This window comes from Nycticebus coucang, chromosome 7 (assembly GCF_027406575.1).
Source record: "Nycticebus coucang isolate mNycCou1 chromosome 7, mNycCou1.pri, whole genome shotgun sequence".
Classification (NCBI taxonomy): domain Eukaryota; kingdom Metazoa; phylum Chordata; class Mammalia; order Primates; family Lorisidae; genus Nycticebus; species Nycticebus coucang.
In genome coordinates this window covers 95,740,159-95,812,247 of record NC_069786.1, presented here as the reverse complement: position 1 = coordinate 95,812,247, position 72,089 = coordinate 95,740,159, and positions in this window count along the sequence as shown.

Here is a 72,089-nt window from a genome sequence, read left to right as displayed (position 1 = left end):
GTTTACAGAAAATTTCAGTAATTGATAATTGATACTTAGCATGGTTATTTCTGCCCTACAAGGAAATATGTATATACTCAAAATATTTTGTTGTGTTTTGAGTAAATTTTAAACCTTGAAACTTTTGGCATCGGGCCTACAGTAATTGTTTCCTAGTGAAACATTTTCCATAACAATAATTAAACTTGAATTTATGAAAGTGTTAAGGACATTTTAACATTAAAACAATAATTAACTACCAGGAAGCTAATTTTACATTTACTCTCGATGCCCAATTTATCCATTATGTTGAGTTTGTATTTCACAGGACCTAGAGCAGCACTTTTAAAACTCCGGTGTGTACAAAAATGCCCTTAAAGATCTTGATAAAAATGCAGATTCATATTCAGTGAGTCTGGGGCAGAACCTTGATTCTGCTGTTCTAACTTGTACCCAGTGTTGCTGCTGCTGCTGGTTCACAGAACACTCTTTGAGTATCTAGGATCTAGAGTCTTTCAGGATGTGCAAAACAGATAATTTAAGAAATCTTTGTTTTTAATTTTCCCTTCAACCAAATAAAATAATAAAGAAAAGGTACTTCTTTAGAATTGTTCTGTTTAGCAAATTTTGTTGATTTGGGTATTTTTTTTTTCTGGAAATGGCAACTTCAGGTAAGTATAATTGAGCCTGAGGCTGTCATGTTTTACTCTTGCTAATTACCTCATTCACCGCCATCAGAAAGCTCTCCCAGCACTTGGGAAGCTAGTGAGCAAGCAGCTCCCACACTAAAGAGGTTACTCAGAGTGATAGGAATCTAACACTATTTCTGAGATTAGGTCCATTCTTTATTTCCATCACAGAAGTGGAAAGGTGTTCCATGAATCACTAGGAAAATTTCTTATAACTGTTTCTCAGAAACTAATCAAAACAGTATTTATAGCTTCACCCACAAGCTGCCGCATGACGTGGCTCCTACCTCACCCTCCCAACTCTGCAACTCCTCTTGCCTTGGAGAGGAATGTCACCAGCCTTCTTTCAGTTTCTCCAGTGTGACCAAAGCCTTTGCACTTGCTGTCTCCTCTGCCTTGCACACTTTGGCACTCCCACTCCAAATTCCAACACTTGATACCTAGTGAACTCCTGCTTATGCTGCGTAGCTGAGCTCAAGCATCAATTCTCCCCGAAGGATTCCCCAAGCCCCCAGCGCATGTTGAATTACTTCTATCAACTTTAGCCTTTTCCCAAATCAGTTAACATAATTTGCAATCACACATTCAGTTCTTCCTTTACCTGATGGCTGCCACTAAACCAAAGCTCTGTACAGGTGGGAACTAGGGTTGTTTTCCTCCTCACTGTGTTTCCCTGCCAAGCACGGTTCCTGGCGCGTAGCTGGGCTCTCTTTCATTGCAAACAGTGGCGAAAGGGAAGCCTCTTCTGTCCTTGTACCTACAGTTGAGCTTTGCACTTGTGTGACGCCCCCTAATAAGCACATATAAAAAGTCTTACCATGGTGAGTGGAAGGTTTTTTTTTTTTTGCAGTTTTGGGCCAGGGCTGGGTTTGAACCTACCACCTCTGGCATATGGGGCCAGAGTCCTACCCCTTTGAGCTACAGGCGCTGCCTGGAAAGGTTTTAATATTTGCTTTATCTTCACAACTGTATAATAGTTATTAACTAACAGGATTTTAGCATGAAAAGGCTAAAAGAGACCAAAGTTTACGGGAGGCTAATTTGAGGCAGAGAGAGGCTGACTTGCTTAATATCACCCAGCTAGCTAGTCTCCACAGGGGGCTAATGCTTAGATACCTTGACCCAGAACCCGGCGGTCCTTCATGAACTGTGTCTATTTATTTCCCACAGGAAATGTTTGTAAATATAAGGAAAGGGATATTTTACCCTGTATCAGGTCTCGCTGAATATTAAACTACATGACAATGACCAGCAACTTAAATAACTATTGTATAAGGTGAGTTTAAACTATCAAAATAAGACATCAGCATTTTCCCAAATTTGTCTCTTTTTTTTAAATCTTGCTAGACTTGCACATGAATCTGTTTACTCTCATCACTCCAGGGAACCAATAGATTTATATCACTATTGTGATCCAGCCAAAATCAGTTAATGAACTAGTTTATGTATTTTTGATGCCTGAGTCATATATTGTTTTCTTATACGTTAGAAGTTCCTTTAAACTTGTAAGCTCCTAAGGGCCAGGGGTATTACGTCAATTCCTTCTGGAACTGCATGTATTGTACTGAAATTAATAGTGTCAAGCAACTTTATACCTTTCACAAAGAGAAGATCGAAGGGTATAACTTTACTCAAGGGTAGAATTCTTTTATTTGTTCTGTCATTCCTTTTCAAAGAGATTTTCTAAATTTGAAATTTATATTATGTATCCACTATTGAATTCAAAATTTTCGTTAGCCTCCCCAGCATCTCCATATACACATACAAAATGCAGCAAGGAATCGTGCAGTAAAGCCCATTCGTATCAGCGGTTACTCCTAATAATGTGTCTTCATAGGTTCAAAGATGCTGATGAGGGAAACGCACGTGAGTTCCACATATGAAAGGCCTTTCAGGAATTTGCCAAGGCTTCATATGTCATTCCATGACAACCTAATATTAATGAATACATTTTTGAAGAGGAATTCTGAATTAAGTGATAGTTTTTATTAATTTCTCAAACTGCTTTGGCCTAGTGAACCATGGGCTTTGACTACAGAAGGTAGGGAGCATGGGCTCCAGCCCAAATGCTGTCAAAAGATAAGCAATGGCTCCGACAGACATCAATCTGTTACTGTTCACAGGGCTGTCTCTTCCCCGCCTTCTCCCTCCAGTTATTAAGCAACGGTGTCAGTCATGGGCCCGTTCCTCTTTTCTCTTTTTATTAATGATTTAACATGGATATGTCATTACTGCTCTATACATCTTTATGCAGATGGCACGACTGTGCATTTTAATGGCAAATCTGTTTCTCACTTAACTACTGAACTGCAAAAAGACTTTGGCAGACTGGTTCCAGGAAAACAAACTGGTTTTAAAAGCAGCAAAAACTAAAACAATGCTTTTTGGCTCTACTGCTCATCGGAGCTTGAATAGTGATTACTTTAAAAGCCAGAATGATTTGGAAAAATGGCTTATTAGACATAATTTTCAAATGTTAGGTTGCATTTGAGTACATAATTAAGAGTATCCTATGTGTTGTTGTGTGAAGAGTCAGAAGACTGGACTATGAAAAGAATTTCCTTAATTTTCTGTTATGAAGTTTTTAAACTGTATGTAGTAATATTTCTCCCTTACTGATTAATACCAATGGAAAATGTTCTATCATACTGTTGTAAAGACCAATCATTAAAAAAGTAAGTTGATTTTAAAAATATTAGTTTTTGATGTAGGTACTCAAAAAATGTAAACTATATCTGCTAAAATAATTTCCACGAACAGAAAACACCTGAGCCACGTGCAAGTTGGGGCTGATTTTGCTTTCATAAAAAAGTCGTAATATATGCCCTAATCTATGTAAAATAATTTTAAAATACCATACTTTTAAAAAAAGCAACTCACAGTTTTATGTGCCTTTCTCTGTGTTTCTTTTCCTCTTTCTTCCTCTGTCTGTCTCATCTTTCTCTCTCTCTAGTCTATATATTTTAATATATTTCAATTAAAAGTTTCTTTAAAAAAGATCTTTCTTAACTGTTACTTTATATGTATATTGGCCTATTTCATTTTTAAAAGGGGATAACCATGGTGATTTTTTCATTGTAGAAAATAAAAGATGAAAAAAAAAACCAATAATCTCATCACCTAGAGTGCTTTTAATTTTCTTTACTTTTCTGCTTGTGTAATCTACGGATCAGAAGGATGCTATAAAATAGTATCATAAAAATAAGTTAAAACTAGAAAGGGCTATGGTCACCTAGCCCAGAAATTTCCAAACATGTATTAATTTGGCAATTCTTTTCTTATCTAAAAATTCAGTATATAAAATGAATCAAGGAGGATCGGCCCTAGTGAAGATGGAAAAACAAGAGTCCTATCTGTTTGCTCTCTCTCCTCTCTGTTCCCATTTTCTGGAAGAATAGTTCGAAGTCAGCTTTTTAGCTCAGTTCCCTCAGTTCCCTCAATTAAACTATTTCCAGAGTGATTATAAACTTGCCCAAGGTAACACAGCTAGTAAAAGTAAGATGGACCACTGCCAGATGTGTGCCAAGTATTCATCAAAGGATTGAATTAAGATAAGATCCTTACTCTCAAAGCACCACAAAGGTGTGGCGGACCGACCATTGCCAGAGGGTGGAACACATACCCTGAGAAAGAAAAAGAAATGGAGGTTGTAAGCGCAAAGGAATGTGATTGGTATCAGCCCAATCGATTTAATTGGAAAATAAAAACTTTCAGCCAATATCCTGTCTTATAAACGATATGGCCTGAAAATCACAAAATATTTTTGCTGTTTTTTTTCTCAGTTTTCGACTAGCTTTTGACAGATAAAATCAACATTTGTGTGATTGAACAGAGTTTATATATTGGGGGGAAGGTTATCAAACACTTCACCATTTTGAAAACATTCGTGCTCCTCAAAGCCTGAATTAATTAGTATGAATTCAATACATCCTGACATTACATAGATTGGCTTTATTTTTTTTCTCCTTTTGTTTTGTGCATATAATAGTCAATGTTTTTCTATGTCAAACACAAAACTGTAATGAACATAAAGTCAAAGTGTTGTTAGTCTAAAATTATGTGATTTAAATGTGGACATACAATGTGGGTCAGAAAGCAAGTCCCTTTCAAGAGTTCCCAGAGAAGAGTGGTCTCCTAATACAGCAAATATAACTAAAGTATATCACATCACAGATCTTGAGTCAACTCAGTTTTATTTCATTGGCAGCTTAGCACGAGCACCTCTGAAGATAAAAATAAAATATCTGTTATTTTTGAGGAAAAAAAATTAGGAGTAAAGTATTAAGACAGTCTAATGAGGAAGGCATCAGTCCTCATTCACTGGCTGCTAACCACAACTCCTTTTTCTATCAGCTACCCCCGAATGTGCATAGCAGTTTATTTACTATAAACATAAATCAGGAAGGAGTTGTTTTAAGAACAGTATATATATTTTTAAAAGCAACACTTAAAGCATTCTTTCATGACAAAGTATAATGTCACTTATTTTATCATAAATACAGGGAATACAGGACAAATTCTTGGCACAAAGTAATCTTCCCAAAGTAAAGGTTGTTTGATTTATCATAAGTGATTTAGTATCATTATTATGATTCTCTGATGCACTGAAATAGGTGGTCTCATCCTTTTATGGGCTACTTCGACTTCTATTCCTTCGCCCTCCACTACTTGACCCATGGAAACACTCTATGGAGTGAGATAAATCTTAAGAAAATGATAGTGTGATGAACTGGTTTTGCAAAACACTTATTTTTATCTATCTATCTATCTATCTATCTATCTATCAAATTTGTTTAAGCACCTACTGTGTATCAAGCCCTGGGGGCAATGGGATTCTAGTAACAAACAAAACTGATTAAGCCTCTATCTATCCTCACCAGACTTACCATCAAGTAGGGGCATTAATAAGCCAATGAATGTTACAAATATAACCATAAGATGCCAGTAATAAGTGCTACAAAGAACAAAATCAAGGATTGTAAGAGCAAAGAAAAAGAGTAAGTGGTTCAAAGTTTATTTTGTGTAGTCTGGCCAAAGTTTAATTTCTAAGACAGATAGAACCAAGGTTAGTTTAGGGAAAATAAGCCACTACTGTAAGAAAAGATGCTGAATATTATTACTATTTGGAGAAATTGAAATTAAAACAATAAGGGAAGGAATGTGATCAGAGCGTTTTCTGAAGAAGACTACTTTTGTCTCAATAGAAACTTTAATACAACTTCATTTTTTTAACACGAGCCTTACTGACATATAATTTGCATTTGATACAATTTTCTCACTTAATATATGCAATTCAGTGGTTTTTAGTACATTCATAGAATTCTGTAGGCATAACCATAATCAATTTTATAATATTTTCATCACCCCCAAAAGAAATTGTGTCCCCATTAGCAGTTACTTTTCATTTGCTTCAAATCCACTGAGCCTTAGGAAACAATCTACTTACGAGCTCTATAGATTTGCTTATTTTTGGCATTCTTTACAAATGGAATCATACAATATGTGGCTCTTTGTAACTCTGTTTGTGCACTGAACATGAAGCATTACTTCTTTCACCCAGTTTACATGAAGTGTCATTTCTTTCGCAAGGTTCATTCAGGTCATAGCACCGCGGTGGGAATGTGATATCTCAGCCATGTTGGAAAATAGTCTGATAGCTCCTTAAAAGACTAAACATAGAGTTACCATCTTACCAAGCAATTCCACTTCTACATATATATCTAAGAGAAATGAGAACAGGCATTCAAACAAGTACACGAATGTTCATAGCTACATTATTCATAACAGCCAATAAGTGGAAATAAACCACAATGTTCATCAAATGATGAAAGAGTAAACAAGACGTGGAATACAGCACAGGGTGATACTATGTATTATTGAGCCGTGAAAATAACAAAGTACTGGTATACGCTCCAATCTGAATGGGACTTCAAACTTTCTAGGTTTGTGTACTCATAAGGACTCGGATTTCAGATTTTTTAAAATGCCAAAATAAGTGGCATTTTGAAACTAAAAAATAACATAATATTATAAAAGAACTTCAAAAGACAGCACTGATATATTCCATCTAATCCTAGGTAGCAATGATGCCTTCAGAAACCAAAAGCCCGCCAGTTTTTATGGTAGGAACATTACTGTTCTGAAAAGGACTTTCTACACATTCAATGCTTCTACTCTTTCCTAGCTGCTAAACAAGAGTTATGCGTTAGTATGTCATTTTTAATGTAAGTCAAGCATGGTATTTAACTTTCAGTTTCTTAAAATGATCATCGGTTTTTAAAACAAGATGAACAACTCATTTTGGAAAGAATTTTAGAAAGACATTAAATATATCATTAAATATAACTAATTCGTATTTCTTCCAGAAGTTATTACTAATAGTGACATATTTCATATTATATAATGTACATACCTTTTAAAAATGTAGATATGTGCATTATTTGCACACTGTGTGTTTTCTCCTTTGATTGGGAAATTATTGTAAATGGCAAATGTAAGGTATTTCCTACTAGATGGAAAATAGAATTTATTATAATTTTCATTTTAATTATTCAGTTCATTATATATGTATATATGTACATATGTGTATATACATATATACAATGAACTGAATATTCAATATATATTCTAGAATATATATTATTCTAGACCCATGAATATACAAATTTGCTTTTGCTTTAAGGAGGATCTTAAACTGATTCTTTGTTTTAGCCAGGGCTTGATAGCACAGATACCAACAGCATCTAGTAAAATCATCTTTGAGAGATCTAGATTTATGATAACTGTAGAGGGAGAGTTACACTGGCCAACATCCAGTCAAGTCATTAAAATTTAGAGGCGGATCTTCTAAAATGAGAGAATAAAATCATCTTTGTATATAAATTGTTTTATTAGATAATGTGTTGATACAGCAATATTTCAATTCGGGTAGAAAGCATTTTAATTAATATGCGGCTTAAAATTCCTATAAATCTAAATAAAGATGCAATATATTCCGTAGTTACATGCATCTGAGCCAGGCAGCAGATCCTTAAAACAGACCTTGGATCAGGACTGTTTAACCTAAGGTATAGGCTTTTTAAACTTCAGGCTTTAGGCCTCTGTAATGTCAGTAAAGTAGAATAAAATTTAGCGTGCCTGAAATTCAGACTCCGTGCCACCAAATCTGAAATATGGTAGATATATGTAAGTCCTGAGGAGGCCTTGATGATCTGGGCACCAAATAACTCATTGGATGTCTCAGAAGCGTGTCTCGTACCATTACTCTGAAGAAGGCTTTACTATGCCTTCTAGTAACTAAGGGGTATAAGACATACTATTTGCAATGCTCAAGAATTCTCCCATTGCATGGCTGGATAGTACATACATGAACTTACAGAGAATCAGAGAAGGTCTTAAGTAGAAGCTAATTTACCCAGATTCCTGGGATTGGAAGGAAAATGCTTTGTGTTGTTCACAAGTGGCCAATTGTATTGGTTCATTCCATCACTTGACATCAATTGGGCCTCCGTTTTCTGACCAACAGGTTAGAAAGTAAGGGGACTAGATTAATCACTACAGTCGTGTATAACTCAAAATATCGCTCAGATGATTTTGACTAGTTGATATTTTATCAACTCAAAAATCAGATTTTATTTTTTCTAAGCTCTACCTAATGGCCTTTATTCCCTATAGAAGAACTACATTAAAAAATTATCCTCTATTACAAGATAAGTGAGTTACTGAGACACTCGGGCACAGGGAAGATAATTTTTGATAAGGGGAGAAGAGATCTGATAAAGGCTAAGGGCATGGCGTCCACGACGGAGAAACAACTGGCCTTGGAAATAGCTTTTAATTCAACAAATACCAAGATACAAAAATAGATACTATTTCAATACTAATTAATTTATGAAATAATTACATTTAATGTTTTTTCCAATTAAAATTTAGCGGCAGAGCTTCTAAATGAAAATATAAAATCCTCTTAGTGTGTAAATTATTTTAATAGAAACGTGTTGATAATGCAGTATTTCCATTCATGTAGAAGGAATTTTAATTAATATGTGGACGGAAATACCTGTAAATCTTAATAAATGTGGAATCCATTCCTTAGCCAGGTGCATCTGAGCCAGGCAACAGAGGCAGCCGGTCCTTGAACCAGACCTTGAACCAGGACCACTATTTAATCTAAGATTTGCATCTAATATTTTAAAGTCAGAGTAACCATTTACCTAAGAACATTCCAACTGTGGGAAAATGTTGACACTTCTTTATCTTTCAAAACATCTCACCTGCAGCCTTCCCTCCATTTCTCATGGCCTCAGACCTCCAGGAAGACATTCCCTTTATTTCACACCTGACCACTGTACCACCTCCTCCTGGGTCCCTTTGAAACTAGTATGTCTCAGCAAATTGATTTACCTACAATTACCTATAAAACACCACTTTCATTGTCTTACTTCCCTGTTAAAATTCCTTTAATTCATCTTCATTTCTGACTCAACTAGACTAAACATAAACACTTTCTGTTCTTTCGTGTGGGATGTTAGTCTGATTTACCTGCCCAGATCTCTGAAGTCCAGGTACCTTGATCATTCTTGCCTTTGATGCCTTTACTCATCCTCTGTTTTCATACTAAGAACATTCCTTTCCTCCTTTGACTATCCCAACTCCATTTAAATTTGCCTTAAATTTTAATCCCAGATTAAAACTTTTTATGCATGAAACACTCTTTGAAATTTTCTAGTGTTTATTGCTCTTCACTTCTTTATGTTGTACTATTTGAGCCTCCTTTGAACATCTCCGACAAAGGTGAAAAATTCCTACGGAGGCCAGGGGCTTAGAAGGTTATACCCACATAAATGAGTGAAGGACGCTAGAGCTGAGGAGTATGGAGGGACGATCACGGCAACACTGAACATGGATATTGTACCCAAATAAGACAGCATGTGCTCATCTCTAATCAGGGGTTGCTGGGTGAGAGTACCACTGCTGCCTGATTTTCTACAATGACATTTAAAAATCTAGACTCTTTCCCAGAAATGGCCCTCTGTTTAAAACACTATGGGTCACACGCAGTTAAGTCTACATGTCTGCAGGCTGATTTTGACTATAAGGCCACCAAATTATGGTCCCAGGATAGAGGACAATTACACTCTATATTACAATTACATGATAGAATATGCACACCCACAAATATTTGTAAGTTCAATATTGTTTCTTGAAAGTTCAAAGGGCCTTCTCATTTTCCCCATGAGCTCTGAACGTTTTCTGTAGTCTTAAAATAAATAGTCTAATGCTAAGTATGTGACCAATTCACTTACCTATGTTAACGAGCCATCACACATGTTTAAAGATACACCTGCTGATGACAGGTGAGCCTCATCGTGAAGTAGCTACTACACTTGACCTAAGTGATAGAAATTTATCTCCCCTGAGGGCAACAAGATCACAGTGTTTTATTGATAGGAAAGTCACATTGGACCACATACTTAAATCTTGTCTCGATTTATTACTATTAATACTTAATTAAGTCAATTTGTATCTGTCACCTAATGTAAGATCTGTCACAGTTAGTAATATGGCTCAGATTATGGTATTAGTAGCATAAGTTCAGTTTCTGACATAATTTATTTCCTTGAGACAGACCTCTTTACTAAAGTGTCCAGCAAACTTGTTAGAATGAGGCCCATGTAAGATCCAGCTAAGTAATTTGGCACAGCAATTTAAGTCATTTGATGTATCATTTGGGTAATGTAGTAAGTAATATTTACCTACTTTATTATTTTAGTCATATGGTAAATCTTTAATTTGATACATTCACATTTCTATTCAATAAACAGCTCATAGCTCCACCCCTAGCCCTTCACCTGTGTACAATTTAATGAATCAAACTGGTTCACTTAGGAGAAGGGTGAGGGTGGACCACTTGGGGGAGAAAAAGTTAATCAACATGGATTTCTAAGATAAAAATTGTATTTTTTCTTTTTTTTTTTTGTTTGTTTTGTTTTTTTATTTTTTTTGGTTGCAGTTTTTGGCTGGGGTTGGGTTTGAACCTTCGGCATATGGGGCCGGCGCCCTACTCGTTGAGCCACAGGTGCCGCCCAAAATTGTATTTTTTCAAAAAGCTGTCTGGTCCTGTGTGTATTGTTGTATGGTGAGAGCAGGACAGAAACGGTGAAGCTGAGAAGTCATGAGCTGCCTGGTACTTGGGAAAGAGCAGAAGAACAGAAAAGAGGGCTGGCACCAAGCTGGGAAGTGGGACCTCCGCATTGGGCCACTGTAAGTTCAGCCAAAACCTGGGGGCTCTGGGGGCAGTGAGGAAGGACCCAGAGGGCCGCACTGCACAGCACTGCCCCTGCCTGCAGCGGAACCGCGGTGCCAGCCACCGCTCTTGGCTTTACCTTTCCCGGCACCATTGCCACTCTCACTTCCAGGGCACTGACCCTCCCTGAGCCTTTGAAAAGAACTGGACCAGTGGGATGATTCAAAAGAGCTGCATGTTAGGCTACAGATAGGTGTCCAAGGGGAGGACAGTGCAGATGCCTGGCCTCTTGTCAGGCCCTGGCGACCAGCTGAGTTTCCAGCTTAAGCCTGAGCAGTTGCTGCCCCACGGGGTGTTGAAGGATACTGGAGGGAGGTGGGGGCTGGCTCAGCTCCTAGGTTGCCCTTAGTGCTGGCCAAGAACAGTGGTGATCTAGAGACTCCCGCTGGCTCACTGCAGCTTCACAGCCGGTGATCCCAGGCACTGAAAACCTCCACAACTTCTCTCCTCACCACTCAAATTCCCCTCTGTCCTTGGGGTAAGGTTGGTTTCTGGAATATCGTAAGTAGATACCTCTTATGTTTTATTCCTTAGTGATACTGTCTTTTGATTCTCAAAATGTTTCCCTCTCCAAGGTCTAATTCCTGCAGACAAAAGCATTGGCTTTCTACACGGGCCTTAAGAGTCTATTTGGAGGCCAAATACTGAACAGTGACCGTTTTTCTTTGTTACAAAAATCTAACGCTGCCCAAATATGAGGAAGATCACTTACCAGGATGTTTGAAAAATAAAAGCATACTGGGCGGTGCCTGTGGCTCAGTCAGTAAGGTGCCGGCCCCATATACCGAGGGTGGCGGGTTCAAACCCAGCCCCGGCTGAACTGCAACTAAAAAATAGCCGGGCGTTGTGGCGGGCGCCTGTAGTCCCAGCTACTCGGGAGGCTGAGGCAGGAGAATCGCTTAAGCCCAGGAGTTGGAGGTTGCTGTGAGCTGTGTGAGGCCACGGCACTCTACCGAGGGCCATAAAGTGAGACTCTGTCTCTACAAAAAAAATAAAAAAAAATAAAAAAAAAAAAAGAAAAAGAAAAGCATACTAATCAATATTTTAAAAATATTACTAATGATAGAGTTTTCTTTTTTCTCTCTCTTTTTAGATAGTAACATCCTCTAGGATAAGAGTCGTATCTTAGTTATCTTCAGAATCTCAGCTCTGCCACATTATCAGATGTACAGACTTTGTTTTTAGTGAATAATTACAATGAAAAATATTAATTAATAGTAATTAATAGTAAGCATAAAGACGGGTTGATTTGAACTGTATTTTTACAAATCATTGCAGACTTATGTAGCGAGGATATCCAGAGGAAAGGAGGTGAAATGCCATATTTCTCAACCCAAGGTTGGTACGTCATCCCTCTTTCATTCTTTTTTTTCTTAAAGGAATACTTTTATTTGCAAATGAACATGAAAGTGAAAGCCCATAGTCAACCCACTAACCAGTTAAAGAAAAAGTGAATATCCTCACCCTAATCATTCCCTGTTATTTTCTGAGGAATATTTGCCAGGTATGTGTCTTTAAAGTAGTTAGTGTGACAGCCCCCAAACCTCCATACCTCCAGAAGACTTTCCAATCCTTTTTATTCTCTCAACACCGCCCCTCCCCCACGGGCTACCCACTCTACCCCAAATGAAGGCTTAGTTTAAGTAACAGAAGGGGACTTCCAATATGTTAATAAATATTAATATATTTATTCAATATATTAAATAATCAGGTGCAGGAGATGAAGGAGCCAATCATAAAACTTTGTGTTGGAAAGCAGTGGGGCACAGATGGATACATACGTGCTCTAGAGTTCTGTAGGCCTTAGTTACTTACTGTCTACATGATTAGGGCAAAGTTTTAGAGATCTCTAAGCCTCAGTTTCCTTATCTAGAAATAATATCCTCCTTCACGAGATTTTTAGAAGAACGAATTAAGAGGCCAGTACATGGATCTCTCTCTGTTGTAACTACTGTTACTCTCATTACCAGCCAGGCAATTTGCAGCCAGATAGAGGAGCTGAATGTTGTTCTTCCAATGCAGAATTCTTGGCTGGATATCTCTTTGTCCAGCTTTTATTTTTCTTGTCTCACATAGTGTACTTTTAAGGTAAGGAGAAGTTGACAGCTTTATGAAAAAAAAAATCTGGGCATGAATTTTAATATTTAATTTACTTCCAAAATGCTTTAGAAAAAAATGAGTTTTTTTGTAAAAAAAGTTACATTCATATTGTAGTATGACTACCAATTCATGTGGTAAATAATTTTGTCTCTGTGGAGGTGAAGAGGAATGCAAATGTATTGAAATATCTGGATGTTGTAACTGCAACAGGGAAATGACTCAAAATTCTTTCTGTTATTGCGATTTGAAGAGTTGTGATTTCAATTTGATGCTCACCGACCTTGAGGAAGTAACACCTCGTCATATGTAAAAATAAGACAAAGTCTTTCAGAGAAGAAACATTTCCTCAAGTTTGTTAAAATTGGCTTAATTATCAGAGGCAAATCCCAAGGCAAAGATAGATTTTAGTGCCATACATGTAACGTGCAACCAAGCATTAAATAAATATAATTTCCATTTAAAAAATATTTTTACAAATATGCTGCTCATTAACAAAGAGTGGCTTTTTAAATATGGGGAATAGAAAAAAAGAATAAACATTAATACTATTTATGACTTACAGAAACCTGCAAAAATGGAAAAAGTTATAAAACTTTCAGCCGGTAAGTTATTGGAGATTTACACAAAATTTTGTCACAAATATATATCTACAAATGTGCTCATGGAGGCACTATTTAAAATATGAAAAAAATAGAAACAATCTTAAAGTTTTAAATCTGGAAGATTAGTTAAGTGAATTATGTTGTATATCCATATGATAGAATGCCACACTGCAGCCAAAAATCATTTCATAAAATACTTGTAAATGATGGTAAATATTTACATTAAGTTGTAATTCATTCAGCAAAATCATCAAGTTACTAAAATGTTATGTGTGTGCTACAATATCCTAAACGTTACCAACTGGTATGGTCAACAAAAAGTTACAGCTGTACAGCCCTAGGCCCCCCAGCCAAATCAGCAGAAGTCCAGTCACTCTCCCTGGTCTCCCACTTGACATTTTATGGAGTTCTGCAGCTTCCTAACATCTGTCTTTCCTCATCTTTCACCTGCTTCTACCCACAGACTGCCCTGTGCAGTAGGCTCTGAATATTGTCACCTTGAGACAACTGACAAGAGCTGCCTGTGGATGCTGGGGGTGGAGGGCCAGAGGCAGATTGCTGGAGGGCTAAGGGAATTGAGGTCAGCCAAATCTCTGTAGACCTTATAGAGATGGCAACTGCCGGCATCACACTCCCTAAAGATAGAGTTGCATTTCCCTCTTTCTAAAGACCAGAGGACGCTGCTAGTTCTAGTTGTCTCCATGTCCCTAACCCCATTCCCGTTTTCTGGGGTGTGCGTCTCTGCCATTTAACAATTTGGGTATATTTTTCCAAAGTAGAAAGGGAGATATTTCTGGCGTGAATACTGTTCAGTCAGAGGCCCTATAACAAAACTGTGTGGGACCCTTACCTTCTAATCTTAGAGGTCCTGCTTTCTAACTCACAAGCAGCCATTTTCTCCAATTTACCAAAATGACAAAGTCCTGGGCTTTGGTTTGGAGCCCAGATCACCAGAGAAAACTCTTCCCCTTTCTGTCCTCATCATCATTTTCCTTTCATGGGCTTCTCTGAAACTTTTCTGCCACTGGACTTTAGTCAATGCCTTCACCATCCACTAGGTATATTATTATTAACCTTGAGCCACAAACTGAAAAATCTCATGGACTCAGGTGCTCTCCTATTATACTCTTTGAAAATGGGCAATCACCAGTATTATGGGGAGATTTGAACAATGGTGTTCTAAGGAATTAAGTTCATATTTTCAATTTTAGTCTCTGGGGAGAAGTTCACTTTATGTGTGTGTGTATCAGTCCTTCCCCTCGATAATAGACAAATCATCTTGTATGAAATCCACAAGACCTATTTTTTTCCCTATTTTTCCTGCTTATATCCTTTTAGCTGAGAAAAGACATAAAAATGTGATTTAACTTATATCTTTTCAGCTTTGGACTGACTCCATCCCTGAGCAAATTTCAGTTCAGAAACACATTGTCATTTTAGATAGGAAAATAATTGAACTTGGCTATTTGTCTATCTAATCTTTACATCACTCATATTTACATTTTAATTTTTCTCTTATGAGAAAAAAAATTGGGTAACCTATGATGAACATTATCATTGGATCTCTTCATTTTAAAGATTAGAAGAGGAACATGTTACCTACTTAAAACCTATTGAACTTGTGTGGTTTCAGATCTCTAAAACCTGAAACTAAAACACTGGAGATACCCAAAATTAGCTCTCATGGTTGTAGTTTTATCAAACATCAAGAAAAAATGTTAGAACCCCTCAATCCTGAAGTTGCTGCGTCTGCTGGAAAATGCTGAGACTTACAAAGGACATGTGTTATTGCCGCCATCAGAGATCAGGAGAGATTTCAAGCTACTCCAACAGTCAGGGAAGGGGTGAAGAGGACAGAAGGAAAAGAGAAAGAAGGGAGGGGAGGAGAAAAACGAGAAGGAAGAGGATGGAGGAAGGCAGAGGAAAGCAAAAGAAAACCAGGGAGAAACCTTTGTAGATTCCTATTAAAAAGCCTGCACAAAAGCAGAAACCTTTGCACAGATAATCTTGTCCTTGAGGTATTATCTCTCAGGTTTTCCACCCCTGAGAGGACATAGCCCATAAATAATGGGCTTAGAAAATCTGTGATACTTCCTCGGGGGGAAGTCTATTGTAATTGTAATTTACATCTCCAGACCTGAACCTTAAATTTTCAATAATTAGAGATAAATCAAATTAGAGTAATTCTTTTCTTACAATAAGGCTAATGAATTACAAGAGGACAGAGTGGAAGAGTTGCTTGTATGTGAGGAGTCTTTAGTGCACTGAAATTCAAATATATGTTACAAAAAGCTACTCTCTCCAAAATAGGCTTGGAGTGCTGAATTTGACACAATCATTATGAATATATTGAATTTAAAATGATCTATTGAGAATTTAGGATCTCAAGAATGATTAAATGAAACTGTTAGAAACAATTGAAATCATGGAGTTGCTGTTGGTAACCTTATGAAATGTAAAGAGCTTGTGTTTGCTTATTTGCTAGCAGGTGTTAATGTATTTTCAGCCAGCAAAACAGGATGGCATTGTGAATATATATGTATGAAGCTAAAAACTACATTTAAATCTGTAAATCTTTCTCCTGATCCCCATAGATTTAAAGTTAAAAGGAGATATTAACTTTGGAATGAGAACAGTTCCCTGGCTAAGGGATAAATCGAAGACTAAGGCAGAAATAAAGAAAAAAGGTGACAGCCTTAAGTTTTCACCATCAGCAAAACTGTGATTCTAAAAAGTCGGAAGTCAAATCAACGATTCCTCCCTTCTTGATTAATGAATCATTTGTGCCTTTTATATATCATAAATGGATTAATATATATTGTTCAAAAAAATTACACAAATCAATTATGTACCCCAAATTTTAATAACATTGTTCTGTGCTTTTTCTCTGCAATTGCTACAAAAAGTAGAACTGGAAATGTTGCCCTGGGAAAATCTTGACTTCATGAAGAAGTTAGACTTATATTCAAAAACTAAATGTCTAAGCTTTCATATTAATGTTTTATGAAACAGATTCTGAGGCAATAATCACTTTTGCAAATAGAAAAAACTGAGTTTAAATGAATAAATTCTATTAGCAGATACACTCAGTTATGAAATCTGTATAAAATTTTAGTGATGCATTTTTTATGTATAGTTTATCTTGATAAACTCCAGTTATTCTTTTTTAAAATTAGATTTTAGAAATATGAATTTAAGAAGCACTAAGATAAATCCACTGAAAATTTTCAGGTTTTTTCCCCAGGGCTATCTTTAGTTAAAATTAGAATATACACAATTATAAACACATATACACACACATTCATATGTATTTACATAATTTCATATATTGTGCACATGTTATACATTGAAATTAAAATTTTTTTATATAACCTCTCATGCTTTAAGTCAAAAGAGAATATTTTGGTAAAACCTAAAGAACCAATATTTACACTTAGTTCTTCGCTGATCCGACTCGAGCTATGAAGTCATCTGAATCTTTATTCTGCAAACTTTACTGTAACAATACATATCATGAAGGCTGTATCAAGGGAATGTTGCATACTATAAAATGAAAGTATTGTGATTTTGAAAAGGGAACAAGATAAATTTAAAAGCTTTGATAACAGAATAGGATTTAGAAAAGTAGATGTATTTGAATATGTGAAATATAACAATTCTAATATCACTAGGAATTAAATAGTAGGAAGCAGATTTTTCTTCTTTTGTGTGCTAGCCAGAACTGAAATATATAAATCTTGCACTTATAAATATACATTATGTCTTTGTAGATTAACCAGATGGTGGTGAAATAAAACTCATGTACCAAATTTTGGATACGGAGCTGTTGAAGTGCTCCCGTCTTCTCCAGGTGGGATGGAAGTGGAACTTCACCCCCTTCCATGACTAGTAGCTTAAAGCAGTCACCTTCAAAGGACTTTAAACTCTCAGCCATACAAATGGCACTGGATGTAAATAAAAAGCCATCTGGATCTGAAACAAGGGAAGCAGCTACCAGGGAGTCTCTTACATGGCAAAACTGAAAGAGAATGTAAGAGTGACTTTGGAATAAAGAGATTTGACTGCACACACCTGAAGGATGGCAATCACATTTGGGGGCCTAGGAAGGGGATTTGGGAACAGGAGAACCTCAGTTAAGGCAATAAAGCTGCACTGCCTGAAAGAATTTACAAATAATAGCAAGAACAAAGTTGCTTTTTATCATCACTGAGCATCAGCAGGTCTAAGAAGACAGTGACAAGACAGTCCTCCCACCAGGCAGATGGCTTCCTCTGCCCTCTCTCAACCTTGAATGTCATTCAGGAATGTTGCTGTTTGCATTATTACTGGCATTGTTATTTTGAATCATTTGTTATCAGATAAATATGCACTGTTATTTTCCCAAAGAATGAAATTTTTTATTTAGAGAGTGTAGAGAGATAATTTTAGAATTGGAAGTGTAGAAATGGTCTGTTGTTAGAACTAAGTAGTAAATATCAATATGCATTTATCTCCTGAGCTTGTCCAGCAAGGTGGCCAGAAGAAATGTTTTACCATGACCTCTCCTAGATTACTATTCCTGATGGTATTCTTTCTTCTACTAAAACTTTTTTTTATATTTATATTTATTTATTTATTTTTTTAGAGACAGAGTCTCACTTTGTCACCCTCGGTAGAGTGCCGTAGCGTCACAGCTCACAGCAACTCCAGCTTTTGGGCTTAGCAATTCTCTTGCCTCAGCCTCCTGAGTAGCTGTGACTATAGGCGCCAGCCACAACGCCGGGTTATTTTTTGTTGCAGTTTGGCAGGGGTCAGGTTCGAACCCGCCACCCTCGGTATATGGGGCTGGTGCCTTACTCACTGAGCCACAGGTGCTGCCCCTTTCCTACTAAAACTTGAGCTTAATATAAAAATATGGCTAATGTCAAATCTGCAGGAAGGACAAAATGAACCCAGAAGAACCAGTGCAAGAAAGCAAGATAATTTTGAAAGACTACCAGGGTCTTTTCAAATGGATATGAGCGGCAATCTTCAAAGGTTTTCCATTAGCCAAGATTGCTGTAAGTATCAATGGGAGAGTATTAAGTATGGTTGGCTGAAAAAAATACAGTGTATAAAAAGCCAGAAGGCACTTGTGATTGAAGGAAGAATATCATTTGAAAGACATTTAAACAAGTATTCAAATATCCATATCAATCATACAGTCCCAAGAATATAATACATGGGAGAATCCCCTAAGCTCAAAGTTTTTAAATAATTTGAAAATTATTTAAAGTTAAACGGAAAGTGTATTTGCCTAATTAGGCATCAAAAAGTTGCCAACCCAATGCCCCCCAATACATGAATGTATTAATAAAATGTGGTATTGTCTATGGAGCACTTCTCAGCCATAAAAAGAAATGGTGACCTATTACCTCTTTAGAGGTCTCATTAGAGTCATGGATAAGAATCCTTTCAACATCTTAGTCCAAATAGTAGTACTTAACTATCTCAACTCAATGTCTTGTCTTTATGTCAAGCATCTACCAACTCCTGGCTTATTTATATTTACCATAAAGAAACTTTCAAAATACTTAAAACCATACTATTGATATTCCTAATTAAAAATAATCTGTATATATTTGATACTTTGTGTAATTATAAATCATAAAAAGTTATCTTAGGGTAAATATAATGAGAAATAAATAGCATAATAATTTAGACTGAGGATTTTTATGTAGAATTCTTATTAAGTTTATGTGTAGTGTTGAAGCTTCCAAAAGAACCTAAAGTCTGCCCTATTTACAAATTTAAATTCTTAAAGTTATAGTATTTGCTTATCAGGAAGACTTTATTGGAGTTACTTCAAATTTAACTGAAGTACCTACATAGGAAATCAGTTTAGTAAACGCAGTTTAAAATATTTTAATATACACGATAAATTGTTTGTGTATGCAACCACTATTACTTAATGTTCCCTAAAAGAGATTATTAAAAGGTGAGATTTAGAATAATACTATTTTTAAGAAAAATGTAAAAGCATTAAAAAAACTAAGCTTTTACTTCTCTTTGGCACCCACAGGAGACAGAAAGATCACAGAGAAGTCTACGGGAACTAGCTGGAAATGCAGGAGCAATGACGGCGGGATTTGTGGGTCCCCCACGCCTCTCACATCCACATCCCTCTCCCCACATGTTCCCTAGCCCTGACTGTCACAACTGACAGAATTGCATGATGTGAAAAATGCCAGTTAGAGAAAAATCTAAAAGTCTTAGCCAATATAAAACAGAACGAACTTCAATGTTTTATTGGACAAAACACTGTGAATCTCGTCATATGTATGTTACCATGAGCCTTTACAAGTTGCCTTCTGCAGTTTGCTAACTTAGGACTCGAGATTTCCCCTGGCCCCAGTCCTCGCTTGAATTGGCGGGATATTCTTAGGTTGAAGTGTGTTTAAAAGGAAACCTGAAAGTTGACGTGTTGGGGGACTGCACTGTGGTGGTCAGGCAGCTTCCAGAAGCAAATGTTCTTCCTTTCTACAAAATAATTATTAGTATGCAATAAATTCTAACTTTACATTAGAAGTCTTTATATTTTTTCATAATAATGTTTGTATAAATACATGTATTCATACCCATTTTCTAGTCACAACAAAACTAAAGCTGCTACGAGTTTGTGACATGCACTTTCTGAAATCATTGCATAAGTGGCAGACATATTTCTATTAAACGATGGAGTTTGAGACAATGGGTCATAATGCCAAATGCACTTGCCGGTCCACTTGTCCTCATCTCCACCATGAAAGTTCCACACATACATTTTGGCCTATGGTAGATTTATCTCACTACAATATTAAATACTCTAAGAAATATATATATATATTTTATTATCTTCTAATATATGTATATTTTTATTATCTTCATAAAACATTTTAATATTTAGCTATGAAAATTTTCCACAGGACCTGTATTTTAGGGGACAACACTTTCACACACACACACACACACACACACACACACACACACACACACACACAGGAATTTCATACTTTTCTCCTTCCTATACAGTTAGAGAATAGATTTACTTATCCAAAATGGGTGCAAACTTTTTTTTTTTTTTTACTTTATTTTCAACATTTAATGAATGCTTTCTGTATGGCATTTGTTCCAAGCACTATTTGTATTAACTCGTTATTTAAATACTTAACATGGCAAGATAAGTGCTATTATTAGTCTCATGCTATGGAGAAGGAAATGGGGGTATTAGAGGTTAAGCAACTTGTCCGTGATCACATAGCTATGAATTAAATGTACTTAGGCTTCAAACCCAGGCAGTCTATTTCCAGAGACTCTGCACCTCCTATTAGGCAATCCCCCCTCTTACTGATGACAGTTTTTCACTTTATAAAATAAAAATTGAGGCAATGATGTACATTAAGATTTGGTGATTACTTACCAGGTGAGTAGTTTCTGTAGTAGTCTGACTTTGGATGTTGCACCTCTCTCAGTAGCCCTGGAAATAGAAGTCTCTCCTCTGGCCTTATCCTTTGGATGCACGTCATTGTGTCTGAGATAAGGACCATGCAGTCACTCCACTGACATCATTAGGTCTAATGGTTGACCAGTGTGCAAATGATATGAACCTTCCTATCAGAGCCAGTTGATACTACTTAGGTTTTGGGGGATTTTTAAACTTTTTCTTAAATGAAAACACATCTTGCTGAGAACCTAGATGCTGATTTCACATGCATTAAAACATCAGAAGTCCCTTTAAATTGTAAGAGGAACGCTGGCAGACCCTTCCCTGCCTCAGGGTTGGGTGGTGGCACTACTATATGTATCCGTCATGGCATATTTGTGCCATAAAATTAAAGTGTTGGTCAGGAGTCAGATAAAGCTTGATATTTTTGATTCACTTTTCTCTGTTATTGCTTATCATCCTTGAAGATATATTTTTTGGCATCTTGAAACATGAAATCTGGTTCCTATTGCTTTGGGCTATATAAATACACCCTGTTTATATTAAAATGATAGGCAAATATACTTAAAGTTGAAAAACATGACCACAGAAAACATTTTCTTCTCTCTTTACCGAATACACTGATCCTTCTTTATTTTCACTAAAACTTTGCTCATGCTCAAGGGAACTTTCTTCACAATCTAACACTTTCAGATACTCCTTTTATGTGGCCTGAATATCATATATATTACTGTGATTGTAAAAACATCGCAGTACATGTTTTATAAGCATACAATTCTGTAAAATATGCTTTAGTATCTTTGGAATAATGTAATCTAATTTTTTAAAGAATTGTAAGTATTTCAGTGCTTTACTTGGCAATATAACTAGCTTATAAGAATAAAGTGGGAAGAGGAATTAAGAAGATTTGGTCCTGAGTCCTGGTCTTACCTTTTACTAGCCATGCAACTTTGAACAAACTCTTTAACCACCTTGATCCTCAGTTTTCTTTTTAGTTATAAGGATTAATCATACCTACTTGCCAGGATGGTTGTGAAGCACACAGAATTAGCAGATATTAAAGGCTGCACACGGTGGATACTTGATAAATAGTACTTCTTCTTTTATTTCACCAATTTAGCTAATTACATTATAGACAACTTCCTTATATTTGAATATCCGTTCAAAATCTTGAAAACACCATATAAACCATACCAACAAATACATCACTCTATTTTTAAAAAGCAAGTTTGTTCTTCATCTAGATTGTTAATGTTTACATTCTTTCTGTACATCTTTTTGCTGATTTCATATTTTTGGAAGGCATTGGCAGTTCCATGGTTTATAGAAAACAAATTACTAGCAGCAAAGAATTATGTGTGTAAAACATTTTAAGTTTGAGCAGTGCCTGTGGCTCAAGGAGTAGGGCACTGTCCCCATATACCATGGGTGGCGGGTTCAAACCTGGCCCCAGCAAAAAAAAAAAAAAAAACCTGTAAAAAGGTTATAAATCTAAAAAATAATTCAGGGCCGCGCCTGTGGCTAGAAGGAGTAGGGCGCTGGCCCCATATACCAGAGGTGGTGAGTTCAAACCCATCCCCAGCCAAAAACTGCAAAAAGAAAGAAAAAAAATAATAATAAAAGGAAAAAAATAAAAAAGTAATTCATTACAATATGCATTCATTAGTTTTTTTTTTTCTACTCAGGTTTCTTGTGACTGATTACCTCTTAATTGCTATGATTAGATTATGATTTAGCAAATTATGTTTACAGGGTAAATTGCAGATGGATTTCTGATTGTAACAGACACTATTGGTGCAGGGCCCTGCATCTTGATCCCTAATTTTAGCCATCATCTCAAATTCATGCAGTGTTCTACCTCAAGCAAATATCCTGCCTTTGCTTTCTGCCTGCCAAACAAGCAACGCCACTGAAGCCTACTTGACCTACACACATCCTAGGTCTAGAGGTCTTGGGGAGTTACCGATCAATCATCCTCTTTCACGATGGGCAATGGGAACCATCTGACAAGTACCGCAATTCCTATTCTTCCTAAGAACGTGCTAATAGAGCTAAGCCCTGTTGTCCACAGCAGCAATTTACCCAATTTGCTCTTAACTGATTTCTCCTTCCCTGACCCACTCTCTCTGCTTTCTCCTTTAGACTTCCTGAGATTGCTTCCCAAATAAACTGTCCACATGGCAGTCCTGGTCTCGGGCTCTGCTTTTGAAGGAACCCGATCTAAGACTCTGACCATGTAGCTCACCACTTAAAGTTCTTAATGACTCCCCTCCACCTGCATGATGAAGCCCAAACTCTTTAGCAAGACAAGCAGTGGAAATGCTTCAGGGTCTCTCCTCTGCCTCATCTCCGACTGGCTTTCCCACCTGCCTCCCACACTCAAGCAGCACTCAACAACCTGCTAGTATAGAATATACCACATTCTCAAATGCCTTTGTGTTTTCACAGATGCTTTTCTTGGCCCAGAAGGCTCTCCTGCTTCATCTGTCATTTCATCCTCAGTTTCCTAGTCCCACCGTACCTGTAGCCAAATCAAGCATTTCTGTGCATGCACTATAGTCCTATTATACTATCATTCTGTTGTACCATAACTGTAACTTCTGACCTACGAATTAGCAAAAAATGGATATCTGGTATTACTCTTTATTTCCTGAGAATGGTTAGTGAGAAAAGAGCTCGCATTGAGGGAAAAGAGAATACCTGGGGAGGGGCTGCCAGATTTATCAAATAAAATCCAGTAAAATGAAAATTTTATATACGTAACATGTTAAAATATAAGTATGTCCCATCTATGGCATGAGGTATACTTAAAAAAATCATTGATCTGAAATTTATATTGAAATGGGCATCTTGTATTTTATCTGACAACCATACTTGGTAGCCTGGGAACCAAGGGAACATTCATATGGGAAAGAATTGCACAGATCTAAGTCTCCAGACTTTTACTCAAAGCTTTTGTCATAAAGGGCCTCAGGGAGGCCCCATCTGAAGCAATCTGGCAGGGAGAGGAGAACAAAGAATTACTATTAGATAGTTGTTTCTACATCATATACTAATTCCCAGGCTACTGCTGTGCTAATCCCTCTCTCGTATTCAACTACGAACTCCGTAAGAGCAGGTGCTGTCCTGTCCACGTTTCAGATCACCACCACCGAGCACAGTGCTCTGCACTGCTGGATAGCATGTGCATGTAGAAAGCATATATGTAGCATGTAACATACACTCATATTTACTTAAAGATGTTTGTGTATAATAAATGCATAGCAATTTATATCAGAGAAGGAAATCGAGGACATGAAAATGTTACTTTTGAGAAAATTATCTACTTTATAAGCACTATTTCTTAGTAGTGTCAGCATTCGGATTTTTCCTGTTGATCTCCATTTTACCTCTTCAAATGTTTGTTCCTAGAATTAAAAGGTAACGACTTTAAAATAATTTCTACATTTTTTGCTTTTTCTTCTTCCAAGAAGATTAAATTAAATGTTCCAAAATGCATCATTTGGTCTGTCTGGATCCTTATTTTATAATGAGGAAAATCACCTGCATATCTCATTCTTCTTCTGCTATGGATTTGTACCATGGACTTGAGGAATACCTTTTCTTTTTTCTTTTTTTTTTAAACATTCAAGGTAGTTGGCTAAAAAATCCCACCAGAATTATCTTCCAAAACAATTAACCAATACTAGAAGAATAAAAAAGTTAGGAGGAGTATGCCAGATAGGCACGTAACAACTCAATGGGTAATTCAGGTAAGAGTAGCGGTCTTAGTCACCATTTAACAATTGTCCTCCATAAAGACATTTGGAAAACGATACCAGATTTTTCAAGGTTTCCAAGAACAACTGGTGTGTTTAACACTGACCTAGAGTTGTGGAGAATAGGCTTTTGTTTTGAGATCTTTCAAAGACATCACTTTACATCTCAGTTAAGTTTTTCTTTCTTCTAGAAATGAATTAGATATGTAGCTTAACAAGATACAATGAACACTAAAATGAGATAAAATCACACTCCAGGGAAATAGATGGACAGGTGAATTAAAGAAAGATTGGGCATAATACCTTTTACTTTATAAGTGTCTTTGCTGTTGAGCACCAAATTCTCACATAAAAGTTATTTGACAAAGATTTACTTAACTGTAAATTATGTAATTATGTTTTTTTCAAGTGATTTGTTATTAAATATTTGTTATTTAATACGTGGCCATGTCTGTAAGAAAAATTTAAACTACCAAAGAAAAAATAGAATGTCCTTTTGCAGAGCCTCACTCCCTTTGTTCCTCAGGAAACTCTATATGTTTGAGATAGACGTGATTTTAAAAAGTTGATTAGAATTGAAAAAAGCCTCTCAAAATAGTTCTCTCAAATTTTAACTATTTGGATTTGATCATGTTCCCTATTAAAATCATTACAATCTGATTCTTCTGTTAACAGGACGTGGGATACTGCATTAGTTAAATCATAATAGTGAATCCTGGAATCAAAGTTAGAGTAATATTTCAAATCCATCATTAGTGCTTCAAATAACAAAAGCTGACATTTTGTGCTCATTTGCAGTCAGCAGGAATTTGGCAGGAAGATATCAAGTAGAGGGTTTCAGAAATTTTTCACAGACCTGATGGGACGTCTGTATGATATTTTTCTCTGGTGAAGAGCTAACTTTTGTAACCAGTGTGAATAACAAGATTAAAGCCAATATGTGTCTGATCAGATCCCTCTTCTGCACCTAGAAAGATTTTAGTTATCCAGGATTGTCCTCGCTACAGCTAAATGGACAGAAATACCTGTGGAATTCACGTAAGTTTTGTTACTATATATTTTTTGCACACTTGATTTTCTGTGTCAGATACTTTGGCAAATGAGCAGATCACTTCTCACTACACAAAATACCTTTCTTATGCTTCATATTCTTTTTACAAAATGGACAGAAGAAACTTCAGAAGAACATGGCAGTCGATTACTTTTTCTCACAATTATCTTTACATAGGAAAACTAATCTCATATAAATAAAATGAAATGTCATTTTAAATATTTTTATGTAACAAATATTTACTAAGTGCTCTCAATAGTGTTATTAGGATATAGGTGTAAGAAAAACAGGGTGCCTTTTCTTAGCCTAGGTGCTAATAGGAAGATACATAAAAAAGAAACAAATACCATGCTAGGTTGTAAGAAATGTCCTAAAGAAGAATAATACAGAGTAAGTGGGGAGGGGATGGCAGGGAGTGACAAAAGAAGGTCCATCTTGGCCTCTTTGATAAGCTGGCATATGAAGGAGTGAGTCATGCAGCTTTGAAAGGAAAGAATATTCCAGATTGAGGGACTAGCCACATATAAAAGTCCTGTGCCAGAAATAAGTCCAACTTTTTGGAAAAACTGCCCATGTGGCTGGAAGGGGAGCTAGATGTGGAGCAGAGGGAGGTAGACCAAGTCAAAGAGGTGGCTCATCAGATTCCTGAGGGCTCTGTGGGTTGTTACCTGGAGCAGATAGAAACATCCAAAGTTTTCAGCAGTGTAATGACAAACTCCAACTTGTGATTTCAAAGATTTGCTTTGTCTGTGTTGGGGGGAATGCACTATAAAAGGATAAGTGTGGAAGCCAAGAGACAGCAGTCTGGGGCCACAGGATTGTGGCTTGGACCACATTCATAACAGCAGGGAGGCCATAAGGTGGGGCGTAAGGAAAAGGAGGAGCCTAGAGTGACTTCATGTTTGGGGGGGGTGTGAGTAAAATACAATTGTAATATGTTGAGATGGAGAAGACTGGATAACAAATTTAGACAGAGCAATCAAGAGCTCGGTTTCAAACACACTAACTGTTTGTCTGTTAGACATTCATGAGCTAATACGTGTATTAAGCTGTAAGTTGAAATTACAGGTCTACTAACTGGAGAACTGTGAAGCCTCATTAACCCCGTGTTTGGAAAGTATTTAAAGACATGAGTGTATGTGAAATCACCTAGGAAGTGAGTGTAGATAGAAAAAGAACTCTGAGGATTAAACCTTGAAGCATCCAATATAGGACAGAGAGATAAAATATTTAGTAGATTGAGGGACTAAGGAAGAGTGGATCAGTAAAGTGGCTGGAGAGCACCAGAGAGATCTTAGAGTCCAACTGAAGAAGGAATTTCAAAATGAAAAGTGTTCAACAATATCAGAAGTGGCTGCGAGATCAAATTAAAAGTACAAAAAAAAGCCTATTAGACTTAGCAATCTTTATGGTTACCAATGACATTAACAAGGATAAATTATACAAAATGGTAGTTGGACAAAACTAATAATCGGAAATGGGGATGAAGCTATGGTTTGAAACATTTTCCAATTTTTATGGTGTAAATATTCCCATTATGGCTGATTTCAAGCTGTCAACATAACCTTACTAAATTAGAAAATGATGTCCAAAATTGGCTCTTGCAAGCAAAAAAAAAAAAAAAAACTGGTATGGCTAAAACATTACAAACAGAATTATGTTAAAAATATATGTGCAATAAAGTAAAAAATCTTATTCATTAGTGTTAAGATATATTAGAAAGGTATGTAGTATCTTGTTATAAAATTTGTCCTTGAATTTAATTATGAGGTCTTGCCATTTATGGATGCCATAAATGGATTTAATATTTGGTAGAGGACTTTTCTAAATAGCATTATTAAATTGTCTTTATCAAGGTTTGAAAGAGGATGCAAATTCATCTCTGGTATAGCCTCGAACATATACAACTTTTAATCTATTTATTTACTGCAATTTGTCCAAAGTATGGAGATTATTACCTCCTTTTCTTGTTCTGGGTTTGTTAGCATTACAAAGGAACAAACATGAATATGTACAATGAATGCACTTATATTATACATGAAAACTTCCATTTTATAGTTTCATTGTGAATAACCTTTAAAATTCTAATGGTAGCATGTATTCTTTATAGAAAAAAAATAGGAACAATTAAAACAGAATATAACTGTATATACAATGTACAAAGTGTTAGAACCCAAAATATATAAAGAGCCTCTTGAAATCAATAAGAAAAAGGTATGTAGCTAATAAATAGGTAGGCAAACTAGATAGGAATTTTGTAGGAAAGGAAGCTCAGAAGCTATCATGTGAAAAAATGCTCAATCTATTAGTTCAGAGAAATACAAATTAGAACAATGAGACACAGTTTTATACTCACTAGATTGGCAAAGCTTAAAAAAATAATTTTATGGTTTTCAAACTCTAAAATGTCACATATGTTGTTTTATGTGCATCCTGTTTTTCACTGTGTATCACTGTATGTGTAATAAAAATGAACAACTGTAGGAAGAAAAAACAGTAGATGGACTTAATAAAGTCTCCTTTTTGCCCCTTTTTTATTTCAAATTAGTATGAGGGCACAAATTTTTAGGTTATATTGTTCTCCCTTCCAGGGTGAAGTTCCAGTTGTAAAAGAGCACCTCATCCAGGGGGCGTGTTATACACGCTCACAATGTGCACATTAGAAGAGATCCCGCCTCCTGCCCTCCCTCCTCTGACATTCACCCGCCCCCCCTTAATAAAGACTCTGTACCAGTGTTCTTGATGAACAACAAAGATCTGGGTTGTAATGGCAAGAATTGGAATGGAGAAGGAAAAAAATGTAAAAGACACTAGAAAATATAAAGTATTCACACCTGTGATTTCCAGACAATACATGTAAGAGCAAGGAGGCCATTGACGATGGCCCTGTGAAGTGAGGGACGGTCAGTGCTGAAAGAGAGCAGAGTTAGAGGGGAAATCATCAAAAAAAGCAAGCAGAAGTAGAATTGGCCTTATCCGGGAGCAAAGTCAGAGGTAGAAATTAATACTTGAGAGACATCTAGCTATTATGATAATTGCCTATGCAATAGTGGATTGTTCTCTCAGGGAAAGGCTGTAAAATAATGGCATAGAGAATTACACTTTGAATTTCCTTAACAGGTTAACCAGTTTGATGTAAGCATTCCAAATTGTATATAAAATCAGCACATTGTACCCCATAAATGCATTAATGTATACAGCTATGATTTAATAAAAAAAAAGAAAAAGAAAAAGAAAAATTAGGAAGTTTCTACCTTACAGCAATCTTCCCATGGCTCTATAATGTGTTTATAATACTCTTCTGTATTTCCTTCTTTTTTTTTTCCCCCTTCTTGAAGATGAGGTTAACTTTTATCTCTCTACACACACTTCTTAGCTGTAAGTGAACCAAGTAGGCTTTTACTAAATGTACATAGGCTTTTAATAAATGCTTGATCAATGAATCAATGGGTAAATAGATAAATCAATAGAAAATAAAATAGCTCATCGTGTCAGAAAAAAACATATCAGGAGAGATTTGGAAGGGGAGTGAATGGTTACTAGCATCGTGCTACACCTAGACTGTGGGGAATGAGACACGAGAAAATGGCTGATTAGGGGCAGAGCCCACTGCTCCAAGTGGCCGCAGTCCTTGGTTCCAGGATTCCAGAAATACTTCTTTGTGCTCCAGAAGTAATTCCTGGGTTGACAAGCGCCTTCCACCTCACTTTCGTTGTGAGACATAGAGGAGAGTAGCCCAAGCCACAAGTGGGAGGTCCCTGGCCATGGGTCCCTGTGGACAGTCCCACCCCAGCTGCTTCTCCCACAGGAGCATGGGCTTTGTGATGGGTTGCACCATAAGCCAGGATGCTCTTCTGCACCCTTTCCTGTCTTGGGCTCAGAATGCAGGATCAGGAGCTGATGGGCAACATCATGAAAACCGTAGTGTGGGGTGACAGCACTTCTAGCACATCCATGGCCATGGAGATGGGCATCCAATGGTAACACCCTCCCATCAATTCCAGCCCATGTACTATTAAAGCCTTTAAGAAGTCTTAAAACAAAACGAAACAAATAATAACAGTGACAACAGTGCAATAAGGCAGTCCCTGGAACCCTCTGGGCATTTAACTTCGAGGGTGTTTGGTGGGGAGGGTGGTCTGAGCACTGAGGGTGACATGGGAAATGCAGGCAGCAACCAGAAGCATCAGCAGGTCATGCAGACACTTTCCAAGGAGTGTGGACATAGGCCTCCAAGGAGGGCCAGTGATGGGGATTAGATCAAGAAGGAGCCGCAAAAGAGCAAAAGGTGTTTTGGGGGACTAGAACCGAGATCACTGGATCACTGGCACTTGTAGGTTCATATTCTGGAAGAAAATATGGGATAATGAGTGTAGAATGATATTTAGGGCTATGTAGAGAGGAGGAAGATGAAAGCCTTCAAAAACCAAGGGGCAGGATTTCTGCAAAATGGTGAGTGTCTGTTGGGAGACACCTGCATCAGTAAATGTGCCTGAATATGAAAGTAACCGAAAAGTGATCATCTGGGAAATAACAGTGTGGATTTACTGTTGTCTGGACCCACATAACCACAGCTCTATGGTTGGAAAGCAAATAAAAAGTGAGTGCCCACAACTGATAACGGTAAACTGCCCAATCCTATATTTGCTCCTATTTCTGAACCAGTGTGTCCCAAACTTGGTTTGGAGAAGGAACTTGGTGATTAATCGAGACATCATTTTTTTTTGGTACCCTATGATTGCATTAATGTACACAGCTATGATTTAATAAATAAAAGGGGAAAAGAGAGATACCATTTTTTGTGCGTGTTTAAAGACTTCCTGACTCACATCTATTGGCACAAACAGTAACACATCTATCTGTCCTGACCCGTCCCCAACACATACCAAATGTCGACACTGACTTTTGCTACTATAAATTAATGTCTTGAAATTCAAAATTAACCTTTATACACATACTCATGTTCTTTTAGTTTTCATGTCTTATGTTAAAATAGGTGAATGCTGGGCTTAAATAGTGATTTTGATGGCAGCAATAATATATTGTTCATGAATATTTATTTATTTATTTATTTTATTGTTGGGGATTCATTAAGGGTACAATAAGCCAGGTTACACTGATTGCAATTGTTAGGTAAAGTCCCTCTTGCAATCATGTCTTGCCCCCATAAAGTGTAACACACACCAAGGCCCCACCCCCCTCCCTCCGTCCCTCTTTCTGCTTCCCCCCCCATAACCTTAATTGTCATTAATTGTCCTCATATCAAAATTGAGTGTTTATGAACATTTTAAAGCACTCTATCCTCAATATTCCATCATGTACCTTTCTGGTTTTATAGTATCTATTTAGGATCGTAATAACTTACTTTTTGAAACTGAGATGAGTTATATTTAACAAGGTCCAAAACCAATTCTTCTCTAGAATAGCAGAGTAATTAATCCCTGGCATCAGCCTGGCTGTGTTTAGATGCTGATCCATCACTTTCCAGTTGTATAAGTTAAAAAAAGACACTCCCTCTCAGCCTCAGTTTTCACATCTGTAAAGTGGAGGTTAGAGTAGTCCCAGCTCATGAAGGTACTAAAAAAAGTTAGTGAACATGGTGCTACCATACAGAGTATTCAACAAACAAATTAGTGGTGAAAAAAATCATAATGCTTTTATGATTTAAAGGAGGAGTTTGCTTTTAAACTTTAATCATTTTTGCAATTAGACATGGTATGAGTTCATGACAGTTTCCCATGTGTTAAAACGTCTAAAAACTGATATCAGAGATTTAAGAGTTTGCTACATAGTGTAACAGTCTACAGAATTAAGGATGCTGAACCTTATTTTTTCCAAATATGTTAGTAAGAACACATTGAAGGTATGGACGAGATGATCTCTGCATGGTTTGATGTCATTCTTTTGGTGGTTGCCAAAAAAGTGAAAGCTCTGTAATTTAGAGTAAGTTGGGAAAGAATAAGCAAGCTAAAAATTGTTAGTTGACTTCAGGGAATAAATTTGGTCCCCTGGAACCAGTTCTCTCTAATATTAAGTGATTCTCAGTTGCTGCTCCAGAAATCGTGACAATGTCTTTGAATTTGGTTTCTGTAAAGAGACTGGGACTTATTAAACCCACCACAGCCCCGGCTCTCAGAACCATATTAAGCATTTGTGAGAACCTTGCCTCACGGAACGTGATCTAAAGGCTGCCAAGATGCATGGCAAAGCTGCTACATATCAGGATATCATTAGTGGATTATTCTATCTATGGATAATTTCCAAAGGTTATTTAGCAAACTATAATTTTAAGCCTATTTCATGTGCCTGGAATTCAGAAAGCAATAAAAATTTAAATTACCATCAGACTTTCTAGAGAGAGCACAAAATTTACAAAAATATCAATAAAAAAACCATTAAAATAAAAGTACATACAGAGATTAGAGCAGAAGATCCTGAAATTTAGAGAAATGAGTTTTTGTGCTCTTCGTAATAAAATGAGTGACAGTATCAAAACACAAGCACGGTTATATATGAAAATTATCAAGAAACAGCACATATGATTTTAAAAAAATAATTAAGAGTCCCTTGTTCAGTGACATAGAAAATAGTTTCTGGACCGAAATTTTACTTACCTGACCATTATTTTTAACAGAGCAGCCACCTTTGAGAAGATCAAGACTATTTTTTTTCATGCACTGAATATGTCTTGGATTTAGTATTACCGTAGTTGCACTGAAAAATAAATGTGGCTACTTTCTACTATGAGAGGACTTTGGGGCAGTATTTTACCAAAAATGGGTGGTAAATATGAAATAGCTGCTTTATCATTCAATTCCTTATATCTTGGAAAACACTGTCTTAGGCAACTGTTACTTAATCGTCAAATATTTATGGACTCCTACTTTGTATCAAGCTCTATATTTGGCATTGGCAGAGATGGACATAAATAAGATAGGCACGGTTCCTGTTCCCATGGAGTGTGTAGTCTACAGAGGAGGATGTGTGGAATAGGTAATTACTAGTCAGCTGAGCATCTTAACAAAGGCCACGTACAGAGCACCCTGGGAGCACCCATCGGGGAATCAGCCAATTCCCAGCAAATAAAAATAGATAATGCACGTAGATGATAAGCACCTTAAAACTGATTTTGCTAGATTAGTGCATTTTTTTCTTCAGCATGTCACACATAAATATTCCAAGGCTTTAAAATTGCTATATCCCTGCCTCCTCCCCAAAAGGATTTGAGGCAGTTAATATTTCAGTTAGCAAATTAATTCTACATATCTGAAAGACAAACACACATACTTTCCTTTCTCTTATCCATAAACCTTAAACAAGATAAGCCATCCCCAATCTTTGTTGCTAAACTTCAGCCCTATCGTCCTTTTAGCTAACAAAAAAGAGCAATCCATCATTCCAAAAGGTGCATATCTTTGAGCCTTCTCACATGTACCACACTTTTGGTTGAAGGTCTGTCTAGATGTCTGCTTCAGCAATAAATATTTTTCCTCTACCACATGACAAGCATTTAATTGACAATCTGATAAATGCTACCAACAGAAAAAGCCATCAACTCTTTCCTCCAGTGTTCTATCATCAATTATCTCACCATTCAGAATATCCATAAAATATTCAGATCACTATGTAATAAAAATCTGTGGATGTATGCCACTGTGAGATAGCATATGTTCAGCAGCAAATGCTCAGTGACCTAGGAAGTGCTTCTTCCTCTCGTAACACATGCCTTGGACAATCTTAACAGAAGTTCTGAAGTGGTAACCAAAACACACTTCCTTCCACGACAGATGATGCATCCTGTCATTTTTTTTAGAAAAGTGATTTAATCATTTCAATGAAATGTTCTTTGAAACAAAATGCAATTTTAGCAGTTTACACACTTTCTACCTGACACTATGCTTTTTTTGCTTTTTACATATTAGCCCTATTGAAGCAGAAAACAAGTACAAGTGTATAAAAAAGCTGAGTCTGAATTATATATGAGAAGCATTTATTTGATATTCATCTAAAAGTAAGTTTAAAATCATTTATCCTCCCTGGAATTCAGATTTTTCCATCTCTCAGATGGTTCAAAAAGGAGTCAGAGACTTGGCAATCGGATCTCATTTCCCTCAAAATTGTTTTTATGTGGGATGAAAATGTACAATTAATGAAAAAAATTATTTGTAGAAAGAAGATTGGACTTCGTCATATCAATTTGAAAAGTTAAAACTGAGGGGAACTGCAGGAATCACTCAATCAAATCTTTTCATTTTATACATAAAAAAACTGGAAGTAAAAGTGGTTAGAGAAATTGCCCCAGGCTGCACGAACTATTTAGGGGCAGAACTGAGATTCAAACCCTGTCTTCTTGGCTCCTGGCCTGAAATTCATCAACGAAGGTGGTACCCACAAACCTGTTTCCTCTTTCTAAAGAAGATTGGTTGGGATTAAAAGATGATAATGTTGATTAATAACAAAAGCATGATGTCACAAACTAGAACAAAAACCCTTCTAAATAGCTTGAAAGCTGAGCTCCAACTGGGGTTAGCAGGCTCCTCTGGTCCAGGATTGCTCCTGCCCTTTTGGAGCACTGGGCTGATCCCTTGTGTTTTATATATTTATATGGAAAGTAAAATGAAATATTTACAGAAAGGAGTATAGATAAATTCAAAATACAATATCCCTAACAAAACCAACCAGCAAAATTTACTGGTGTGGTTCATGGCTTAAAAATTCTGGCATTTGGCATCTTACGAATCTAAGTTCCCATTCCAGCTTTGCCACTTCAAACTGTTTATCTAGCTCACCTCTCGGAGCCTCCGTTTCTTCATCTGTCAAGTAGATTTAATACTATTTCCCTCTTAAGACTAACCAAGACTGTGTACATATAAAACTCATTCATTGTATCTCAGCTTACTGTTATATAAACTTGAAGCGATTTAACATTTTTTTCATTTTTTTCTATGATGTTTCTCTAAATTGTGGCAGTTCCTTTGATAACATTGTAGTAACATTTAAAGTCATTTTTGATTACAGAATAACATAGTTTTGGTATATCGGAATAGTATACATACAAGACTTGTTCCTGGTCCTTTTAAAACTCATAATCTCGTATTTTATTCACAATACAGGTGTGGAGTAGAGCGTGTGTGAGCAGGAGGAGACACAAGGTGTCTTTACATATTCTGTGTGTTAATTTCTCTCGTTCTTCCTCCTTTCCATTCCTGAAACCTGCAGCTTCTGAAACCCAGTTACTTCTGGGGGGTCTCTCTTTCTCCCTCCATTAAGGAAAGAAAGACAATCTATTCAGGTGATTGTTGTTGTAGGTGTGGGGAGAGGCTCTGTGTGATTTCTTTTTTTGTTTGTTTTTTGTTTTTTCAAAAAAAATTTAGTTGGGGTAAGATACATAACATAAAATACACTATCTTAACTACTTTTAAGTGTACATTCCAGCAGTAAGAACATTCACATTGTTGTACAACCAGTGTCCAGAACTCTGTCATTTAGCAAAATTGAAACTACCCAAGAAACTCCCCAGTTCCCGCTCGCTGCAGCCCCTTCTGAATTTGACCACTCTGGGTAACTCGTATCATTGGAATTATACAGTGTCTGTCCTTTTGTGTCTGGCTTGTTTCATTTAGCGTAATGTCCTCAATGTTCACTGATGCTACAGCATGTTTTGGAAAGTCCTTTCTTTTCAAGGCTGAATACTATTTCACATTTTGTTTATCCGTTCATCCATTGGTGGACACTGGGGCTGCTTCCACCTCTTGGGTATTGTAGATAATGCTGCTATGAATTTGAGTGTACAAATATCACTTCAAGTCCCTGCTTCTCATTCCTTTGGATATATACCTAGAAGTGGAATTTCTGGATTGTATGGTAATTCTGTTTTTAATTTCTTGAGGAATCACTGGACTGTTTTCCACAGTGGCTATACCATTTTACACTCCCACTGATGATGAACAAGTGTTCTAATTTCTCCACATCCTCACCAATATGAGGATTATTTTATGTTTTTTTTTAATTAAATCATAGCTGTGACATTAATGCAATCATGGGGTACAATGTGCTGTTTCTATATACAATTTGAAATATTTTCATCAAACTGGTCACCATAGCCTTCACGGCATTTTCTTAGTTACTGTGATAAGACATTTATATTCTACACTTAGCAGATTTCACATGTACCCTTGTAAGATGCACCGTAGGTGTGGTTCAGCGTGATTTCCAAACGCAGCGTCTGGACCTTCTTTTCATCTGTATTGCTTCAGGTAGACTCCCTGGAACCCTTGAATTCCTGAGATCCTCTGACAGGTGTGAAATGCTTCCCAAGAGATCAGGAGATGACTGCCATGGAAAAGATCATCTATAGTTTCCAAGAGGAGGGGTAGGCCATGCTTGTAGGCGACCATGTCAGGGCCTTGACCCCGTGGAGGACAGAGAGGCTGGATTGGCCCATCTTCCCCAAGGTGCTCTACGCCTCAATCTCTTTAAGCACCTTGACTCTGGCAATTGCTATGGGTTTGTGACCTTCAGAAATCTCTAAGACAGGAGTGGACATCTCAGTCCTCAAGAGCTATTAATCATGTTTTTAGTTTCTAAAATTGATGCTTTAACATATGCCCCACATACATATAATGTGCCTGAGTCACCTTGCTTTGGCCTCCTGTTCTCTCATTTACCTCAACCCTCCAGCTGCCTCTCCTAGAGGCAGGCTTTCCAGTATAAATTAACCCATCCAGAGACCACTCCCAATCCCTTCGTCTATGAGGCTGCCTCACTCTTAGCCCCTAAACACCTCCCCTATTTTAGAAAACTAGGAACTTCCCAATGCACCAGAGCCTGCTGAAATTATTCTAACTAGGTAGTCCTACGGTTGATTACCTGTCTCACCTCACCCGTCTTGTGGGAACTACCGTGAAGGCTCATGCCCCTAGTTGTGCCTTTCTCTGTCTCATGACTTCCCACGTGGTCCCTCAGAGGCATGTATGCCCCTGCCCTTGGAAACTATAAACAACTGTTTCAATGGCAATCGTCTCCTGATCTCTTGGCCTTGCTGTAGCTCAAAACTTCTATGAATACACCATATTTAAAACATAGGGATACATGTCAAATACTTCCATCTGCCCCATCTAGGGTAGTTGGGGCCACAGGCATTTGCTCTTCTCACCACATTCTGCTCTCAAGCAGGCCTGGGGGGTTAAGCATCCCTTATTCAAAAATCTGAGATCCAAAATGCTCCAATGAGATTTGTGTTTGAGCACCATGTTGGACCTTTAAAAGTTTCAGATTTTGGATCCTTTCAGAGTTTGGATTTTTGGCACAGGGTTACTCAAACTGTACTAAAGATAACATAGCTCCTTGTAACATCTAGAGTAGCATCACCAATTTCACTTATTTTCTTTGGACTTATTGGTCTATTTAGAAATAATTCAAGATATAGTTAAGTCACTGTAATGAGGTTTTTTTGGGGATTTTTTGCCTTATGCCTAGCTTCAGTTAGGAATGATTTTGTAGCAAGCAAAGTTAATACCCTCAAGAAGTATATATAGATGCAGGTATACTTAACCCTATTCATTTTATTCTATACCACAGTTCTGTTACAAAATGAAATATCTCATTTATGTTCTATTACTTATACAAAGAAATTCTCATTCTGCTTAATCCATAATAAATAATGAATAAATTACACCTGTATTAATAGTTAAATTAAATTAAATCCATTATTTACTTCAGTATTAAAAACTACAGAGAATATTAAGTAATATAATTTTCTAAAAGGCCATTCAAACTTTCACTTTTACAGTGCTAGACAAATGTACAGTGTTGGGGTATTAGTTTTCTTTCTTACCTCTATTGAGAGCACAGTTTATAGAGTAACTTCATTTGAAAGGAAATATATGTAATCAAATGTTAATGCTAAGCTAGTCTGTGAGAGCACAATCAAAAATTTTCTCCTTTCATGTCATTTTTAGAGAGCAAAGAATCACATATAATTCACCATCTAAAGTGGTGGATTTTACATTACAAAAGTCAATACTAGGATGAGTATATTACAGGGAAAGTTTTCTTTAGGGCTTCCTTTAACTTCTCTTTCTAAACTTTCCCTGACTCCTGTGTGCCTTCTTTGACCTCTCCAAAAAATAAAAACTTCCTGTATGACTAAATTTTTTAGATGGTGACTTTAGATCTTGAATATTTTTCTGTCATTTACAAACTTCTGAATTGAAAATTATGGAAACCTATTTCAATTTAGTTTTAGCAAATTAAATTGGTGTCAGGCACCAGATCCAAGAATTAAATTCTTTGTTTTCTCTGTCTCGGTCTCTCTGTGTCTCTCCTTTTTTCTTCCTCCCTGTCATTGAGATTGGCTATACCTTTTCCAATGCAGAGGGGCCTTCTAATACACCAGAGAAAAGTAGATACTAAGGGCACTGCACTGACATCTTTCCAGATCAATAACCTGAGAGGAGAATTGTGCTCTTATTTTTCCTTTCTGCTCCTTTTATATCTCCCGCTTTCCATTTGGAAGTCCAGGGATGTACCTTTTCCTAGTTCTCCTCAGGTCTTCCCTTAAGGAGGGTGACAAACTAAGTAAAAGCTGGGGTAGACTGTTTACAAACATGGCTGTCAGCCATTCCCTCCATGTTGGTGCAGTGTATGACTGCCCATCATCAGGAGGAAGTATCTATTTCTCCACCTTGAATCTGCATTGACACCGTGCCTTGCTATGACCGGTAGAATGTACCAGAAATGGTGCTTTGCCAATTGCCTGCCTAAGTCTTAAGAGGCTCGGTAGTTTCTGCTTTTGTCTTCTTGAGGCCAACTCCCATGGGAAGAAGCTTGGTAAGGTAGGTATAAGGCAAAAAAATAATACCTCATCATAGAGACTTAACTATATATTGAATTATTTCTAAATAGACCAAGAAGTCCAAAGGAAATAGGTCGGGCAACTCCCATGTGAAGAAGCTCGGTAAGAGCTTGGTAAGTACAACACTGATGAGTACATTGTACTTCGAGGAAAACCAGGGAATACCACCCTGTCCAGTCATCCCAGCTGAGACCTCAGGTCTGAGGCTGAAGCCATTTTGGATATTTCACCTCCTATTAAGTTCCAAGCTGAATTCTGCTGCATGAATGACTTAGTCAACTCCACCTGCACCACCTGGAGGAGAGACAAGCTGTTCCTGGGGGAAATCGCAGTTGCTGTTTTAACTCACTAAGTTACGGGGCAGCTTGTTGTGTGGAAGCAGATATATGAGGTGGATACGGTATGGCCCAGTCTGGGTCGGATGCTGCTCCCTCTTTGGGGCCAGGATGCAATATCTGTACCAGTAGAAGTATGGGAGGTAGAGAAGATGCAGCCACTCAAAGGCATGCCCAGATCAATTTCTCTCTATTAGGACCTGAAAAAATGCAAGAGGAAGTTATGACCTAAGCAGAGTATAGAGTCTATTTTAGGGACTGTCATCTGGATGAGTTAGAACCTTTAGAATTTCCCTGGGGCTGGGGGGAAAGAGGTAAAAATGCATAGCCGTTTTATTTAGGGGTGGTCCTGGATATACTGCCATCTTGTTATTCATGTACCGGTAGACACTATAATGTGTCAGAAAAGTACTACCAGGAGAAGGAGAAGGAGCTGAAAAGGAGGAATATGTGACCTTCACAAAGATCTTTATGATATGAATGAAGATTTTTAAACTTTATTTTTTAAGACTTTTTATTTTTCTTCTACAAGTCTTTTAAATAATTATTAGAGAATGACATTAATTTTTAAAAAAACAGTTTAAGATTATTGCCTTCCATGAATGAATACCTGCCTACCTTTGACAATGAAAATCTCAACAGTACTGTGTATTGCAACACTTTCTTTTGTTCTATTTTTTCTTTACCATTAAAAAGATAACAGGGCTTAGATATTTATGTTGGTATTTATAAATAAGTATGTTTAAAGGAATTACAATTAATCTTACAAATATAGTCACATATAAACTCTTCTAGATTTTAAAAGAAAACAAAAGTAAATAAGACAACAATAGCAACACTTTTTGCATTTTGTTTGTTATTTGTTGATTTGTTTTTTTATTTCCAAAGCAAGACACGTGAAGTACCCAGGAATATAAATATAATTGATATAGGCACAGGCACCACCAACAACAGATAAAGCTGGTTTACTATATATAATGGTTTATAATTTTTCCCATGGTTAGAGAAAATTAGTAGCGTCTATGTGTGTGTGATGGTTATGGTACCCACATGAAATAGGTGGTGGAGAGATGTCTTCATACATCACAGAGAATACAGTCTACTCTGCCACCACAAGTAGAACTTGTCTTTCAGAAACCAATTTTGGGATAGCAAACCTTTCAAAATCCCCAGGTCAGATGGCGGAGAAGTAAAACAACTTCACCCCTCTATAATACATTGACCAACACTCATATTATTGAGCCAGAAACAGAATTGCTTTAGATTTATGAGTCTCCTGTTTTAAGGAAGACAGGACCAAATAACAAATACCAAACTGCAGTAAAAAAATAACAAAAGGGAAAACAACTTTCTGAAAAATCAACAAAAGTGTTTACCATTATATATATTAAATTATTTGCTGATTTATCTTAAAGGAAGTTCTTTTGACAAAGGAACTTAACATTTGGCTGTTTAGATGTAACCATTTCAATATATCCATGTCAAAAAAAGATGTCTTAAATGTGTAAAGGTACCATTTCTTATTATTGATTACTATGAACAAGAAACCTTCCCCTATAGTTCATGCCTACCCTCTGCCCTCCTGGCACGTTTTGTTATGTTTACTCACTTATGTAATATGCACCTATTTGTAAATATTCATTCCTTTTATAATCAGGTAGAGCAATAAAGGCATTGCCCAGAACTGCCATTGCTTGTTACCAGTTTGTAAAATTATCATAATTAAAAGAGGTTTAGTAACAATATATATAATAATATAATGTATGTATATTGTTTCGTGCCAGTGGAACTCTTAGAAATGCAGTTAAGGCTTTTCTATGTAGTTGAGATCTAGGGATAAGAGATCATATTATCGCTCAATGATCCTTACCACGTTCTTAACCGAATGCCCCTCACACACATAAACATACACCCACAACATACACACATGCATGTGCACACTCACGGAGAAGTACTTAATAAACATACTCAGTTAAATAAGATTACATCTTCAGGAAACCTAAAGGATTCTCTAGATGGGGGATCCAGTCTTTCACCCAGCCCATTACTAAGTAGACAGATCTGTCAGTGTAAAGAAAAATGATAATGACCATTGTAACGGTAAGAGAAACAATCCTGTGATATGTTCTACAGACCATTAAATATACAAGTAAATTCTCAGAGAATTCGCAAACCTTTTCCTTTCTTAGGGATGCAGGATGGCATTTTGTGAGTAATTAACAATAATAAACACAAAACTCCTAGTTACACATAATTATCTGTAAAATGCAGCCTAACCCCTACCCATAACAAAGTATGTGTGGATGGGAATAAGTTTAAAAAGTGGAAATGATGTATTTACCTTTTCAAGACACACACACCCCTCTAAAAATCTTCAATGGCTTTGTGTTCCTCTTAAGAAAGAATAGCAGTTGCCTCTAGGGCCCACCTAGCTCAGGCTACAATGGCCTGGCCTCCCTCTCATCTCACCTGTCCTCTGGCTGCTCTCCACTTACAAACCCCTTGGGCATACTTCTCATTCTGCCCTGGCCTGGCCCTTGGATACCTGGACGCACACTCACATGCCTTACCCTGAGAGTTCAGCTCTTCAGACTCATCCCCACGGAGGCTGCCCTCTCCCTAGTCAGTTCCGGCATGCCTTCCTATGGCTCACTCATAGCTGTTATTTGCAGCCCTTTATCACTGTTGTAATTTTACATTCATTTGTGTTACTGTTGACTACCAACTGCATCACCCACAGAACTAGTTTCCCTGAAGCCAGGAAAATGAGTCTTTTTACTCATTATTGCACCCCCAGGGCCTAGCATAGTACCTGGCACATGGTAGCCATTAAAACTATATTAATTAAATGAATGAATTAATTTAAATAATAATTGCTGTTATTCCAGTTTTTAGAATTCAGCCTACGCTAAAATTAATGGTGTATTTGCACATCTCCACCCACCAAAGTTCTGTCTTAGTTCTCTCTTTTTTTTTTTTCTGACATCTGAAAATGTCTTATGAGATCCGTATACTAGGATTATCTTTACTTTTCCCATTTATTTTTTAATGGAGTCACAAAATTTAACTCACTCTATAATTTGGATTTGAAGAAAAATGAGAGTACTTCTAATTCTGCCTAAATTTAATTTTGTTGTTCTCTGCCAATCACCACCACCCCCATTCTAAATTCCCACACATTAATTAGCAGAAAGAAAGAAACATCAAATATGGTCTAAAGTCTGGTCAGATCCAATCATTTAAATAGTCCATTTAGAGATCACACTCTCATACAAATGTGTGCACTCTTTCAAGTAGCCTCTTTCCTTTTTCTCTCCTAACACAAGTCTCAGTGTGGCTTCTATGACCTCATGACAACAGAGATGAGAATGGCAGCTCTTGTCATGATGCCCTGTGCCTCTACTGGCCAGCAGATTAATGCCCTTTGTCCACCAATCTTTGCTTGCTTGCATTTGGACCTGGAGTCTAGCACACAGTGTAACTTGTCATTTAGTTCAATCTGGCTATGTCAGGGGCCAGTGGTGGTCTTTGGCTGGTAAAAAAGGTACCCAGTGCCTTTTATCCAGTGAGTATCCAAGAGCTACTGTTGACCAACTGCCCAGAAAATCAAGGAATAACTTCTTACTTCATTGATTGTTTTGTGTCAGCTCTAAGAAAAACATTATTTTCCTAAGTGTATTATAATTTTCAAACCTAATAACGTGGAAAGGTTGACATCTCTCTATGGATCTCTGAACCTGGGCCAGCGCAAGTGAAATGTCTGTTTGTTTACTCATATTTGTGCATAAGTGGGGAAAGGCTTTCAGCTCTTTCCTGGTTCTGGGACATGTGTATTGTTAAGTTAGGATTTCATCAGAGGCAAATCTAAAGCAAGGTTGATTTGGGAGAGGCAGGCTTCATAAAATCCACACAATCTGAGAAGAGGTGAAGCAACGATGAACTTTGGAAACTCACTGAAGGAACTTTAGAGGCCATGTTATTTAAGTCCTTAATTTTAAAGCTGATAAAATGATATGTTGGAGTGGGTGATTCACCCAAGACACAGAGGGAATGGGTATTCAACACATCCATAAAAATCCTGGTTTTCTCAGTATCAACCCATTTGACTTTTCCTTCATACTTTATACCAGGGGTCCTCAAACTACGGCCCGAAGGCCACATGAGGCGGTATGAATTGTATTTGTTCCCATTTTGTTTTTTACTTCAAAATAAGATATGTGCAGTGTGCATAGGAATTTGTTCATAGTTGTTTTTTTTTTAAACTGTACTCCGGCCCTCCAATGGTCTGAGGGACAGTGAATTGGCCCCCTGTTTAAAAACTTTGAGGATGCCTGCTTTATACTATATTATTAGGATAGTTTCAGACTAATCATAAGGTGGGGTAAATTGGAAAAGTCACTCAGGGCTCAGGCTTCCACCCTCACTTCATGGATTTGTTTCAAAGAGAGCAGATAGATATGTACACCCACACTGCACTTGTCTCATCTTCCAGAAGTAAGGAAATGAAAACCTTAACACTAAGGATCAATTCCTAGGGGTTCAAGAGATGAGTAAAGAACAGAGAAATAGACATATAAAAAAAAAGAGCAACAGAAGAAGGAAGGAGGATGGAGGGAAGAATAGAGAAAGAAGAGGGGAGAGAAAGAGAAAAGGAAAAGAAAGAAGGAAGGAAATCAAGACAGAAGTCAGTATGGAAGGAGGAAAGGAGGTGAAAAGGGAGGGAAGGGGGAGGAAAGACCATATGTGCAGGTGAAGCAGAATATTGCTGGAATCCACAGGGTCACTGGCCAGCTGCAGCTTTCACTAGCAAATGCTTTCCTCTGCCCAAGTCAGAAAAAGAACTAGAAGCATTTAGGAAACTATACCAACTCTAAACAAGAACTATTCTGTCTGGTGAGAAGGTGGGGATTAAGAATGAAGGTAACAGTGGCAGGCCGGTGGCTCATGCTTGTACTCCTAGCACTCTGGGAGTCTGAGGCAGGTGGATTGGTTGAGGGCAGCCTGAGCAAGAGTGAGATCCCATCTCTACTAAAAATAGAAACGCTAGTCAGGCAGAGTAGCTGGCACCTGTAGTCCCAACTACTTGGGAGGCTGAGACAAGAGAATCACTTAAGCCCAAGAGTTCGAGGTTGCTGTGAGCCATGATGATGCCACGGCACTCTACCCAGGGCAACAGAGTGAGATTCTTTTCCTCAAGAAAAAAAAAAAGAAAGAAAAGAATGAAGATAACAGAAGGAACTTCTGCATCACTCAACACTCAAACTGAAAAATACCTCAAAGTATCCAGAGAGTCATCAAGAAGCCTAAAGGAGCACACATCTGTAGATTTAATTTTGTTAAATCAGTTGCATAGCATTTCAGGAGTAATGGATGGAATGTAGTTTGTAAATGTCAGTTATAACTATAATGTTCGCCCTGTGCCATAATTGAATTCAATGAAGCTAAAGGCTAGTAAATTTAGACCCAATAAAAGGAAATACTTCCTCTCATTGTACACTTCACCCCATGGAGACCATTGCCAGTAGGTCATTGACACAGTGCCAGCCTTGAGAAGGAATTTGACAGGCCTCAATTAGATATATATCTGGCCAGTTGAAGTGGAGGTGATTTAAGAGTTACAAAATCCTGTGCTTTAGGGATTATTGAGAGCTTTAGGGAGGGAGATCCGTCAGCCTCTTTACTCTGCACAGCTTAAGATGAATTAATCACAACTGCTTTTTACAGTGAAGGAAAATATAGCCTATTGATTCGAAGACAAATCCCTCTCTTACAGGGAGAGGCACTCCTTTGCTCCTTGGAGGTGCTGACATTCCCACTGAATCCAGATACTCTCCTTCTGTCAGGAAGGGATCCCAGAGAAAGGCTAAAAGTGAAAATTTCCACCTATAGCCTTCCAAAGAAAGCATCCCAAGATTCCCTGAAGATTATGTGTAAGGTAACTTTGGGCCAATTAACCCCACTCGCTTTAACTTTAAAACCACATGTCTTTTCTCATGAAAGACAGACACCTCAGAAAACACAATTTCCACTGGGTCCCACCTCAGCCCTCCCTCTATCCCAGTAACTTTGTTGAAAGTAAAGGGACAGAGAAGAGAGTCCTAAATACTGTTCTTTCCAATTAGTGTAGAGTAACCTCTAAGGGAAAGTCCATGCCTGGATTCTCCTTACCTATTGGGTTTGGGGAACCTGACCGTAGGGACAGTTTGGCAATGTGGGAGAGGGCATTTGTCTTCCAGAGTAGTTGTTGCCATGTATTACATATTGAAATGCAATATTGTAAATAATAATAGCAGCCTTCGGGGCTGGTTCAGTTCTATACTGCTCTTTACTTTTCCCTTACATTGCAGCGAGGGCACTATAGTGATTTTTTTATAATTCTGTTATCTCAACTCTCAATTCCATTTCATAATGGTAAAGGAGATTTACAAACTGTTTATTGTAAACGGAGGGCCTTCAATCACAAAGTTTGAGAACAACAGACACAGAACATGTGTTTTAACATTTTTATAAAATTGAGTTAAATTTTGCAACTAAGTATTTAGGTTTCCCGTTCTGTACTTCATTGTTGGTTTCTTCAAACTCAATTGGTTGCTCCCTGATGCTTCCATTTCTGTTAAACAGCAACTTTATCTTTATTCCTCCAAATTCTAGATTTCGCATTGGCTTAATTCCCTTGTTTTAGTCCTAAAAGTCAAAAGCTCTTCAATGTGATGATCAGTAGGTCTTTCAAAGCCTTACAGAAAACTACAGATTTGTGGGCTTTCTCAAACATTTAGGGGTTAAGAAATCAGGGTTGGGGAAGCATTGATTTCAACTCTTGGGAAATTGCTTATCTTCCCTGAATCTTAGTTTTCTCATCTTTAAAATGTAAATAATAATGCCAGCCTTACTGGCCATTTTAAGGATTAAAAGGGATACCAGATACCACATGTAAAGGATTTAGTATGGTATAAACTGCAGACATGTGGAACTTTTTATTCTCTGCTTTTGAATTACTTATATGATTCTTTAGAATATTGATTATTATATGCTAGGCTTTAAATGACATCCTTTCCTTCCAGGATTTTGTCATTAAGAACTGCAATGTTAACCCAAATTTGGATCTAAAATATACCTACTTGTTACTGGAGATACACTAGTGCAATTGTTTATTATTTTAATTTGATTTTAATTAGCAGAGTGGGAGATGCCTTTGATATAATATAAACGTGTTTACTTTGTTCTCCCATGCAGTAGTCTCAAGGGTGAAAGCTTCTGCTTTAGTGCTTGGTCAAGCCTTAAACTTTATGTGTTTTGGCACTTCTCTGTAACAGAAGTGTTCACAGCTGAGACTGCCAAGTGCACAGAGTAAATATAAATTTTTATCAGTACAGTAAGTGTTCATAATACTGACTGTCAGTGGAAGGCTTTAGAATGCTTTTACGATTCCAAGTATTAGAAGAACAGTAAAGGTTTAAAGTGGCTGTGGGTTTTTCATATCTAAGCTGTGAATGCCTACCAATCACAGCTGCATATAGAATAAGGCCTGCAATATTTAGCCTGGAACCAGTGGGCAACTAAGTGACCAGAATCTAACCCAAGCTTTAGGATGATTCGCTATAAACCAAATGAACTTTCCAACAGTCTTACATAAAATTAGACAATTGTGGGTAGAAAGTTGCCTTACAGGGTTATTAGGAGAAAAGAAAATGAGGTAACACCTGTGAAAAGATACTAAAGTTCTAAAGCATGACTGTACAGCTGTAACAATCTTCATCTAAGTCTTCTGAATTATTAAGAAATCCAATGGCTGTTCAAGCTAGCCGATTGCATTGATGCAAGCTATGTGATGATGCAAAATATTACATGCAGAACCATCAGCTTCAGATATACCTCCCAAATCATGTTGACTATTTTGTTCTACTTCCAGACATTACGATGTAACATGGACACAACAAAAAAAAAATCCTTAATACACTCTCCTTAAAGGTGATGATCTGTATTTTGCTCATCTGTCAAATCCTGATTGAGCAAAGGTCTGTGCTGAGCTATAAGAAATCTTTTAAGAAATGAAGGCACTGACATGCTTATGCTTGGAGGGATTCTAGTCTAGTAGGGAGAAATTAAATAAGATGTGGCAGAGAAAGACAAATAATCCTATAAGGCAACACTTCCTGAAACAATTTGAATCCTTCTTTTCTTGAATTGTCCTAGTAGAAAGTGGGCCTATGCTATCTGGAGAACATCAGTGCAATCTGTGCCAATCTGGTACTTGTCTAAAAATATTAAATCCACTTAACTATTCAAAAGAAGGAATTGTGATACCCCTTGAAAGTTATCAAATTAATTTTCAAAATGCCAATTTTTTGCAGCCACACAAGACAGCTCACTTAGGCTAGGAATATCCTAGTTCAGAAAAAGGGATTCGAGGTAAAATCAGAATGGTATTATCCTCCCTGGAATGCCGTTGAACTAAGATGTGGTGCCTGATCTGTGATTCCTGAAGCCCCAGCGTATCACACATTTTCACATGACATAATCTTGGATTACTCTCTAATTGTTTTATGATTTTTCTTGTGTGTTCTCAGCTAACAAAAGGGCAGGGGCCGCATCTTTTACTTCCACCATATAGCCTTATCCTGCACAGTGCTGGCATTCAGTGCAATTTTAATACATATTTCGTAAGTTCTCCTAGGTAACATGAATAATTCAGTAACTCTTTTGTTAGAATGATCCTTTCATTCATTCAGCAGAACATTCTGTTTATCCTTTTATTTAGAAAATGAAATTCTTCATGCTTTTAAGCTGGTCAACCCAAAGACACTTTCTGTCTGGTTCATTCCTGTGCTACATGAGCCACTCTCTCTTACACTTTTCACTTCCCACCACATGCAACTGATTATCAAGTTTTATCAGTTGCATCTACCAGCTGTCCCTCTGATACATTTCTCTCTGCCTACCTTTAATCCTATGGTCCAAATTCGTATCCTCATATCTTTCACGAATTATTTTAAGATCCTCAATTAATTTTGTTTCATCTGCTTCTCATTCAGTCAATACGTCCATATCGAGGACCAACTATATACCTGGTGCTTCCTAGATACGAAGGACAAAGAATGGACCTCTTTTGTCCTGGGTTCTCATTATGATATTTGGAGACAGATGATAATAATCAAGAAAACAAAAAAATAAACTGTTTTTAAGTATCACAAAAGAAGTCATGTGATATTGACTGGGAGGTGTAAAGGGAAGATTCTTTAAAAAAAAAAAAAAAGGCATTTTGAGTTTGTAGTATTTTGCTGAGTTTTGCACGATGACAAGAGGCCAGCTGGGAAAAGAGTCTTTCAGACCTAAGTAAAGCAAGTCCACGTGGGTGGAACACAGGAAAACTGAAAGTGTCAGTGAAAGGCTAAGGGGGAAAGTGGACCAGCCTCAGATCATGTGGCTTTGGAGGAAATTAAAAGAAGTCTGGATTTTATTCTAGGATCAGTAGGAAGATACTAGAGAGTTTTAAGCAGGGGAGTGTCATCATATAATTTCATTTTTATTAGGCTTACTCTTGCTATCCTGAGGAGATTAATTACATGTAAGCAAAGCCTGCATTAGAAAGGCGACTTGAGATACTATTACAATAATCCAGGTTAGGAGAAGATGGTGGCTTGCACGATGGTGATGGAAAGTGAAATGAAGAAAACAATTAGGTTTAGGATGTGTTTGGATATTGGGAGAAAGACAAAAGGAGAAATGAAGAATGGCACCTCGAGTTGGGGCTTAAACATGTAATTGGCTAATGGTATCATTTATTGAGATGAGCAAGAATGGAAGGAAGAAGGTATTTCTTCCCCTTCTCCACAAATAGAAAGCAAGTTTTCTGAAATTCAATTTTGGTTATGTCTTGTGCTTACTTAATATATGTTAATTGTTGCCTATGCTTTCCCATAAAAACCAAACTTCATATTATACACATAGAGTCAGCTGAACTCCTCCTATCCAGCTGGGCTCCTTTCCGGCACTCCCCCATGAAGCACCTGCAGCTGCGCCAGTCACGCGCCGCCTCTTTTCCCTGGATGCTGTCCTTTCATGTGTCTCTGTGCCTCAGAGTTAACTGTTTCTCCTGCCTAACGGGTCCTTGTCCCTCACGCTCTGTGCTGCAATGTACTGTTTGTCTTTCAAAATGCAGCTTAGGTGTCACCTCCTCTTGTGACACCTCACTTGAACTCTAAATGCCCACCCAGGTGAGCGAGGCGCTACTCTGCATCCTCATAGTCTTCTGGGCCAACGTCAGAGGATGGGCCAATCACATCGCAACAGTCAGATAGGACTGGCCTATGAGCTTTGTCCTCAGGGATGGAGCCTTGCCCCACCGTGTACCCCCAAGGTTCAGGAATCACATGGTCATTGCTGAAGGATGGTTTCTCAAGAAAATAAACACTGGAGGCATTTTTAATGCATATTTTTCTATAACAACTGTCACCCTATCTGTGTAATTCTTCCATCTACATAAACAGACTGACGGATAATAAGAGGGCATTTAGAACTCCCAGTCTGTGCCTACCCCTATACCTGCAGGACATGGGCTGAGACAAACCTCATTACAAAGTTACCTTTGGCTGGGAATAAATCCTTTGATAATTGCTCTGTTATTATGCTTTGTTGTATCTTCAGTTTATGTTTGTCTGTTGGGGCATGGACCCAGAACTGAAAAGGAAATCTTACCCCACATACATACCTGGATTTTCGCCGAGTCCATTTTTAGCGTCTTCAATAGTATCATGACCAAACAGAATGGTCTGTAGGAGTTGCTGGTGATACAATACCATCTGATAAAGCACATCATAGCTCATTGAATAGGCCACAATAACCTATACCTCACCCCAGTGACCACAATACTTTTATTCTTTCTGTTCAACAGGGTGGTAATCTCTGTTAATTATTCATCTATGTCTTCCCTTCTTCCCCATCGCCCACCGCAGCACATAAACAGACATGTTGATAAAACTTTGTGTGTTTGTTTCTAGCCATTAGCTTTATTTCATGAATGTTCAGAAATGTGGATGATTTTTTATACAGAAAAAAACAAAATTGTCATCAGGGTAATTATGGGTCTTGAGACCCTGAGACTCGTCATTGCCCTTTGAGGCAAGATGTTTTCTTAATGAGGAAGTTATTTTCAGTGTGTCAAAGTCATAAAGCTTAACACTGACCCCTCCCTATATTTTATACTATGTCATTACTGCTCATGACTAATATGCAGCCAGTAGATTTATATTCTAATAGCTTGATTTTTAATTAGTGAGAAACCAAGGCAGAGCTAGTTAAATGTCTCACAAAGCATTGCAGATGACTCTAAATGCCTTATGATATAAATACCTTTAGTAAAATGAAAACAGAAGTAGCTTTGCATATATTTATATGTTTTGCCCTTTAAGTTCTGAGTTTAAAGGCTGGAAGCAGAGACAGTGGTAAAAGGAAAGAAGCTTTTTCTGAAGATCCACAAATTAAATTTGATTCGACTCCGTGCACACTTACCAGGCACCTAGTATGTGTCAGGGCATGTGCAGGCCCGGTGGAGAACACTGAGACGGTAATACGAATAGTATGCTGCTGAGAGCTCTTCGACAAATGTATTTCCCAAGGGAAACCTTTACTATCCATTGGGTGGTCTTAAAAGATGGGTCAAGCCAGGAGTGATGCAACAATTTTGGGATACTAACCCTTTCTTTGGAAATTGCCACATGCATGACTTCAAAAATTATCTGATACAAGTTCCATTTTTCTGACAAACACTAAGTGGAAGTGATAACAGCTCTACTCATTATGATTCACTTCTGGAAAGTAAATATGCATTTCTCCCAAGAACGAAGATGCTTTTTAAAAGTAAAATATTTTTAAAAATAAAGTAAAATACTTTAAAACATCTGAAAGTGTTTCAAGGTTAAACTGTCTAAATGAATAAAAGAATTTGTTCTATGACATTTTAGTTATGAACCAGAATAAAATTTCTGGTTCATTTTCGTTCTGAACAAGAATAAAACTCATAATAAAGCATAATCAGAAGTCTTTCTTTTACGAGTGAAATAAGATTATGTGAATTTGGTACTCAAGAACTTTGCAATGGAGTTGGTGTTCAAGGGAAGAAGTAGAGTAGTTCTCGTGTTTATATAAGCACTTCATTCATTCATCCATCTGTTCAGCCAGCCAGCCAGCCACCCATGAATGCACCGAATGCAAATTTGCTGGGCATCCTTTCTATTTCAGGCTCCATATCTTCTGCTTGAGTTTCTTATCCTCTCAATGGGCAGCACCATTTTGTACTTTTTTCCTTCATTTACGGAATAGTATGTTTTGTTAATTTTGTTTGTTTGTTTTAAGTGCCAGCCTGTCATCCACATTCTAGCATACCTCTGTTTTCCTTTAAGAGGTATGAGCATCCCCTATACTGTTTTATTATGCCCTTTATCCCACCTGTTATCCAAATGGTTAATTGGTCAGGCTACAGCAATACGGCAGGAAGCTGAAGGTCCTGAGTTGCCCTGATTTGAATGGATGACATTTCTAAGAGGCAGGCAGTCAAAGGCAGAGAGACAGGCAAAAGACTCCAGATGGACACTGCATGCTTCTCCTTGTTGCTCCTCCTCTGCTATGCTGGACAGGTGCTGTTTGTCCTCCATTCTGTCTTTACATCTATATTAGGTGGCTGGATCTGCAATAACAAGGTACCACAAACTGGGAAGCTTACAACAGGAACATATTCTCTCACAGTTCTGGAGGCTAGAAGTCCAAAAGAAAGGTGTCAGCAGAGTCATGTCCCTTTCGAGACTCCAGGTGGAATTCTTCCCGTCTCTTCTAGCGGCTGGCAGTGGCTGGCAACCCTCCGCTTGCAGGTGCATCAATCCCATCCCTGCCTCGTTGTTCACATTGCCTTCTTCCACAAGTGTCTGTGTCCAAATGTCCCTCTTCTTATAAAAATACAAGTCACTGGTTAGTCACCCTAACCCAGCATGCTCTCAGATTAACATGACTATGTCTTTAGAAGCCTTTAGAAGTTTGGAGTCTCAGAAGCTCGTCATTCCTTCTTCATTTTCTTGATCTTGTTCATAACTTGTTCACACCATGTGTAAACTCTTTGCTAAAGTTTCTTCCAATAACCAAGTATGCCTGTGTTATTTGTATCCTGCTGGGATCCTAACTAAAAAACCTGTCCTTCCATCCACCTCTTGCTTTGACACTGATGTTTTAACTTGCCTTCACTTACTACTTACTGTAGTAATGATAAGAATAGAAGAAATTGAGACAGGAATGATTTACCCTGTGTGGGTAAGTACCATCCCATTTGGCTTGACCAAGACTCTGCCTTTAATATTAGCTGGACTGAAGTTTTTTTTTTAAATATGTGACACAGATGAAAAGAACTCTAGAGTGATGGTTATGTTAATCAGTTTGACTTAAGCATTCCCCTTTGTATATCAAACCATGACATTGTACCCACAAATGTATACAGTTAGGCTTTAATAAAAAATTAAATAAAAAAGGAGTTCTAGAATAAAGAAAGCCAAAGGGGTGAGAAAATAGGTTGAAATGGAATGTGGTGGTGGTGGGGAGGGCATGAATGTTTCTATATATCTAAGGAGAAATATTTTAATAACCACAAAAATGCAGAAAGGGGATAGAAATATTTTCAAAATGCAAAGCTGTGCTTCCTTTAGTTTTGCTTTGCTTTTCTCCTTTCACCTATATTTTATATTAACATGTCTTGTGAAACCTAGAAAAATCCTCTCAGTATTCTTATATTGCACTTTCATTTAGGAATTTTACATCTAAGTGAAATTGGTTCATAGTTTTCAGTTTTATGCTATCATTTTCAGATTTGAGATCAGAGTTATGCTACATTTGAAAAATAAATTTGGAAGGCTTTTATTCTCTATTTGCATCCTAAAATAGTTCAAGTACAACAGGACTTAATTGTTCCATGAGTGTGTATCCCCTTCCAAAAGATTTCAAGGATTTTGCAGAAGTATTATGAAATCATCTTGGCTAGATAAATAATTTGAAAATCATTGATGACTTTAGAAATTTCTTCTATAATGACCAACATATTTATGCTTTCTATTACTTTGGCAATTATAATTTTATTTAAAATATCTATTTATTGAGATTTAAAAATTATTAGTTTAGAGCCTCATATGGAAGGTAGTAATAATTTTCAAATTTTCCTATCCCTGATTATATCTTCCTATTTCTTCTCCACAATAATAAAAATACTGAAAATTATAGTAATAAAACTTTTGTCAGGAACTGTGCTGATTTAATCTTAACCATAGCGCTAGGAAATAGTATCAGTTCCCCATTTTAGGATGAGAAAATCAAGGAATATATTACAATGGCTCTTTTTCTTATTTACTGGACTAATATATGGAGAATGATAGCAGAGCTCCCAATAGTGAGACAGCCTTGCTCAAAGTAGATCATTATGGCAGCATTCACTGCAATCCCCAGCTGTTTAACTTCAGAAATAATGCACTTAACCTCAAACCTATATGTTTTTGTTTGTATTTTTTTCCCCTCATATTGGTCTTGTAAGAGATTTGTCTATTTTTAGCCAGAACCAGTCCCTGACTTTCTAAATAAATTACCCATTTTATATATTTTTTACATTTATTTATTTTATTTTTATCCTTCTACTTAGGGTTATGTTTGCTATCATTTCAATTTATTGATTTTTATTTTGGTCCCTTTATTTTTCTTATTTCTTATTTAATGACAAAAATATTTAAAACTATGAAATTTTCTTTGATTATACACATAAGAAATCTTATGCATTGCTATATCAGGTTGAATTAATAAAATTGACTATGATAGTTGACAATTTTTGACATAACAGAAACAATCATTTCATAGGAATCAACCCAAAGCACAATGTTATTGTCAGAATTATTTTTTCAGCATTCCCTGATTGCAGTTTGATATGCTTTCTTGTTTCAAAGATTATTTTAAAGAAGAGATTTAAATTTTCTTAATGACTTCATTTTTACTCCTGTTTTTCAAATAAAATGTTAAATTATTTTTTAACACATAGTCCTACTGTTCTTTCATTACCCCTCAAAAAAATTCCCTAGCTTTTCTAGGGTGAAATTCATGGCCCACAATAAATACCACTTCCCAATGTGCGGTTCAGCCCTGTTCCAGTGTATCAACCAGACTGATCTCATGTGCCCCACCCCCACCAGCCTTGGCATGGATAAAGTCAACTAGTCTTGCTATTTTATGCTATACCTCCTGATCCTCAAACCCTCTCACATTTCCTCCATCTCCTCCTGCCAAACCTGGCCAAAGGGTATATTTATGTGTCTCTCTTCTCAACCTCTTCTAGTTCTCAGTCTACTGTGACTCTTTAGATCTATTTCCTCTGCAGATGAACTATTTGCCAAGCAACCATGCGTGTTTCCTTGTCCGTGTCTTATTTGCTCCCAAGGATCCCATTTTCCCTTCCTCTTCTCCCTTATTGAATTTCCAAATACCATTCTCCAGTCTTCTTTAACCTCTCTGACCTTGTCTCCCTCTTTTTATTAAAACTATCATTTTACCCACCTGCTGAATGCTATTGTTTCTCAAGCTGCCACTCCTAGTTCTTTTTCCTTTACCATAAATTTTTTGATTGATCTTACATATGTACTTAGAAATTTATCTTAGTAGATCTAACTTTTTTCCCAAGCTTCAGACTCATTTTTCCAACTGCTTCAAGTTTATGGCAGAGCAATAAAATTCTATCATGGCCGAGGCCACAGCTTGTATTCATAGATGCTTTGGATTTTGTCATCAGAAAATAAGAATATTAATTCTGGCCTTATAGGATTATTGTAAAGTTATATGAGATTGTATGTGAAAGACTTATCATCTTATTGTATGTGAAAGTTGTATGTGAAAGACTTATCATCTAGTACTTAAGAGTCTCTCTCTCTCTACCTCACTCCTTCTTCTGCTTTCTATCCTTTTCACTGCCCATTCAACACCTATCCCTATATGCAAAACGAAATTCACTTTTTACCCTTATATCTGTGATTTTTCTATCCAATGAAGAACAATATAATACAACTAGCTAGAAGTCTAAGAGTCATCCTAAATCATTCTTCAAATCCAGTTGGTCTGCTTCCTGTCAATTTTATTCCTTAACATCTTCTGTGTATACCCCTGTCTCTCTCTTAGATGGTTTAATTGGTTTTCAATATTTTCTTAGCCTCACTTTTCTTTCCCCTTCAGTATATTCTCTACATTGCTGCCTTAATAATTGACATAGTAGGAAGTGTGCTTTAAAATCTTTTCCAGCTCTCCTTTGTATAGATTTTGTCTTGCACAGAAGGCCCTCTACAGCATATATTCCTTAAGAACTCTGGTTGGTCACCTGCTTTATCAGTTGACTCAACAGAATTGATATATCTTTGAAATAAAAGGCTGTAATTACTCCTTTACAGCTTACAATGAACCCATTACAATGCCTGACAGATAATCCCCCTCATCAACATTGTTATCAACCTACATCTTGATGGTAAATGCTGTTGTAAATGAGTGCTATTATGTGTTTGCACATGTTATGTGCTTTACATGTGTTACTCATTTAATTACTTAAGCCAAACCTATGGAGTAAATATTAATACTACCAAAATGAAGCACAGAGAGGTTAAATAACTTACCTAAGGACTCACAGGCTTTAAGCAGAAGAGCCAGAATTTGAACATAGGCAGTCTAACCACAGAATTTGCCCCTTTAAGCACTGATTTGTTCCTAACAATAAATATTTGCTGAGTATGTGCATGAAGGATCAAAAAAAAAAGAAATTAATGGACTTGTAAAAAAGTGCATGAGGAAAACTAAGTAATTGGAATCAAATGTCACTATTTAGCAGTATTTATTAAATAAGAATTTGTTATATACTCATTTGCAAAAAAGCTTTAAGTTCTGAGATATTAGCATGGTGCTCTTTCTCCTGATATTACCTTATTTTCCAAACTGTCATTCTAAAAATTATTGAAAATGTAACTATAAGAGTCGTTTCTTCTAGAGTCATTTATTAAAGATCAATCAGTAAACTAGTTACTTTTTTTTGAATACTTACAAAGTCTGTTTTAATGTCAGAGACCCAAAAAAGTTTTTGTGATTAGCAGTTCCCTAAACTCCATCTTGAAAACTTCATTTTTTTACCCCATCTTTTAACATAAGTGTGTCCTGTTCTTTTTCAAGAAGAAAATCCAGTGAAGAAATGACTAGCGTAATGTTTAAAAATTTATAAGGATAGCTTGTAAATAAAATAGGCCAGCGATTATGATGGTGGTAACTTAAGCTCTTTGTCTTTCAGAGCACAGCATTACGAAAGAGCTATTAATTTCTAAGTAATCTTCAAAAAATTTGTAAGAAGAATAATCGGATAGGTGAACTCAGTGCAAAATTCTTGTATGCTAGCTCAAATTAACTAGTTTTGTCCAAGTTTGCTACGTTTAAACATTCATTTCCCACATGTCAATTCTGCTTTTCCTTCTACTGTGACCCAGTTCTTATTAATCATGCATGTATCTTCATATTCTCTATATTGAGAACTGTAGAATTAACATCTTATTCTTTTATTTCTAAGACAATCTGTTTTCACCTTTACTATTGGTGACCTTTTATCGATGGCAGTACTAGAGAACAAAAGAGTAACTTTAATGGCTGTATAGCACAGTATTGCATACCTGAGGATAAAGGGACCTGGTGTAAAATAAGAACTTTATAGTGTAGGATTTGTTTTATGAAAAGCACTGTACCTTGTGCAGAGTACAAAGATCAGCCACGATGCGTGTCTGACTGGCACTATAAAGTTGTTGCTTCAATTGTCATTGACCAATTACTGTTTTATTATATTTTCTTTTTATTTTTATGGTAGAGAATGCAATTTTTCCCACAATCAGTCCTTGGGCACAAATACAATAACAATTTGGGGAAAAAGAGAAAAAAGGAATCTTAGTTTTATCTGAACAAAGGGACCAATTGGAGTTCAGTTGTGCATACAGCTGTATTTCAATTGAGTATTCTAAAGAAATTTTTATATAACAAATGGCCCTGTAAAAAAAAGATAAAAAGAAACTTGTTTTCCTTAACTGTATAGTTTGAAAATATTATAATTCTTAGAGTTTTTATATTTATTTATGCAGAAAAGATTTTCAGAGATGTGTACCTGACACTGACAATCTTCCACATAAGAACATAAGAGTCATTATTCTGGTCACAGCCAAGTTCACATACACACATAGGTGTATATATAGATATAGTCATTGTTTAAAAATTTTCTCAAAAAATTAGAGATTTAATTTTTAAATTCTAAGGGCTTACCATTTAACTACATTTCCTTTGTCTATCCCCTCAGCACAAGCGGTATGAAGCTGTGGGTGGGGGTAACGGTCCAGTTGAGTGGCCATTTAGTTAGCTTATCTGAGTTTCAGAAAAATACCAATTAGGCATTTCTCCTTTTCATCCTTACTCCTGGTACTTCCTCAGAGGTGTCAAAAGATGCTTCATGCAAAGTTGAAAGCTGTGATACAATGGCTTAATAATGCCTCTGATTGAAGAAAGAGAAAAAGAGGGAGAAAGAGAAGAGGAGGAAGAGGAGAACATAAATAAAACCTCCTTATGGTAACTATTAAACTATATATGAATAATTGTACTTTGTTATTTATAGCATCTATTTTTATTTATATATAATACATGTTGCCTTACTCCAGTGCTCAGAGTTGTTTATGAAAATGAGCCCATGTGACACTTTCCTGTGTGATTCAGAGGACTTTCTCATGTGGTATGCACTATCCCCACAAAAATTGTCCTCGCATGGTGCTTGAACTTGGCCTGGAATAGGCCAGTGTGCTATCTCAGAGCTTCCCTGATCTAGGAGGGTCACTTGGAGACCCACCCCCCAGCCCCAGCCCACCTTACCTGGAGATAGCAAGGCCAGTTCTCAGGGACCCAGCCACATAAAGGAGTTTGGGAGGGTGTGGGCTAGAAGGGCAATAGGTATAAGCCACAGATCATTTGAATAGTCAGTGGTAAAGGGGAGTGGTAAGCTCCATACCCTGGGGCCTCTGGATTTGATTTTAGCCAACCAGTTTTAGTTTTCAAACAGGTCTCCAAGGTGCTGCCTGTTATTTCTCAATAACAATTTAGGGACAACTTGACATTCCAGCATAAAAAGTATAATAAATATATGAATAAACTGAAAATATATATGGAGAGGAATCAATAGAAGAATCCTATTAACATGAAAATCAGAGAAGATCAACTCCCCCAAGAGATAACAAGGGAGATACAGCTGAAAATAGCGTCCGTAGAGAAATTATTGAAATGACAGAAATAGAATCCAGAATATGGATGGAAAATAAGATGAATGGAATTGAGGAAAACATGGAAAAAGAAATCCAAAAGGAAGTCCAAAGACCTTCTCAAGAAATCACTGAAATTACACACCATTTTGGAGAATTTCCTAAGCATTGCGAGTGACCTAGAAATTGAGATACTAGGTAGTTTCAGAACTCAGATAAAGCATCTCCTAGATACATCATAATTAACTTGGCCAAAGTCAAAATGAAAGAGAAAATTTTATAAGCAGCCAAGTGTAAGCAACTTCTTTCCTCCAAGGGGAAAAATATCAGGATGACAGCAGACTTTTCACCTGAAACTTTTCAATGTAAAAGAGGTCTTCTGCCTTTAACCTTCTTAAACAAAACAATTTTCAGCCCAGGATTCTGTATTCTGCTAAACTAAGTTTCATATACCACGGATAAATCAAATCCTTTATTGACATGCAATCACTGACTTATTTTGCCATAAGACCAGCTCTGCAGGAAATACTCACCTGTACTTCTCATTCACCATCATAATTGACTACCAGTGAAGTAAAGATGCCCAGAAAGTAAAGAACAAAGCCTAGCTTCCACAATGGCACAAGGGATAAAACTAAGCAACAGACATCCACAAAATAAGCTGAACAGAACTCCATCATACTTATCAACCCCCTCAATAAATGTGAATGGCTTGAATGCCCCACTGTAGAGCCACAGGATGGCTGACTGGATACAAAAGCACTTGGTAACATATACTATAATCAGGAAACACATTTAACTTTTAAGGACAAAACAAGACTCAGGATAAAGGGTGGGAAAACAATACTTTAAGCAAATAGAAATCAGAAGAAGCAGAGGTTGCAATCTTATTTGCAGATATAATTGGATTTAAACAAACAAAAATAAAGAAAGACAAAGATGGACATTAAATACTGGTAAAGGGAACAATTCAACAAGACATTTCAATCCTAAATATCTATGCACTCAACTTAATCAATCTAAATATCCTGCAACATCATGATAACTGGAGATTTCAACACCCCTCTGACAGAAATAGACATATTCTCCAAGCAGACAGAAAGAAACGATGGACTTAAACACAACTTTAAAACAGGACGTTAGAACAAATGGGCTTAACAAACATATACAGAACGTTGCATTCCAATGAAAGTAAGTATATGTTCTACTCATCAGCCCATGGATAGCCCCTACCATATTTATTCTACACAAATTGATCATATCTTAGGTCACAAATCAAATCTCGACAAATTTAAAATAATAGAAATTATACCTTGCATCATCTCGGACCATCACGAAATAAAGTAGAACCCAACTCTAACAAAAATCTTCATCCCCACATCAATTCATAGAAACTAAACAACCTTACCCTGAAAGACAGCTGATTCAAAGATGAGATAAAAGAAAGAAGTCATTAGATTTCTCAAAAAAAAAAAAAAAAGACAATGAATTTACAAGCTTCAAAACCTGTGGGATACTCTCCAAAGGCAGTCCTAAGAGGGAAATTTACTACATTAAAAGCCCACATCCAAAAAACAGAAGGAGTGCAGGTCAACAACCTAATGAATCATCTCCAGGAGCTGGAAAAGGAAGAGCAATCTAATCCCAAACCTAGCAGAAGGAAAGAAATACTAAAATCAGAGAAGAAATTAAATGAAATTGAGAACATACAAACCATTTAGAAGATAAATGAAAAACAAATATGATTTTTTGGAAATATTAATAAAATTGATAAACCCTTAGCCAGATTATGTGATCTCTAATAACATCAATTAGAAACAAAAAGGAGGGAATAACAACAAATATCGCAGAAATGCAAAAGATTATCACTGATTACTACAAAAAAAACCTCTATACCCAGAAATTTGAAAATGGGGGAAATGGACCAGTACCTGCAATCACACCGCCACCCTAAACTCAACCAGAAAGAATTAGAAATTCTGAATGGACCAATATCAAGCATCAAAATTGCAACAATATAAAATGTTCCAAAAAATAAAATCCCTGAACCAGACAGTTTTATACCAGAATTCTGCCAATCCTTCAAAGTGGAGCTTGTACCTATATTGTAGAACCTATTCCAAAACATAGAGAAGGAAGGAACCCTCCCCAGCACATTCAACAAAGCAAATATCATAGTGATACCCAAACCAGGAAAGGACTCAACAAAAAACACTACACACCAATATCACTAATGAATATCAACACATAAATAATCAATAAATCCTAGCAAACAGAATACAATTCTACATTTAAAAAGTTATACATTATGATCAGGTGGGCTTTATCCCAGGGATCCATGGTTGGTTCAACATACATAAATCCATAAGTGTAATTCACAACATAAGCAGAAGAAAAAACAGAGACCATATGATCCTCTCAATAGATGCAGAAAAAGCATCCAACAAAATTCAGCATCCTTTTCTGACAAGAATACTTAAGAATATAAGCACAGATGGGACATTTCTTAAACTGATAGATGCCATCCCAAGAAACCCACAGCCACTATCATATTGAATGGAGTAAAACTGAAAGCATTGCCACTTAGAACTGGAATCAGACAAAGATGTCCACATCACCACTGCTATTCAACCTACTGCTGGAAGTTCTAGCCAATGCAATCAGGCAAGAGACAGATACCAAGGGTATTGTCTGGGAACAGAAGAAGTCAAAGCTCTTTGTTGATGATATAATCTTATGCTTAGGAAACCCTTAGGGATTCAACTACCAGCCTCCTGGAAGTGATCAAGGAATACAGTAATGTCTCCGGATACAAAATCAATGTCCACAAATCAGTACTTTCATATATGCCGGTAATAGTCAAGTTGAGAATCAAATCAAACACCCTATACCCTTCATAGTAGCTTCAAAGAAAATGAAATACCTGGAAATATACCTAAGAAAAGACATGAATGATCTCTACAGAGAGAACTATGAAACTCTGAGAAAAGCAATAGCAGGAGATGTTAATAAATGGAAGAACATACCAAGGTAATGGCTGGGAAGAATCAACATTGTTAAAATGTTTATACTACCCAAAGCAATCTACATATTTAATGCAATCCTGATCAAAGTATCATGTCATACTTTGATAAACTTGAAAAAATAGTACTTTGTTTCATATGGAACCATAAAAAAAAAGAAGCCCTGAATAGCCAGAGCAATTCTAAGACACAGAAATAAATAGGAAGGTATCAAGTTACCAGACTAAGGTTATACTACAAGTCTACAGTGATCAACACAGCATGGTACTGGCACAAAAAATAGAGATATAGATCTATGGAATGGAATAGAGAATCTAGAGATGAACACAGCCACATATCATCACTTGATCTTTGATAAGTCAAACAAATTGGGAAAAAAGTCCCTATTTAATAAAAGATGCTGGGAGAACAATTTAGCCACATGTGGAAGATGAAAACTAGACCCACACATTTCATCACTTAACAAAAATTGGCTGTTGCTGTATAAAAGATTTCAATTTAAGACACGAAGGGTGGTGCCTGTGGCTCAGTGAGTAGGGTGCCGGCCCCATATACCGAGGGTGGCGGGTTCAAACCCAGCCCCGGCTGAACTGCAACCAAAAAATAGCCGGGCGCTGTGGCGGGCGCCTGTAGTCCTAGCTGCTTGGGAGGCTGAGGCAGGAGAATTGCTGAAGCCCAAGAGCTAGAGGTTGCTGTGAGTCCTGTGACATCATGGCACTCTACTGAAGGCGGTAAAGTGAGACTCTATCTCTACAGAAAAAAAAATTTTTTTTCTGGAAGAAAATATGGGGAAAGCTCTTAACGATATTAGCTTGAGAAAAAATTTCATGAAGATAATTTCCTTGGCAATTGCAGCAACACCAAAAATAAATTGGATATGATCAAGCTAAAAAGCTTCCAAATAACTAAGGGTATAACAAACCTAACAAACAACCTTCAGAATGGGAGAAGATATTTACATATTATGAACTGACAATGGGCTAACAGCTAAAATATACAGAGAACTCAAATTAATCAACAAGAAAAGAACAAACAATCCCATTTATTAGTGGGCAAGAGACTTGAACAGAATCTTCTCTGAAAAAGACAGATGAATGGCCAAGAAACAAGAAAAAAATGCACATCGTCCCTGATCATTAGAGAAGTGCAAATCAAAACTTCCCCGAGATATCACCTAACCCCAGTGAGAATAGCCCACACCACAAAGTAACAAAGCTGCAGATGCTAGCATAGATATGGAGAGAAGAGAACATTTTTATATTGCTGGGGGGACTGCAAATTAATATAGTCTTTATAGAAGAAAGTATGGTGAATCCTCAAAGAGATAAAAATAAACCTTCCATTTGATTTTGCAATCCCATTACAAGATATCTACCCAGAAAAAAATAAAATCATTTGGCCATAGGGACATTTGCACTAGAATGTTCATTGCAGCTCAATTCACAATCGCCAAGATGGGGAATTGACCCAAGTGCTCATCAACCCAGAAATGGATTATGCATCCTATGGAATAATATTCAGTCATGAAAAGATGAAGATGTTACATCTTTTGTATTTACGTGGGTAGAGTTGAAGCACATTCTTCTTAGTAAAGTATCATAAAAATGGAAAAGCAAGCATCCAATGAAAGCAATATGTAAAACAACTACATGCCCACACAAGAGAAAGGCAAAACTGAATTAAAAGACGGGGGGAGAGAGACAAGAGGAGGGTGGGGAATTGGTAAACTCTCACCTAATGTGCATAATGTAGGGTATACAGCACACCCTCTGGGTGAAGGGCTCAACTGCAACTTGAACTTTACCTAACAAATGCAAAGAATGTAACCTAATCATTTGCACCTTCATATTAATCTGAAATTAAAAAAAATTTGCCCTCACAACATTACTTTGTGGAAATACAATTTTTAACCTGGCAGAAAATAACTCCATGAATATAATATGTGTGTATATTGAAGCATAACATATAATTATTTTCTGCTGATAAGTATAAATACATAATAATGTATATTACCCATCAGGGTTAAAAAAAAAGAGTAGATTATGAAGCATTTACTATGTTTAGGGTAACGCTTTAAATATAACATATAGTTTCAAATTTCAACTTAACAATTAGATTGCCATCTGTTAAATGATACTGTCATTTTCTTCCATTTTGCTTTTAAAATATATATTTCCATTTTGTATTGGTCTATGAAGCCTTAATCAGACTTTGAAAAGTTACAGACGTATTATAGAATGTTCCTATTTTTTTCTCAGAGCCCAAATGCAGTAATAGAATTTGGCTTAGAACGTAACAATAGAAAAGCAATATTCAAAAAATCCGAAGAACTTAAAACATGTTTTCATGTGATATATTTGTTTCCTTATTGTATTTGTCTATGTATCTGTTAACTGATATGCTCCAACGTGAAAAAAGATTTTGTTTATATTAGTATATGCTACCTTATAAAATCACTTTAGACAATTAGTAAAAGAATGCTACAAAATTATCTTTGGCATTTGAAAGGAACTTAGAAGATATTTCTGCTAAATAAAGTGTAATTTTTTAAATTATAAATTAAAGACAGAGTATTGTTTGTCACTGGCTGGGATGAATATCTCACAGCTCACAAAGAAATGAAATAATGAACACACTGACTGCATTGATATTTCTATTTCTATTGCATAGAAAGACAAGCTGCAGCTGGAGAAGGAATAATTTTTGGGACTCTATAATTGTTGAGACCTAAGAAATGTTAAAGGTTGAGGGGAACTCTATTCTAAGTTCTGTTTCATTTCATAAGCCTTCGGTTCTGATTTTAATTTTCTTCAGTTTGCCTTTGAGAGGCTAAAAAACTACAAGATCTTGTTCACAAGCATGTTCGGAATCTTTCTTTTAAACCCTCCCCAGCTTTATTTTTTTAAGTGACTTAATCAAAGGTAATTCGAGTTCACATTTTTGTATCAATGGTTGTATTTAAAAAGGTCTTATCTGATTTCCATCACCAATTACAGGCTTGCATTTCTTGTTTATATCCATCTTGAAGCTGACAAGGGCCGGGTTTGGTTTTGATAGGAAGTCAAGCCTTCATCTCATGTCAAAAGTCCCTAAAGCACATTTGTTCTGGTAAAATTACATCTCGGGAATGATGGGTTCTAATACGAAATGAGGATGTGGTGGCATGGGGTGGTCCCTGCCACTTTGTTTGAAAAATAAATTGTGAAACCTCAGTAGTAAATATTTGCCTGAGAGAACACAGTGGGAGGGAAATTACAGTGCTGGAGAATATTGCCATTAAGAGGACTGGAGTCAGAGGTTAACGTAACAAGAGTTGGTCTAGTCAAAAAGGTCACAGTTGGTTGGTGCACTCAGCAGAGAGAGCCTAGATTACTTTTAACTATTTTTGGCAAGATAAACATCATATGTTGCTGCCTTTGGGAGCAAAGAACAAAGGTCGAATACTCAGGGGATTAACTTCTTAAAAAGAGATACAATATTTAACTTGGCTGCTCTCAAAAGCCTAGGGTTTGTGGGCTTGCTTTCCTTAGCAATGGAATTCAAGGTTTTGTTTTAAACAAATAGAGTATCTTTTAGAAGTCAAGATTCAGACACTGCAAGCCTAATACCGCAAGAAATGCCAGATTTTGAGTTAAATTTTAGATTCCTAAGTATTTGAGAGATAGCAGTGGCTGAATTGTTCTACGGCTGTGGGCCACTTCCTCTCCACCCCCAAAGGTCCTCTGCACCCCTATCTTTTCCCCACAGCACCCTGGACACCAGCACCTGCTCTTCCCTCTCTGGGCTGTACCTGGCAGCTGTTCATCTGTCTCATTCAAATAGATTCTGAGTTTCCTGAGCTTCTCTTTGCTATTTTATCGCTCACGTGATTTAGTTTAGACAGTTATTCTGGAGCCAGATTGCCTTTGCTTGCTGCTTGTTTGCTGAGTAAAAGTTGACACATTATTTAACCTCCCCATGCCTAAGTCTCTTTCAACTTTAAGCGGCAATAATAATAGTACCAACCTCATAGGTTTAGTATGATGATTAAGTGAGTTAAACTGAAACATAATACCTTATTCAAATATTCACATCCAAAATGCACTGAAGATTGGAAATGCCTTCGCAAATTTGGAACAATCCCACTTGGAGAAACCTGGCCAAAAGAAACTTATTAATATGAAGCTATTTGTAAACTTTATCCTATTTATTGTGAGTAGTCACATGTTTCAGTGAAGAAAAGTTCATATGCTTGATTAAAGAGGACTGCCCTAGACACTCTAAGGTTGTTATATACTTTACAAGCATCTTTAAAAACTTGAATTCTGAATCATATCTGACACTAAAATTTTCAGATAAGTATATTTGCTTAGTGTCACAGAAAGCAATCAAAACCTATCAGTAATAATTTTTGTTATTTGTACTGTAACACCTGCAACAATATCTGGGACAAAATAAAAGCTTAATAAATCCTAGCATTGTTCCCTTAAAAACACAATGCTCATTGATCAATTACAGGGCTCTCTGCACCAACCATGGGGCTTCACATCAAATCTTGGTGAAGCCAAGGTCTTGTTCAAGGTCACAGTTAGTAGATGGTGAAGTAAGAATTCCAAAACTGGCAAGCTAACTCTATGTATGAGGAAAGAATCAATTCATGAAGTGCTAGTATTAAAATACTTGTTGATCGCAAACTAAGCTGTGATAAACAGTCTAGTGCAAATGTCCTTATGATAAAATGTCCTTACGATAAATGTCCTTATGATTTTTTTTCTTCTTGATAGATGCCTAGTAATGGGATTGCGGGATCAAATGGGACATCTAATTCGAGTTCTTGGAGGATTCTCCATTCTGCCTTCCAAAAAGGTTGCATTATTTTGAAGTCCCATCAACAGTGTAAAAGTGTTATAGAAACAACCTAAATGCCCATCAACCCAGGAAAGGATCAACAAACTGTGGTATATGTGTACATGGAATACTATGCAGCCATTAAAAAAGATGCAGACTTTACAGTTTTTGTATTAACGTGGATAGACTTGGAACACATTCTTCTTAGTAATGTATCACAAGAATGGAAAAGCAAGAATCCAATGTACTTATTTCTAATATGAACCCAGAAGATGATCTAAAACATACCCTCATAAGAGGAAAACTCAAATCAATTCAACGGGAGGGCAGGGGAACGAGGGAGGGGGATGGGGAGTCAAGGTGTAGGGCACATATTTTTGGGGTGGGACACAATTATAAAAGGGACTTTACCTAACAAATGCAAACAGTGTTACCTAATTCTTTCTACCCTTAATGAACCTGATAAAGTAAATTAAAAAAAATACACATTGATCATCCACATCTACTATAACAAAGTTAGAGTGCTGCTTGGATGAAATGTGAATGCGATGTGCCAATGGCATTTTAAAGTTTTGTACTTTCTTTTAGTTTTATGCTGACATGAATGAAATCAGGAATAAAATAAACAAGTGAGTGTCTGAGCAGAAACATTGATGACACACTGTGTGCATGTTTGTGCACGTGCATGCTTTCATCTGCTCATGGCACCGAGTGGTGCTACTGAGCAACTGCTCAGTTAATCTGTAGTGATGTGAACTAACAGAGGCATGTTCTGCACAAGTTCACTGTTGCTTTTCCTTCTGTGAACACTTCTGTACACTAGGTTGGCCAATACTTGAACATCAAAGATACTTAGCATTTTTCCTTTCATTTTTATCATTGTCTCAAATATCTATGACACAAAAATAGTCTCAGCATCATCCACTGCTTTTACATCTGATGTACAAAAGGGGTCTTTCACTGATTAATGATATTTTGACTTTATAATCATCACATCAACTAGGTATAGAAAATGCTGGTATATAAGGGAATAAAAATTGATGTTTTCCTTTCAGAGAAAATTAGAAATAGCTCCTTTGAGGCTTATAAGAATGAGTTCACTTGTTAAATATTATAAATTATCTTATGCTACTTGGGAGGCTAAGGCAAGAGAATCACCTAACCCCAGGAGTTGGAGGTTGCTGTGAGCTGTGTGGCGCAATGGCATTCTACCGACGATGATTACGTGAGACTCTGTCTCTACCAAAAAAAAAAAAAAATTATCTTATGTATCTATTAGAAGCATAGTGTATGAAATTATGATCAGCTGATTAAATGCTTTACTTTTTTTTTTTTTTACCTAAAATGGTTACTCTCACAGAATTTATATTATGAAAAACTTTGTATCACATTTGGTGCTATACAAAGAGATTAGGGGAAGGATGACAGATGGTAAAATGTACTGTAGTTTTGCACCAGTGTTTCAGGTGGACTGAGTGTACTAATAGCCCCACCTTTTCACACTCTTGGTGCCTATCCACACAGACTCTGGGTTTGGTCATCTGATTAACTTTGGTAAATACATCAACAAAGTTGATTAAAACAAAGACCTGAAAAAAGTGCATTTCCGTTCTGTATCATGAACGCCCCATCTTTCCTATCATAAGCATGAAAACATGCCTAGGCCATCCTACTGAAGGAAGGCAGGGAGGGATCCATTAACAGAGCTAATTCAGCCACGTTGATGCCATCCCAGACCAGCAAGCTCCTAGCCAACTTACCCACTCAGTGCAAATATTTGAACAACTCCAGATGACATCAATAGAGCCCAGCCAGAGAACAGATATGCTAAATCAAGCCACAAGCTCACAAGAAATAAGAAGTCACCCCCCCCCACACACACACACACACTTTTTTTGTAATCAGAATTTGCTCCTCTGTGTCTAATTTCCCCCATCTATTGGAATATATGAGATTGAATTTCAGTTCAGGTTTTAAATTCCATGCTAATTCTTTATATTAATTTTATAGAGTTTGCAATTCATTATTAGCAGCAGCAGCCATGCCATCATCATGACCCATGAATATTCATTGAACTGGAGTAAGAAAGATACCTAAAGTAAAGATCCTCACTGTCTTGAGTGGGGCCAACTTTGTATGCAAAGGCCAGGTAGTAAATAGTTTAGGCTTTGTGGGTCACATGGTCTCTGTCACATCTACACAACTCTGTTGTTGTAGCTCATAAGTGCCCTTAGACAACATGTAAACAAATGGGCATGGCTGTATCCCCATAAAAATTATTTGCAAAAAGAGATGGCAGGCTGAATTTGTTCCATTGGCAGTAGTCTGCCAACCCACTGATCAAGAAACCACTAAAACCAGACAACTCTGCAATTGTTATACAAGAAACCACACATGGCAGCAAGTCATCATAAGCATTTCATTTGTTTTTCTTTCTCTTATTCTAACAAAGGATAAGCTCTATCCCTTCAACAAAATTTCAAGTATACATTATTTTGAAATGTATACTTCAAATATGTGAAGTACACATTTGAACATGTATATGAACATAGTACGATCTTTGGTTCATTGTGCATGACTGATGCTTAGTACTCATTGAATGAACAACTCCTTACATTCTCCTTGCCGCTTTCCCTGCACCTGTGATTCTACTTTCTGCTTCTATGAATTTGACTACTGTGGATACCTCATCCGACTGGAATCATGCACTATTTCTCCTATGACTGGCCTTATCCACTTACCAAAATATCCTCCAGGTTCATCTGTCTTACAGAATGTAACAGAATTTCCTTTAAGGTTGAATTATATTCCATTGTCAAGAAATGTATACATTTTCTTTATCCATTTATTCATTAATGGACATGTAGGTTTGTTTCATGTCTTAGCTATTCAGAATAGCACTGCAAAATTCATGGCAATAGAAATATCTATTCGTGATCCTGTTTTCAGTTCTTTGGAATAAATGTCCAGAAGTGGAAATGTTGAATCATACGGTAGTTCTATTTTTAGTTTTCTGAGGAAAATTCATACTGTTTTCAATAGCAGTTGCACCATTTTTAATTCCTACCAACAGTTTACAAGGGTTCCAAAATCACCACATCCTTCCTAACAGTTGTTATTATATATATTTATATATATAATATATATTCACACAGATATACACGTACCACACATATATACATGTAAATGGCCATATTAACTGCTGTGAGGTGATATCCAATTATGGTTGATTTGCATTTCCCCGATGATGAGTAATGCTGAGAATCTTTTTATACACTTAAGGTCCATTTTTAAGATTTTTCAGAGAAACATCTATTCAAGTCCTTGGCTATTTTTCAGTCTGGTTATCAGGGATTTATTTTTTGCCATTCAGTTGTAGTAGTTATATATTTGTATATTAACCTCTTATTAGATATTTTCTGTAAAAATTTTCTTCCATTTCTTAGGTTGCCTTTTCATTCTGTTGATGATTTCATTTCATTTGCTGAGTAGAGCTTGTTAGTTTGATGCACTTCTGCTTCTTGTTTTTTGCTTTTATTGCCTGTGTTTTGGTGACATACCTAAGAAATCATTGCCAAGATCAATGTTTTGAAGATTTCCCCCTATGTTTTCTTCTAGAAGTTTTATAGTTTCAGGTCTTACGTTTAAGTCTTTAATCCACTTTTTGTTGACTTTTGTGTATGGTATAACATGAGGTCTAATTCTGTTCTTCTGTTTGTGGATACCCAGTTTTCCCGACTGGATTTGGTTGAATCCTTTTTCTACTGTGTGGCCTTGGCACCCTTGTCAGAGATGATCTGGCCATACATGTGTGGTTTAGTTTTGTCCCACTGGCCTATAGATCTGTGTTTATGCCAGTGTCACACTGTTATGATTACAGTGGCTTTGTAATGTGTTTTGGAGTCAGTAGGGGTGAGACCTCCAGATTTGTTTTTCTTTCTGAGGATTATTTTTGGCAATTTAGGGTCTTTTTCGCTTTCATATGAATTTTATGATTGTTTTCTCTATTTCTGAAAAATATGTCGTTGGGATTTTGATAGGTATTACCTTGAATACACAGATTGTTTCAGATAGGTAGCACGGGCATTTTAACGCCAGTCTTCCAATCTGTGTAGTGGATGGCTTACAACTTATTTGTGTGTTCTTTGGTTTCATTTAGCAATGTTTTGCAGATTTACTGTATAAGTCATTTACCTACTTGGTTACATTTATTCTAAAATATTTTATTCTTTTGATGGTATTATAAATAGAATTGCTTTCTTAATATTTTTCATATTGTTCACTCCTTGTGTATAGTAATAACTTATTTTTCTATGTTGATTTTATGGTCTGCAAATTTGCTGAATGTTTTATTCATTCTAACAGTTTTGTGTGCATGTCTAATATTCAGGATTTTCTCCAAAGAGGCATTTGTAAACAGATAAATTAACTCCTTCCTGTCTGATTTTGATGTCTTTTATTTATTTTTCTCAACTAGTGCTCTATCTAGGAATTCCAGTCCTATTTTCTGTTTCTTCCTGATTCAGTCTTGTTAAGTTGTATGTTTCTAGGAATATTTCCATTTCTTCTGTGTTATCTAATTCATTGGCATAAAATTGTTCTTAGTATTCTTTCACATTGCTTTTTATTTCAGTGGCATCAGTTGTGACATATAAACTTTAATTTCTGGTATATTAAGTTTGTGTCTTCTTTTTCCTAGTCTAGCTAAAGGATTGTCAACTTTGTTGACATTTTTATGAAGTTAATCAGTTTTTTCTCATGTTATTTTTGTTTCTCTATTTTGCTTACTTTTTGCTCTAATTATTATTTTCTTTCTTATACTAACTTCTTTTTAAAGTTTTAAAAAATGTTAGGGATACATAATAGTTTTACATATTTATGTAGCACATGTGATATTCTGATATAAGCATACAATGTGCAATGATCATTTCACACATTTATCATTTCTTTGGTTGGTTTCATTCTAAATCCACTCCTCCAGTTATTTTTCAACATACAATTAACTTTTGTGAGATATAGTTGCCCTATTGTATTACTGAACATCAGATCTTATTCCTTTTATCTAACTGTATTTTTTAGACCCATTAAACAACTCCTTTTTACTGTCCCTCCACACTACACTTTCCAGCCTCTGACAACCATTATTCTATTCTACACCTCCATGATTTTTTTTTTTTTAGTTCCCACATATGAGTGAGAACATTCAATATTTGTCTTTCTGAGCATGGCTTATTGCAGTAAACAGCCTGCAATAAATTATTCACTTGTCCAAATGACAAAATTTCATTCTTTTTTTTTTAATAGCTGAAAAATTTTTCACAGTATATTTATACTACATGATCTTTATTCATTCATCCATTGATAGAACACTTAGGTTGATTCCATATCTTGGCTCTTGTGAATAGTACTGCAGTAAACATTGGAGCACAGATATTTCTTTGGTATACTGACTTCCTTTCTTCTCGAGATATATCTAGCAGTGGATTGCTGTATCATATGGTAGTTTTATTTTTAGTTTTTTAGAAACCTCTATTCTGCTTTCCCCAGTGGCCAAATTGTTTATTCGAGATCTTTGTTTTTTACATTGGCATCTACCACTACAAACTTTCCTCCTACTGATGCTTTTTATGCATCTCATACATTTAGGAATGTTGTATTTTGTTTTAATTTGTCCTCAGATACATTTTCTAATTCCCTTTTTGATTTCTTCTTTGACCCCTTGATTGTTCACTAATGTGTCATTTAATGTCCACATATTTATGAATTTCTACTTTTACTTATGCTATTGATTTCTAGTTTCATT